Source organism: Piliocolobus tephrosceles, chromosome 9 (genome assembly GCF_002776525.5).
Source record: "Piliocolobus tephrosceles isolate RC106 chromosome 9, ASM277652v3, whole genome shotgun sequence".
Lineage (NCBI taxonomy): Eukaryota > Metazoa > Chordata > Mammalia > Primates > Cercopithecidae > Piliocolobus > Piliocolobus tephrosceles.
Genome location: NC_045442.1, coordinates 48,665,098 through 48,737,186, shown reverse-complemented (window position 1 = coordinate 48,737,186; position 72,089 = coordinate 48,665,098).

The window sequence follows — 72,089 nt, the reverse complement described above, 5'->3', positions numbered from 1 at the left end:
AGCTGAGATCATGCCATTGCACTCCAGCCTGGGCAACAAGAGTAAAACTCAGTTTAGAAAAAAAAAAAAAAAATAGTAAGATTAAATATCTCCCATATGTATTAAATCTGTGTATTTTATCTTTGATGGGTGGTCTGTTTATTTTTTTGGTCCATTTATCTGGAAAGTTGGATAGTTATTGAATAATTTGTACACCATTTGTAACTAAAACTATTGCAAAAAATATTTTCTTCAGCTTGCTATTTGTACTTTAGAATAATTGATTTTGACAGTCAAACATTTTACATTTTTAGGTATTCAAAATTTTGTATTTGTGTATACTCAGAAATTTTACCAAGACACATTTTACTTCACTCTTCTCTTCATGTGACATAGCCTATTAACCATTATTGATAGCTCTCAATAGACCCAGCTCCCATCCATACATGGCCTTTGCTTATATGATATACCCTTTTCTGAAATTTTCTCCTGTCACATCTTCCTGGCTGCCCATCCAAACTGTTTGCCTCCTGTACTGCCCTCAAAGCTTCATGTCTCAGCTCCAATGTGTTGGATACAGTGAGTTCTAGATATTTCTTCAAAGAATCAGTATGTCAGTATGTTCAGTTCTTTGTCCTCCATTTTAAAGTTTAACTTCCTCGTAGTTTCAGTAAACAACATTTTCCACCAGTTTTAATCAGTAGTTCACATCTATTCCTCTGGTCATCTGCTCTGTCCTGACTCATCCCAGTCACCTGCTTTGACCTGAGTCATCCCTGGTCACCTGCTCTGACCTAAGTCACCTTTAGTTACCTGTTCCATAACTGTCTTTCCCACCAAACTGCTCAGGCTGCCACTGTGGCTCATACCCCTGCTCTTTTCCAGTAACTATGTTTAAAATAGCCAATTGGAATTAGTTTAGACTGTGCAGTCCAACCTTAGCCAATAGGAGAATGACACACCACTAGGGGCTGCCTGCCTCAGGGATAAGAACCCCTTCCCCTCCCTTGTTCAGGTGTGCTCTTGCCATTGCTCCATTTGTAAGTCGCACTCTTCTATAGAAGTAAAAATTGCCTTGCTGAGAAAATTAATGTTTGAGTGCTATATCTTCATAGCATCAAGGAACAAGCATTTTGTTTCTAACAAATGTCACTCCCTCAAGGATGTCTTCCATGATCCTAATGTCAAAAGTCAGGTATCTTGGTCAAAACTCTTCAGAGTACCAAGTAGTAATTAGATAGCCATTAAAGTAAATATGGCTTAATGTTTGGGCTAATGGCTGTGTCTTTACAGCAAAAACTGTTTCTCTGTCACTCACCATCATACCTATAATGCCTCAGTATGATGCCTGGCAAATAAGAGGCTCTGTGTAAATATATGTTATATATATTTTTTTGCATTCAGAATTAGAGAGCCTTATTTAAACAAGAGGTGACATCAATTCTATCATGTTTTATTGTTGTATTTCTTTCCATTGAATTATCATTCCATCTGTATTTGAGATATGTGATATGTAATATAAACCTGTTTAATGATATGTAAACCAAAAATAAAATTTTAAGCCCCCCAACCAATTGAACAGATCCCTCCACATGACCAACCACATTCCCAAGTTAACCTGAAAAACTAGTTCAGGCCATGATGGGAAGTGGGGGTTGGACATGCCTCATCATACTGTCTTCCCTTTGGACTTCAAGCACAGCTGACCAAGATTTACCATTAAAACAGAAATCTTAAGACTGACAAAGCTGATGCTTTGTAGCAGCAGTAAGATACCAACATGACAGATAGCAGTCCCTAAAAGAAATCCAAGAATTTTTCCCCAAAATATATTTCTTTCACATGTTTTGAAATGGTCCTGCAAAGTTCTCTCTTGTGGGGAAAATCTACATTCTGTAGATAATTCCTTTGCCTTTCCAGGTCTTTATTCTGATCCAGGAGACAATTAACTGAGTCTAGTATGTTTTTAAGCCTGATAAGAATCATTTACAATTTATTGTCAATTGCTACCTAGAGTCTTCAGCTACATAATAAAAACCTTGGTTTCCACAACCTCTTATCTTAACCCAGACACTCCCTTTTCTCTCTTCTATTGATTCCAGGTCTTTAAACTCTTACAACCAGTCGCCAATTGGGAAATCTTTGAACCCACCTAGGACCTGGAGCTCCCCCTCACCCTCTCTTTTTAAGTCTTCCTGCCTTCCCAGACTGAACCAATGTATACCTTACAAGTACTGATTGATGTCTGTGTTTCCTTAAAATGTATAAAACCAAGCTGTAGCCTGACCACCTTGGGTACACGTTCTCAGGACCTCCTGAGGCTGTGTCATAGACATGTCCTTAACCTTGGCAAAATAAACTTCTAAATTGATTGAGACCTGTCTCAGGTACTTTTTAGTTTACAAATGCCTTCTACTACATTTATATATCTAAATATCTGAATCATAAAGCAATTCTTTCCTTATTTAAGACTCATTTAGGGCCAAGTACAGTGGCTCATGCCTGTAATCCCAGAACTTTGGGATGCCGAGGCAGGCGGATCACCTGAGGCCAGGAGTTCAAGAACAGACTGGCCAATATGGGGAAACCCCGTCTCTACCAAAAATACAAAAATAAGCCAGGCATGCTGACACATGTCTGTAATCTCAGCTACTTGGGAGGCTGAGGCAGGAGAATCGCTCGAACCTGGGAGGTGGAGGTTGCAGTGAGCCAAGATTGTGCCACTGCACTCCAGCTTGGGCAACAGAGTGCAACTTCTTCTCAAAAAAAAAAAAAAAAAAAAAAAAAAAAAAGACTCATGTAGGAATACTGTAGCTCTTTTTTTTCCAATTTGTCACTGGAAGTGAAACAATCAAAGTTCACTCTAAGTGAAGCCAGGCTGCTTGGACTTAAGCCCTGGCAGCTACACTGATTAACTGTGTGCAATCTGGAAGAAGTTGCATTATTTCTATGCATCAGACACTGATTGTGTGCAATCTGGAAGAAGTTGCATTATTTCTGTGCCTCAGCTTTCTTATCTTTATGTTTTTTTGTTGTTTTTGAGACAGAGTCTCACTCTGTTGCCCAGGCTGGAGTGCAGTGGCATGATCTCTGCTCACTGCAACCTCTGCCTTCCGGGTTCAAGTGATTCTCCTGCCTCCACCTCCTGAGTAGCTGGGATTACATGCCTGGCTATTTTTTTTTTTCTTTTATATTTTAGTAGAGATATGGTTTTACCATGTTGATCAGACTGGTCTTGAACTCTTGATCTTGTGATCTGCCCACCTTGGCCTCCCAAAGTACTGGAATTAGAGGCATGAGCCACCATGCCCAGCCAGCTTTCTTATCTTTAAGAAGGACATAATAATAGTACTTCCTACAGCAGTTATTGTTAGTGTAACCACCCAAGGGGTTTACCATGCCCATTGCCTAGACAGAGCTGATTCCTCAAGACAGGCTAATTGCAATAGAGAAAGAGTAATTCACGCAGAGCCAGCTGTGGGGGAGACTGGAGTTTTATTATTACTCAAATCAGTATCCCCAAGCATTAGAGGAGTAGAGATTTTAAGGGTAACCTAGTGGATGGGGATAAGCCAGTGAGCCAGGAGTGCTGATTGGTAAGGGATGAAATCATAGGGAGTTAAAGCTGTCTTCTTGTGCTGAGTCAGTTCCTGGGTGGAGGCCACAAGATCAGATGAGCCAGTTTATTGATCTGGGTGGGGCCAGCTGATCCATCAAGTGCAGGATCTGCAAAATAACTCAAGCACTGATTTTAAGAGCAGTTTAGAGAGGGTCAGAATCTTGTAGCCTCCAGCTGCATGACTCCTAAACCGTAATTTCTAATGCTGTGGCTACTGTTAGTTTCACAAAGGCAATATAGTCCTCAGGCAAGAAGGAGGTCTGCTTTGGGAAAGGGCTGTTACTGTCTTTGTTTAAACTATAAACTACAAAGTTTCTCCCAAAGTAAGTTCAGCCTACACCCAGGAATGAACAAAGACAGTTTGGAGGTTAGAAGCAAGATGGAGTCGGTTAAGTTAGATCTCTTTCACTGTCTCAATCATAATTTTGCAAAGGCGATTTCATTAGGGTTATGTGTGTTAATACATGTAAAATGCTTCAACTTAGGTGCCTGGCACATAGAGATGATTTAGTAAATTGTAATAATAAAAAAATTTTATCAGATATTTTCCTAAAAAAGTCAAAATCTTATGGAATGTCATTAAGTTTAAAAATTTGCAATGACTTAATATGTTTATAATATGAATCCTTCCATCGGGATCACATTTATTCACTATATAATCATGTCTTTCACAGTGCCTCTCAGCATATGCTCTTCAAATAGAATCTGTCACTGCCCCTGCAATACACACTTTTTTTCTAATGCTTATTTCCAAATATTTTATATTTGTGATGCTATTGAAAATGATATATGTCTCATTTACTTATTTATTTTGAGACAGGGTCTCACTCTGTCACCTAGGCTAGAGTGCAGTGGCGTGATCACAGATCACTGCAGCCCTAACCTCCTAGGCTGAAGCAATCTTCCTGCCTCAGCCTCCCAAGCAGCTGGGACTACAGGCATGCACCACCATACCTTGCTAATTTTTAAATTTTTTGTAGAGATGGAGTTTTGCTATGTTGCCTAGGGTCGTCTCAAATTCCTGGGTTCAAGTGATCCTCCTGCCTTGGCCTTCCAAACTCCTGGGATTACTGGTGTAAGCCATGGTACCCAGATGGAAATAGCATATATTTATAATACTTTCTAAATAGTTAAAAGCAAATGTTAAGTCATTGAAGTTTTTACATTTATCTTTCAAGTGATGACTTTATTTAATTTGATTAAGACTTTCTATTTGTACTCTGGATAATTTAGGGGTATAAATATACATATTGTCTGAAAACAAGGGTTATCACATATGTCATTCCATTTGTTTTACTTCTTTTGCTTCATGTGACATAATCTATTGGTTTGAAGTATTAGTATACTTTTTGGTAAAATTCATATCTAGAGAAACTAGTTCTGTGGAATGTTAATACGAGCTTTGAAGATAATAGGCAGAACAAGTCTGAGAATGGACATGAGACTTTTTTTTTTTTTTTTTTTTTTTTGCACAAAATTATACAACTAGAACTGGGACCAGAAATTGAATCTTGATTCTTAAATAATCGTGTCATGAAAATATGCTACAAATGATCAATTAAAATGAAACAAAAATGATGAAAGAGGTAAACTGTGTAAAACATTACAAAGAATGTAAGTAGCCTACTTAGAGAAGTCTTCCTTCCCAAGGCTAGTTTCACTCACACCCAGGAATGAATAAAGACAGTTTAAAGGTTAGAAGGAAGATGGGGTCAGTTAGGTCTGATCTCCTTCACTGGCATAATTTCCTCAGTTACAATTTTGCAAAGGTGGTTTCAACAAGGTCTCTCCCTTGACAAGTGGGGATTGCAATTTGAGATGGGATTTGAGTGGAGACACAAAGCCATAGCACATCAGGCAAGAAATTATTAAAGAACCCAAGGATTCAGGCACAAAAAGATAGCCATCATTTATAGAGCATGTATTATCTGCTAAGCATTTCAAGTACATTGTTTTTGCTAATCTTATAACAAACAGTCTATGAAGAAGTCTCTATTATCCTCATTTTATATATATTAAGACTGAAATCTTCAGGGGTTGAATAAGTTGCCCAAGGTCCCAAGTGATAATTTCCATAGTCAAATCAGATCCAATTCTTTTGTTTGTTTGTTTTTTTGAGACAGAGTCTCACTCTATTGTCCAGGCTGGAGAGCAGTGGCTTGATCTCAGTTCACTGCAACCTCTGCCCCCCAGGTTCAAGTGATCCTCGTGCCTCTGACTTCTGTGCAGCTGGGACTACAAGCACGCACCATGATCCCTGGCTAATTTTTTTTTTAATACTTTAAATTCTGGGATACATGTGCAGAATGTGCAGGCTTGTTACGTAGGTATACACGTGCCATGGTGATTTGCTGTACCCATCAGCCCATCATCTACATTAGGTATTTCTCCTAATGCTATCCCTCCCCTTGCCTCTCACCCCACTACAGGCCCTGGTGTGTGATGTTCCCCTCCCTGTGACCATGTATTCTCATTGTACTCCCACTTATGAGTGAGAACATGAGGTGTTTGGTTTACTGTTCCTGTGTTAGTTTGCTGAGAATGATGGTTTCCAGCTGCATCCATGTCCCTGCAAAGGACATGAACTAATTTTTTTTTATGGCTGCATAGTATTCCATGGTGTATATGTGCCACATTTTCTTTAGCCAGTCTTATCATTGATGGACATTTGGGTTGGTTCCAGATATTTGCTATTGTGAATAGTGCCACAATAAACATACGTGTGCATGTGTCTATATAGTAGAATGATTTATAATCCTTTGGATATATACCCAATAATGGGATTGCTGGGTCAAATGGTATTTCTGGTTTTAGATTCTTGAGGAATCATTGTCTTCTACAATGGTCAAACTAATTTACACTCCCACCAACAGTGTAAAGCCTTCCTATTTCTCCACATCCTCTCCATCTGCTGTTTCCTGACTTTTAATGATTGCCACTCTAACTGGCATGAGATGGTATCTCATTGTGGTTTTGATTTGCATTTCTCTAATGATGAGTGATGATGAGCTTTTTTTTCATATGTTTTTTGGCCACATAAATATCTTCTTTTGAGAAGTGTCTGTTAATATCCTTCGCCTACTTTTTGACAGGGTTGTTTTTTTCTTGTAAATTTGTTTAAGTTCTCTTGAAGATTCTGGATATTAACCCTTTGTCAGATGGATATATTGCAAAAATTTTCTCTCATTCTGTACGTTGCCTGTTCACTCTGATGATAGTTTCTTTTGCTGTGCAGAAGTTCTTTACACTACAAGGCTACAGTAACCAAAATAGCATGGTACTGGTACCAAAACAGATATATAGACCAATGGAACAGAACAGAGGCCTCAGAAATAATGCCACACATCTACAACCATCTGATCTTTGACAAACCTGACAAAAACAAGAAATGGGGAAAGCATTCCCTATTTAATAAATTGTATTGGGAAAACTGGCTAGCCATATGCAGAAAACTGAAACTGGGCCCCTCCCTTATACGTTATACAAAAATTAACTCAAGATGGAGTAAAGACTTAAATGTAAGACTTAAAGTCATAAAAACCCTAGAAGAAAACCTAGGCAATACCATTCATGACATAGGCATGGGCAAAGACTTCATGAATAAAACACCAAAAGCAATGGTAATTTTTGTATTTTCAGTAGAGATGAAGTTTCACCTGTTGGCCAGGCTGGTCTTTAACTCCTGACCTTGTGATCTGCCCACCTTGGCCTCCCAAAGTGCTGGGATTACAGGCGTGAGCCACCATGCCCAGCCGAGATTCAATTCTATCTGACCACAAACTGCATGCTCTTAATCCTTATTCCTATGTTAATATCTACCCTGGTGAGGATGAACCACAAGGGACATGATTGGTTAAAAAAAAAAAAACCAAAAAAAAAAAAAAAAAAAAAGAAAAAAAGAATCCCTTAAGGTGAGTTTGAAAAGGAAATCTCAGAAGAGATTGTAAATGGTCATGTGTTCAAAGTTAAAGAATGTAAACTTTTTATTCTCTGGGCAGTAACAAAAACAGTAACAGTAATACAATTCAGATTATGAGCATTTGTGGAGTGCTTATTAAATAACACATACTCTACTGAACAGAGGTGGGACCAGGGTGAAGCAATAGATGCTCTTAGGACACAGAATTGAAGGTGGTATTCACTTTCAGAGATACTTGGTACTGTACTGAGTGCTTTACATATAAGTAATATTAAATACAAGTCTTATTGTCTAGAAGTTTTACCAGCAGCACTACAGGATGAGAACAATGCAGTAGGTAGTGAAACCGCCTTTGCAAAAATTATAACTGAGGAAATTATGACAGTGAAAGAGATTAGACCTAACTGACTCCATTTGGCTTCTAACCTTTAAGCTATCCTTGTTCATTTCTGGGTGTAGGCTGAACTAACCTTGGGAAGCAATTTAGTTTATGGTTTGACTATGAAACAAAATTAAAAATAACCTTTTCCTGAAAAGACCTCTTTCTTGCTTGAAGACAAGTTGGCCTTTGGAGGACTAACAAATTAGCTACAAGTATAGAAATTACAGTTTAGGGGTCATGCAACCTCTGACTACAAGAGTCTGAACCTCCCCAAATCGCTCCTGGGGGTAACATCATTATTGTAAAATCTAGGATCAGTGCTTGAGATATTTTGCAGACCCTCCACTGGATGGATCAGCTGACACCACCCAGACTGGTAATCTAGCTCAGCCAATTCTGCCATCCTACCCAGGAACAGAAGACAGCAAGAAAAACCTCACTTTGATTCCATCTTCAACCTGACCAATCAGCACTCCCCACTTCCGGAGCCCTTACCTGCCAAATAATCTTTGAAACCTCCAGTCCTCAAATGCTTGTGGAGGCTGATTTAAGTAATAATCAAACTCCTGTCTTCCACACAGCAGGCTCCGCATAAATTATTCTTTCTCCATTGCAATTGTCCTGTCTTGGTAAATTGGCTCTGTCTAGGCAGCGGGCAAGGTGAACTCATTGAGCAGTTACAGTAGCAAGTATTCCTACACCTTCAAGCAAGATGCTATTAGGACAAAGTAAGATATGGTGAAAGCTGTCCTGCTGCCAGGTATGACTGCCCACCCCCAGCCTATACAATAGGCTGAAGAGGCTATGAGGAGATTCTTTTGAAGACTGTGCTGTAGCTGTCTCTTCTGGCATTCCATTCTCCATTGGGAGATGAAGAGGCACTTTTTCCTACCTTAGACCATTTGAGAAGGGATTAAGACATTTAGGGTAATATGTACCTCTAGAGGTTAGTGTGCAGTGATTCGCTAGATTTCCCGAGGCAGCAGAACAAAGAGAAATACAAGTTGCATTTCCACTGATGACAAGCTAGATAAACAGACTTTTAGGAAAAGTTTTACAGAACATGGAAATAATGCAAAAGGAAGAATGGATATCCTTTCAATGTTATATACTAGAATATTATTTAGTTGTCTTAAGAGGGTTTGCCCTCTTAAGTTGTTTGCCATTAGGGTCCAGAGTCTATGAAAGTACATATTTACCTGCAGATTCTTATCCAGTAGAGATGCAAATCATTTCTATCTACTAGAAAAGACAGTCCCCAGAGTTACAGTTTTATTGATCTTTAGGACTTTTATCAGTTTTTTAAAATATAACCTATCAAATATTTTCTAACATTTTTCTTCAGTACCTATACATACTTTGTTTCCCAAATACCTTTTGAATTAGGTTTACTATCCTGCTGGTTCCCTTATAAATAAGTCAAATAAATCTTTCACATATGCTCACTGTATACTTGTATAACAATCATGTTAATAACTTTCTTCGGCTGGGCGCGGTGGCTCAAGCCTGTAATCCCAGCACTTTGGGAGGCCGAGACGGGCAGATCACGAGGTCAGGAGATCAAGATCATCCTGGCGAACACGGTGAAACCCCGTCTCTACTAAAAAATACAAAAAACTAGCCGGGCGAGGTGGCGGGCGCCTGTAGTCCCAGCCACTCGGGAGGCTGAGGCAGGAGAATGGCGTGAACCTGGGAGGCAGAGCTTGCAGGGAGCTGAGATCCGGCCACTGCACTCCAGCCTGGGCGGCAGAGCGAGACTCCGTCCCAAAGAAAAAAAAAAAAAAAAACTTTCTTCTATTTCTACAGGCAACTCTTCCCAAATATTTTTTTTAAAAAGTGGGTTGGGGGTGGGGGCACAAATAAGAAACAGGCCCTCTGGACCTTCTTGAAAGGGATATCATTCAGGGAGGCCATTGGAGGGCCAAGCGATTCTTCAGAAGGATGACTTGGAAAATTGAATAAGAGAGAACTTTAAGTGACTAGCCTTACAAGACATTCCCTGAATCAATGGAATTGCAACTGGAAGGTTCTTGAAGAGAAATGTCTGAGAAATATGCAATAAAATCTTGTGGAAAAATCAGTTTGACATCTTACAAGCTTGTAAGATTCGATTGCACATTCCTCAGTGATATGACCAGCCATGTGACAACAGTACCTGTCACTATGCCAGTTTTACCTTGTTTCTCTCTCCCCTCTAGGAAAAAATCAGAGATTAGAAACTGTGGCTAGCTAGTGGGTGAGAAGAATAAATTTAAGGAAGAGAAAAACGAACCATCCATACATCTTGGGGGAATGCTAAATAGAATCTTTAAATTTGCATTAAGTTTTAAGTTAAATACTTCATTACTCTGGAGTGCATATTAATTACAAAATGAGATTTATATTTTCTTGTGATTAAAATAAACCAGAGAAATAGTCCAGTCTACCTAAATTTATTCCAAGTATAGAGAAAAAAGTAGTACTATACCAAAAGGAGTTTTAAGCACAGTGGGAAAAGGAATAGAGTTGCTTTATGATTACACTCTATTGAGTTCTGAGATTTTGTTGTTGTCGTTGTTTTAATATACTGACTGATTTTTATAACAATTTATTTCTTAAGGAAACTCTATGAACTGGGTAATGACCATTGCCTTTGTTTGGCTAGCAAGACCCTGTAACTGACAACCACATTCTGGCCAGGAGAATGGGTATATAATTTAGATATCATACCCCATACTCTTGACCTCAGTGATTGAGTTGGAAATGGGCAAGTAGCCCAAGTTAGGCCAACATCTGCATTCATTCCTAGATTTTTTCCTTGCTGCATCTGATAGATAGATCAATTTCTCTCCAGTGTTGATGCTAATGGGGTGCAAGTCCAAAGATGTCTATGCCCTATTCCCTTTCACATGGAGAAAGCCCTGCTGCAGTAGGAGAGAATGAAACCGACACATAAAAAGTAACAGAAAAAAGATAAAGTCCTGAGGAGGATCCAGGTGTAGGATCCCATTTTTCCTGACACAAACTTTGCTTTCCCATGTTCAAGTTCTATAATTCAATTAATTTTTTGGTAACCCAGTCAGATCTGGATTTTCGGTAAATATATGAAAAATGCTTACTATTACAATATAATAATGTATATTTAGAAGATAATGAGGTTGAACGATTAACTATTTTCCTCAAGGACATACATGTAGTAAGTGACAAAGAGTGAACTAGAATCCAAATCTTTCTGACTGTGTCATCTTTGATCTTAACAAATAACTGTATTGTGAAAGCTCCAGGACAGCACTGAAGTTTTATAAATGGGAGAGACATTTCAGGTATGGGAATTTAAAAGTACTTGAGTGTGCTCTTACCCTCCTCCTTTGTTTTGTTTTCTTTTATTTAGTTAGTTTTTCTGCCCCGTGTCCTCTCTTCCCTTTCAGAACAACTTCATCCTAATGCCTGTGAGTAATTTGGGCAGAGCAAGTTAGGGAATTGGCTCAGGGTTGTTGAAACTCAATCAGGAGAAAGAGAGCATGTACATTGAAGCTGCCCTGCATGAAGAATCAGAGCTGATGGGGTGAAGAGTTTATAGTAAAAGGATTTAAACAGACCTCAGTTTCTCTTGTTTCAAACCTTGCCTTCCTTATTTGCTGTTTTTCTCCTCTTTTCCTCCACCCTCTATCTTTTTTTTCTTCCCCTCTCCTGAACCTTAAAAAACCGCAAATATTGTAAAAACAGCACTTGAAAGAACTGTTTTGACAGTTGCCAGGAGGGAACCGAAACAATGATCCAGAACAAGAGGCATGAAAACCAGAACAATTTCTGATCTTTGAACTGAAAGTTTTTCAACAGTTAAAGATGAATGTAAGTTCAATCGGGGCCAGACCAAAAGTACACATATACCTTTCCCCTCACCCCATAGAACTCCAAATCCTGCTTCAGTTAGGGAAGTTACCTGATTATCAAGTCATTCTTGATGTGCACAAACTGGATAAATCCTTTAATCTCAATCTGATTCACTTAAACTACTTTTTTCCTTTGACAGTATCCATATGGAAAATGGAGTCATGATCCAGTTTAGCATCTCAGAGCTGGAAGGTGTGAGGCATCTGAGTTTGAGTGGTATATGGAGAGTATTTTTGCAGAGCTGGGGATCTAATTTGTGATTAAGGCTCCTGAAGCCTGCAAAGAAAAGGGATTTTTACTTATCTTGTGTTGCTATAGCCCCTAGCATCTAAACAGTGCCTGGTACATAGTAGACAGACACAAAGTAAGTATAGCATAATGAATTAATTAATGAATAAGTACAGCATCTGAGAGATAGTTCAGAAAATAAATGAAAAAATAGCGTTCATTATAGCATAGCTGGTATTCTGTTTTTAAACAAGGGGAACACATTTTTGTTTTATTAAGTTGCTAGAGCTTGGTTTTACTTGATTAGAGGGCTCTGCTGATTCATGAACGTTAATCCTAGGTATCCAAAATCCCACTTTAAAGAAATACTTAGCACCACAACAATAAGACAAAAGCCCATGTAAAGTAAACATTCCAGAGAACTTCAGAGGTTAAAGAGGAATCTGGAAATAATTATACTATTGCTAAAAAATAAATAACATATGGAAAATCTAAGCAGTAGAAGAGGATTTCCTTTTCTTAAACAGAACTTCATTGTTTAATTGTTTTAAATTTGCAAAATAATATTTAATTGAAATATTCTACAAAGTGTAAGAGTAGTAAGATTATCGCTCAGTATTTAATATTATCTGTATATTCCTTTTTATTATCAATTGTTCACTAATATATTCAATGGTAGTATTTAATATTATTACATTTCATTTCTTATAATTGAAAATTGTTCACATTGTATATTAAATGATTAAATTTCATCCATAGAAAAATAAATTAGAATATATATTTTTGGATGAGGGGTAATAGGTTATATATGTGTTTATAACATATATATGGCTATTAATATCATATGGTAGATACAGACACAGATATATATGTATATATCCTATCACCCCAGTAAAGAAAAAAAAAAAACTGGATTTGTTCTATAGTCTCATTTTGTTCTCTGTCTCTATTTTGTATTACTTTCTATGCTTTTTGAAGGCGTCTAGACTATTGCCATTTCCTCCCTTCGTCTTCCTCCCACAGCAGTCTGGTTTCTGTCTGTACCACCCCACCAAAACCACTTTCACCCAGAAACTGTCCTCTTGGTCGTTAAAACAGAGGAGAAATTTTTGGTTCTTAACTGACTTGGCTGCTAAAAGCATTTAGCACTCCTGTCCACTTCCTGAAACACGCTACACTCATGATACACTCTTGATGTACATGCCACACTACTTTCTTTCCATATTTCTTCCAAATTATTTGACCACGGTCTCTTTGTGCCTCCTTCATTATCTTTCACAGTTGTTGATGTTAAGATTTATTCATCTACTCACCCAAATGAGAATACTAGGCATCATCCTTGACCCCTCACTTTCCTTCTGCCCTTATAGCCAACCAATTCTAAATATATCTTCACTCTTTGTCCTCACATCCTTTCCCACTGTTGCTATCTTAGTAAACGCCTCATTATCTCTCACCAAGTGATTGCAAGAACTTCTAATTAGTTTCCCTCTTTCCCGCCAGACTCCCCGTATTCCATCAATCACGAATGTCAGCAGTCTGATGGTATCGAGTCACTCCCCATTAAAAACCTTTCAATGGTTTCCCGTTAATTGCAAGATAAAGCCCAAGCTCTTTAGGATAACTGACATACCAGATTTCTCTTTATAAAATCTGGATGTGACCTGCCTCTTTAGCCTCATGTGCCATTCTTTGGTATCAAACTCCCTCTAGTTTCCCACATTCATCCTGCTATTCCATGTGCCTATGAATGTGCACAGGTCAGTCCTTCTGCCACCTCTGCCAGACAATCCCTTTTCCCTGCAAACTTGCAGCTCTTAGTCATGCTTCACTAAATTGGTTTTCTATATTTTTTTCAACTGACTCTAATAATATCTGTTCCAATAGCTTTTATATCTTCAGCTCAAACCACTCTTCTGAAATTTAGAATACTGTGTATTCAGCTTCTTATTGGACATAACTGGATGTTTCATATGTCTAAAACCTACCTATTATTCTCCCCAAACTTACTCCTATCTTCATTACTCAGTTCAGTGATGCCATCTAATTGCTTTCTGCAGATAGCCAAAACCCTTCATCTCTTCCTCTTTCCTGCTTCTACATGTCCAATTTCTTTTCAGTATTGTTGATTCTACCATTAAAACAAATGTTAAACCGATTCACTCACAAGCATCTACACTGCTGGTACCCTGAGTCAGAATCGCATGATTCTTGACCAGTTTAATATTCTACTTGGTTACTTCTGTTTCTTTTATCACGACTACCTCAATCCATTATTTTACCTCCTGAAGGTAGAAAAGGTAGAATTATATTTCTAGCCTGAAAATTTGAACACATTATACTCCTCCTCAAAAGCCTTTCAGTGGTTCCTTATGATCAACAAATGGTACCTAAATTCATGTGCATGATCTTCAAGAGCTTCCTCATAAATTCCTTTTCTTAGTTTATTGCTCTACTGAAAAGATAGAAATGCTTAGATATTTGCTCCTCAGCTTCAGAAATGTATACATAATAACGAGGCTTTAGAAAGTTAAATCTTCAAAATTGCTTAGCGACTATCACATTTGTTTCTGTGAGATGAATTTGTAACAGCATGAAACTTTTTAAAAAGTGAGACTACAGTATAATAGGGCTTAAAATTTAGATTTAGACAAAGAAAAACTAGCAAATGGCCATCAGCATTCCACAAAATAGAAACAAAAATTAAGATCTCATAAAAACGGCTTGATAAGGAAACAGCTATTGATAAATTTCTTGAGAAAAAACATCCACCTCTTTGGAATGTAATTCACAATGTGAAAAAGAGTAGAATCAGGTGTTATTTTTCAGATAGTTGTAAATTATTCCCACAAAGTGAAAAAAAAATTTTTAAATACCGCAGAGGTTTTGTTTTTTGTTTTTAAACTAACTCAAAGCTTTTGAATTTTAATAGTTAAATTCTGTCTTCTTCTGCATTATCCTGCCTTCACAGAACGTCATTTGAAGCAAACTGATATTTTTGAATGTTGGCAATACTCCAGGGACAACATTACCAGCAATGAGTTTTCCTCCAAAAATCCAGAGAATGCAACGTGAGCTTAACCTGGGATCTGTTAATTATATGTTTGTAAAGCACTCTGTTGGTGTTTTTTTTCCTCATGTATTTTTAACGCAAATGTATACACTCTACTGACTGTGGTACAACCACAGTCCTACCCTGTCAACTTCATGAGAATTTACCTCATGCATTTATTGGTTCAGCATTCAACAAATATTTACTGAATGCTTGCATGAGGCAGACTTGATTCATACTTTCATGAAGCTTACATTCTAATAGATAGCATTTATTGAGTACTTACCATATGCCAGGCACTGTGCTAAATGTTCTGGTTGCATCATCTCATTTAAACCTTTAATTTCACCCTAATGAAGTAACTATTTATCATTATTATTGTTATTATTTTACGCAAAATAAAACAAGCTTAGGAAGATGAATACCTGACCACAATTTTTATGGAGGCAGCAATGAGTCTAGGTCAACACCCCAAAAATAATCTTTCTTGCTATAGTGTTGGCCACATACACAGTATTGACCCATACATGGTAAGCACAAATTTTTAGGTGAGATTTCTGAATAAATGCTTTAAAAGGACATGGTTTAGCTGGCAGAGAAGCCATCTGTCCTTTGGGAATCCTTTTTCTGTCTGCTACCCAGGACTAATATTGAACATGAGGAAAAACACCCAAAAAATCGCAAACATAGCTATGGCAGTTCAGACTGCCTACCTCTGGATGTTGTGTCATATGAGAAAAATAAAAAGAATGATAAAAAAATTCTATCTTATTTCAGTTAATGCATTGGGTTTTCTATTACATGCAGCCAAACCCATCTTTGACCAACACCTTCAATGATCCATTCTCCACACAGTAGCCTGAGTGATCTTTCAAAATGGGCATCATTTTAAAATGCAGCTCCTACTGCAGTATGGTTTCCCATCACACTGGAAAGAAATCCAAATTTTCCTAGGCTAATAAAGTCCAATGTGAACTAGATCCACTTGCCTCTCTGAGCTTATCACTCTCTTCTCTTCTTCGCCTCCTACCATCCAGCAGGTTCAGCTTTTTTTTCTGTTCCTAGAACATGACAAGCAGACTCTTCCAGTCCTCAAAACTACCTATTGCTCAGAAAGCTCTAGGTTTTGTGCTTCTCTGTTTGGTTGGATCCTCCTGGTCACTCTGATATTAGCTTCTTGTCACCACTTCAGAGAGGTCTCTCCTAACCACCTATTCTAAGATAGCTACTGGTAATTCACTATCACAATATCCTAGCTTAGCTATTTTCATAACACTCAGTATCATATATCTTCCATTTATTTTTTCATTAAATTGTGTATTGTCATCTATATTACCTATCCCATTTCTACCCACATAAAAACTCCATTAGAGCAGACATCTTGTCTGTTTTGTTCTCCATGACATCAGCACCTAAATAATGCCTAGGACATAACAGAAAGTCAATAAATATTTGTTACATGAATGGATGGTTGTATTAGTCTGTTCTCACGCTGCTATGAAGAACTACCTGAGTCTGGGTAATTCATAAAGAAAAGAGGTTTTGTTGACTCACAGTTCTTCAGGATGCAGAGGAAGCACAACTGGGGAGACGTCAGGAAACTTACAATCATGGAGGCAAGCAATGCGGAAGCAACATGTTGGAGCAGGAGAGAGTGAAGGATGATATGCTACACACTTTCAAACAACCAGATCTTATGAGAACCCACTCACTATCACAAGAACAGCAAAGGAGAAATCTTGCTGATCCAGTCACCTCCCACCAGGTCCCTCCCCCACATTGGGAAATACAATTCAGCATGAGATTTGGGTGAGAACATAAAGCCGAACCGTATCAGATGGTATTTGAAAACCTCCCCCAAATATAAAACATTATCTAATGAATTCACTACATTTATCTCATGCAGGTTATATTATTTGTGCCATAAAAACAACATATTTCAGTGTATAAAAAAGTTATTTCCATCTTTTCCTTTATTTGATTGTCTTTAATTTTGGCATGTTGCCATCAGAATAATTAGGATAAGATCAATTAGAGCTAGGCCAATAGTAATGCAGAAATGAAAGACAAATTGGTGTTGCACACATTAGAAAACACTTTTAAAGGATCTTTAATATAGTATTATAGTAAGAATTTTCACATTCTTATCTAATTTAAAAGTACTTTCCAATTAATACTGTAATGTTAGGCGACTAATGAGAAAAATATAGTTTAAAGTTTTGCTTTTAAGATTTCCCACAAAGTGACTTGGGTTGAATGGGGATATGCACTAAGTTATGTTTACCGTGAAGAGCTTGTTGAGAAGACAGGCACAGGTCCAGAGTCTGAATTATTCAACCCTTTGTGTTGCTTCTCCTTGATTACTTCTTGATACAGTTAGGTGGCATAACCTGGTGGGTAACAGCTCAGGCTCTATGTCCGAACTACCTGTGTTTGAATTCAGGTTCTAAAATTTACCAGTTATATGGGTTCAAGTATATTATGCAAATTATCTGTGCTTCTTCAATTTCCCTGTCTGCAATATAGATACAAAATTTATCTCATAGGTTGTTTGATGATTAAAGGAGTCAATACAGGAAAAGCTCTTGGACCAATGCCCAGCATTAGTAAGCACTATGTAACTATAGTAAGTTACTCCGTTCTCACACAGAAATAAAGAACCACTTGAGACTGGATAATTTATGAAAAACAAAAACAAAAACAAACAAACAAAAAAACAGGTTTAATTGACTCACAGTTCCACAGGCTTAACAGGAAGCATGACTGGGAGGCCTCAGGAAACTTACAATCATGGCAGAAAGTGAAGAGGAAGTAAGCATGTCTTACCATGGTGAAGCAGAAGAGAGACAAAACAAGGAGGCAACTACCACACACTTTTAAACCACCACATCTCATGAGAACTCACTCACTATCACGAGAACAGCATGGGGGAAACCACCCCCATGATCCAGTCACCTCCCACCAGGTCCCTCCCCGACACATGGGGATTACAATATGACATGAGATTTGGGTGGGAACACAGAGCCAAACCATATCAGCACTCAATACATATTGTCATTTAGAATCCTAGGTAACCATAACTATGAATGAAACATACTGAGATAAAATATTGTAAAGAAAGTGCTTTTTCAGTTTAAATTGGGGATAAAAGAACTAATGCAGTGGTCCTGTGACCTATTCCCTTCCTGATTACCATGATAATATCCCTGACATCAGAAAGAAGTTGGGTGACCAGTTTTATCTTCTTGGAACATGATAATCGGATCCCTGGGAAAATAGCCTGAGGATATATGCTTGAAGGAGTATTCTTACGTATGGGATGCTCTTAACAGTATGTCCCTGGTATAGGATTGCTTATGGTGTGAGACATGGCTCCCAAGAGAAAAATATGTAATCTACACAACTTTCTTGCATGTACAATAGAAATGTTTTATAATCTAAATGCTCTCCAATATATGAGCAATCCATGTATATACTTAGAGACTTCATATATTATTCTGGGCCAAGGAATATGTGCTGATCTGAGAGGGATGACTGAGTAACCACACAGGGTTTCCCAGACTTTTCCTTGCTTTTTCTATGACTCACAATTACACATTTCCATGCAATTATTAGTAAAGCTCAATACTGATAAGATCTTTAATTGATCTGAGTATGATTCAAATTTCCAATCCTTTGTTTTCACTCAAAATTGAAAGAAAATTTCAAACTTTGTCTATTAAGACAAGAAAGCATTCTAGAATACTTTTAGTTGAGTCAAATTCACACTGGAACCTACTCACTATCACAAGGACTACTTACATTGTATTCTATGTGGATGGCACCCTCTGCAACATAATTCCAGACATGGTTCTATGCCCAGGCTCAATTTCTTACCAATATTTCCAAGCCAAAATTCAGGACGTAGAGAGGTATCTCTAGAGGTAGGTAAACATCAAAAAGCCAGTTATATTCTTACAAAACTTCTTATTCTTGTATTTAATATAACCTAGTTCAAATTTTCTGTCATTCTGTTTTTGTCCACTTAAAAATATCACAGTAAAGTACAGCATCTAATTATTTTACTATTGGTTGCTAACCACAAGTAACTCACATTTTGTTGTTTACAATGTACTACATCAATAACAGCCTCATTTGATTACCAGGCACAAAGAGCTGTGGGAGCCCATATGTTTAGAGGTTCAGTTATGCCTGCTTCAATATGCTTGTCATCTGATTCATGCATTTGTCAGTCACAGAGGCATTTTTACCAGTTCAGAGCAAGGTGAAGTTGTAGGTTATCAGACTTTTCATAAAATAGCAGAGTTTTATTGATTTTAAGTAACTATCTGGTAACTGCCTGGTTCAATAGTTTTTACATATGAAATATCCCCAAATAAAACTTCCTATAAAACAAAAAAATAAAACTGAAAATGCTTCCATATAACTTACAGTTTACAAACAATACTACTTTCAGTAATGGAAAAAATACTTCCATGTTTTATATTTTCAATAATTTATTTATTTTTTTTGAGATGGAGTCTCACTCTGTTGCTCAGGCTGGGGTACAGTGATGCCTTCTCGGCTCGTTGAAACCTCTGCCTCCCAGCTTCAAGTGATTCCCCTGATTCAGCTTCCTAAGTAGTTGGGATTATAGGCATATGCCACTACACTTGGCTAATTTTGGTATTTTTAGTAGAGACCAGGTTTCACCACATTGGCCAGGCTTGTCTCGAACTCTTGACCTCAGGTGGTCTGCCCGCCTCAGCCTCACAAAGTGCTGGGATTACAGGCATGAGCCACTGTGCCCAGCCTCAAAGAATTTTTATGTATGTTCAGAGAGGCATGTTTTGCAATGCCAAATATTCAGTATTCATCTTATTTACCTTGAGGGAAGGAGCAATTGCTCTGACTTTGATGGAAGGAAAAGAGTATAGTTTGTAGATTCGTTGACATAAAAATATTATACTTTAATCTTTGTTAAATCATATTATTTGAATTCCTAACGAATCCTCACTATAGAAAATAAGTAGAGAGTGTCCCATATAATCCAACACAGACCAGTGCCTGAACAAGTATTAGTACCTTCCTCGTATTACAGGCAACATTAGGTCTTGAAAACTCAACACAGTTGAAGATTCATATTGTTTAATCTTCCTCATGTCCAACAGAATCTTTCGAGTGCCTTATGGAAGCCCCCATTTTTTAAACTCTAAATGTCTTAGCCTATTTTTATTTCTATAAAGGAAAAATTTGAGGCAATTTATAATAAAAGGGTTTTTTTTTTTTCTTTGTCCTTTTTTTTTTTTTTTTTTTTTTTTTTTTTGGCTCACAGTTTTGCAGACTGTACTAAAAGAATTGCACCAGCATCTGCTTCTGGTAAAGGCCTTAGAAAACTTCCAATCATGGCAGAAGGCAAAGAGGGAGGAGGCTTGTCACAGTGATAGGTGGTAGAATCTTTTTAACAACAAGATTTCACAGGAACTAAGCATTAGAATTCATTCAATCCCAGGAGAATGGTACGAAGCCCTTCATGAGGGATCTGTCACCATGATCCAAACACCTCCCATCAGGTCTACCCTCACACATTGGGGATCAAATTTCATCATGAGATCTGGAGAGGATAAATATTCAAATCATATCACTTAGTGTCTGTGATTAATGCTAGTAGTATCTATGAATAGATGTTTATTAAAATAATTCTTTAATCTACCCTATCTTGCTATTTTTGCTATGCTCCCCTGCACAAGAAAATAGAAAAAGACCAGCTGGAAATATCCTATATGATGGGGTTAAGGTAAAAAGAAAGCAGAAAACTGCTTAACCAGGAAATACAACCAAAATATTGAAAGATGAAATACCCTTGGGTTTTACATTAATGCTAAATCTCCTCTATAACTATGGTTTTTGCCTTTATAGGCATGTAAGTGTCCTGAAATTTAAAATGATAGTGTAAAAGCGAGCAGAATCAGATTTTTTAAAAAGAGAAAACTGGAAAGTCCATTACATAGCTCATTGACTTACTCTAGGCACTAGAATCTTTATTCTAGTTGATTGAACCCACTTAATCTGTGTAGAGGTTCCTTAATTCAGATACTATGTAGATTCTTATAGATTTGTTGAGAATGATGGAACCAGAACTGTGGAATGAGAGGTGGATGGATGTTTGTCTGGATCTCCTTCCCTTAAAGCCAAAGCCTTCCTCTTACTTTCTGTAAAGTCCTGTGATTTTCTTCATTATAATTTCCCACCTCTGCCTCTGCATCTGCTACCTTAGTGTCACTGTTTTGATGTCCACAAAACATATCTATTAGAGAGAAGGATCTAGTGAATTCACTCTTCTTGACATGTGATTGCTTTTCTTGAAAGGAATCTCATTATATAAATCACAGTATGTCCACCATATTTGTGACTTCATTGTTATACTTCAGAGTGTACTCCATAACCTCTCCAAGACCCTTCCAACATGTGACCCTGGGAGCAAAGGCAAGGCCTCTGGAAAGGGCAATCCTTTTATCCCTTGCATTCTATTGAATAAAATGTAGATGTATGTGTATTTACCCTAGAGTTTGGAGACAATTTTTGTTTTCTCCAAATTAAAGATATCATGGAAACTATGACTAAGGAGTCTGTGTTTAGTTTGTAACATTTTTGTATCAAGGCCTTTGATACCATGTGTAGATTATTGTGTTAGTTTGTTTTCACACTGCTATAAAGAACTTCCCTGAGCCTGGGTAATTTATAAAGGAAAGAGATTCAGTTGACTCACAGTTCCACAGCGTTGGGGAGGCCTCAGAAAACTTATAATCATGGTGGAAGGCAATGGGAAAGTAAGCGTCTTCTTCACAAAGTGGCAGGAGAGAGAGAAAGGTAGGGAGGAACTGCAAATACTTTTAAAGCATCAGATCTAGTGAGAACTCACTCACTATCATGAGAAGAGCATGGGAAAGATAACCCACATGATCCTATCACCTCCCACCAGGTCACTCTTTTGACACGTGGGGATTACAATTCAAGGTGAGATTTGGGTGGGGGCACAGTACCAAACTATATCAATTTTTCTGCCTCTGTGTAAAATTTCTCAAAATTCACTTCAGGTACCATTTAGCAAATGATTATGCAAGGTTTTGATTCTTTATAATATGTTGAACAAAATGCTGACAGCTATATTATGAAGGAAAAGGTTTCCTTTTGCTTGCTCTGCCTATAGTTTTCATTCTAAATCCTAGCTTTTTTTTGTGACTGTAATCTATGCCATGATCTGGGGCCTGTCCTATGCTGTAGCAAAGGATAAGGTTGTATTTGTTCTCTTTTGAAGATAGGGTTAAGAGATGAAAATACATTGTCTCCATTGTGGTACTAACAGTCTTCACTATATTGTTGAGCATCTCTGGATAGCAGGTGTTCAGATACATTGCAGTCTAACCACTGAAGCCCCTAATCATGTAGGCTCCCCTAATTTGTAACAGTTTGTGTGTTTAACTTCAGCTCAATATAGGGGTTAAAATTTAATGGGAATTAAGATATACCTCCTTATTAGAGATGTACTATAACCTCATTGCAACTAGGTGAATCCTTGATAGAAATTAAACATAATTTTGAAGTAAAAAAAGAATATTCTGCTGCAATTGTGGCTAAATTCCACAACAAATCTGTGGCTAAGGTCAGTGACCTGAAATTGAGAATTTATGGAAACCCCAACATGATAAATCAAAGTTTAAACTTATTCTACAACAAGATAGTAAACCTTTGAAAGGATAGGTCAAATGATTATTCCCCAAACATAAGAAAAGCAGTCTTTTAAAGTCTTACTTGAACAAATACAAAGAATAAAATCACCATTTAAAATATTTGTGTATATATATATATGTATGTATGTCTGTACATGTATTCCTTTTTGACTTTACTATAAACCCCTTGAGTCACAGACAGTTTTCATTTGTCTTTCAAACCTCCATAACAGTGCAATATTGAGCAACCAGTAACAAAGTACTGAAGGAATCAATCTAACACATGTATTTATTTATTTATTTATTTATTTAGAGACGGAGTGTTGCACCATGGCCTGGGCTAGAGTGCAATAGTGCGATCTTGGATCACTGAAACCTCTGCCTCCCAGGTTCACACAATCCTCCTACCTCAGCCTCCAGAGTAGCTAGGATTACAGGTGCACAGTGCCACACCCAGTTAATTTTTTAAAATACTTTTAGTAGAGAAAGGGTTTCACTATGTTGGCCAGGCTGGTCTTGAACTCCTGATCTCATGATCTGCCCACCTCGGCCTCCCAAAATGCAGGGCTTACAGGCATGAGCCATCATGCCTGGCCAAATCTAACACTTTTTAAATCTTGAGCCTAAGAAGAAAGGAAGGGAAAGATTTGTCTCCGTTAATGAGCTTGATACTATGAAACAGACCAATATGCAAAATCACATCACAGTAAGGCAAGTATCTATTCCCTATTGAACCCAGCTTTCAGCAAATATTGACTCCACTAGTGGGAATGAGTCCCAGAGAAGTACCAACTTTACCTTCCAATTCTAATTTTGTGGTTTTAGTGGTAAGAAAAAAGTAGAAAATAATAGGCTGTCTATAGCAGAAGAGTATATGTAGGTAGAGAAGTAGTTAATGGTACTATAATTAGAGAAAGACAGCATGATTTGTCATAGGCTGTTATGCTTAACTTCAACCAGTGAGTCCATTAAGACAAAAACTTCATACAATGATGTTGATAATAATACTAATAATAGCTTTGTGTACACTCAGAGATCCTCAAATAAAAACTAATATATTCCTCATTTTTTTGTTCTTCCAGAACCATAATGTACCTTTTTTTGTAAAGTTATATGATTAAACAAAAGGTTCACAAACATTTTAAGTTTTATTTTGTTTCTTTTTTTTAATTATCTTTCATTGATTCCACAGCTTACTACAATTAGAATTACCATAATGGTAGGATGTGGTTGGTAGAAATATATGACTTCATCCTTTATAATCACCAGCATGGCATTTCCCGAAACAAAACACTACAGGATATCAGTGATGCTGACCCTCTTTTCTCGGATCTAATGTTTTCATGCATGCCAGTCTAAAAATGCTGACTGCATCATAGCCCTGGCAGCCAACATTAAGCTTGTAAAACAACAGAAAAGCAACAATAAAACTGCTATTTGTGTTTTATGGAACTATGTAAAACTAAGAAAATAGCAGAGGACCCAAAAGTTGGATTTTTAAACATTCCCAGTGGTCTAATTTTTTTCGCCACTCATTATTTTGTGCCAACTGATTTTGGCACACTTCCAAAATCTTTTTTTAAAACTATTGTGTATGTCTAAATAGAAATGAGTTGAAATATTGACTGACATCTCCCTATGTGTATATATTATTTTAATCATATATCTAAGTGAATAGCATTCTTTTGATGATTCTCATATTGTATTACTTGTTTATATTATATTAGGATATACAGTAATACAAGATGTTTCAGAGACATTAATCAGGTGGCTCAACTAAGTTCTATCAATTCAAAATTGACAAAGCTTTGAGCTGTGAGTAATGTCTACTAGTACATAGGTTTAGCTTTATTTAGCCATCATCAGTGTACAACACTTAGCTATAGCTAAGCACTTGATTAGCCTTTAAATGTTTACTTGCTTGGGCATATGATAAATAAAGTTAGAAATTTAAAACATCTCTGAAAATATCTTCAGGAAATTTAATAAGTTAATTCAAAAATATTAACTTCCATGCTGTGATAGATTAAAGATCCCCTGAATTCAAGGGGAGGGGAATTAGATTCCATCTCTTAGTGGGAGGAATAGCAAAGAGTAGCAATTCAAGTTACTAACCTTAGTAACTTGCTTGACCAAATAGCATGTTACATCTTGGACTTCTGAGTATAGATTACAGGAAGGCTTGCAACTTCCTCAGGCTTCTTGAAACTTTCTCTCTGACATCCATGAGCTTCCGTGTAAGAAATTAACTACTCTGAGGCTACCTTGCTACAGAAAACACTGATACATGCCCTAGTTAACACTCCCAGTTCATTTTAGCTTTTCAGTCATCCCTCCCAAGTGAACAGAATATGATGAAGCCATCTGGGATGCTCCAGACCAACCTAGTTACCAACTAGATATAACTGATAACCTTTGCTGATACCATATAGAGCAGAAGAATCACCCAGCTGAGCCCTGTCCAAATTCCTAACTCAACATTGTGAGATATAATACAATTGTGGTTGTCTTTAACTGCTAGGATTTGCAGATACTTTGTTAGCAGCAGTAAATAACTGGCATATGCATATCCTGTTATACTGACAGTCTGGTAAAGTTGGTTGCTTGGATTTCATTAGAATTAGTATGAAACTCTATTTTAACTTGTTTCTGTTAAAGAATATCATTACTGTTTTATTTGTTTTGTTTGTTTGCTTTTGTTTAGCATCCAACCTCTCTTTCCAAATGCAGCTCACTCTTTCTTTTGCAGAAATCTCCCACAAATGCAACCTTGGTGAAAGGTAGTTCCCTTCAACTGCCAAAGAGGTAGATTCTTCTACCTACCTATTCTGAGTAGCTAGGAAATAGCAAGTAAGCCTTCAGTTCCTCTAGGGTTTTGAATATTCAGCTAGTAATAAAAGATGTGAATCAACAGATAAGTTTTCTAAAATCTAAATATGATCATATCATTCCTCTTCTAAATATCTTCTAGTCCTTTCAAATTAGATCAAGTCTAAACTCCTAGCTTGGCAAGAAGTGCCTTTGTGATCCGCTCCTAGTTTACTACCCCAACCTCATGTCTCAAAATCTTAGGAGCCTCAAAAAATAATCATTCTAGACTACTGTTATGGATGAAATTTTGTTGTTCAAAAAAGATATGTTGAAATCCTAACTCCCAGTACCTTAGGATATAACCTTATTTGGAAATCGGGTCTTTAAAGAGGTAATCAATTTAAAATGAGGTCATGAGGGTGTGCTCTAATCTAACATAATTAGTGTCCTTATAAAAAGGAGAAATTTGGACACAGGGAGACATACACAAAGGGAAGATGATATGAAGACATGATCTGGTGACATTGTCATTAGAATAGTGCATCTATACCTTGGCTTTTTGGTAAGGTTACCAGAAAGTAGGAGAAAGGCATGAAATAGTTCCTTTCTTAGTGCCCTCAGAGGAGGCATGGCATTGCTGACACCTTAATTTCACAGTTCTAGCCTAAGACATGTGACACAACAAATTTCTGTTGTGTTGCTCCACCTGGTTTTTGGTGCTTTGTTATGGCAACCACAGGAAATGAATACAACTACTGACAGCTTCCTAAGAGTATCATCCTTGTCCTTATCTCCTTAAAAAGCACCAAATATTATATAAGGAAGGTATATGTTTAACATCTCAAGGTTTTGGAAGATGGAGGAGAAAACAAATAAGGACTTTTTCTTGAAAATGAGGTATTTGAATTACACATTATAGGACATGGGGCTTCAGCAGGCAATGATAGAGGATGGTATTTCTAATGTAGTGAGTACTTGAAACCAAGGTGTAAAAACAAGCACATGCAGATCATATTTAGAAGAAAAAGAAATTGTGTCCCTTCTTTGCGTGTTGGGTGTATATAGAGAACTCTAAGAATGTTACTTAAGCTGTCATCCAAGCACTTTGGGAGGCCAAGCTCATGCCTGTCATCCAAGCACTTTGGGAGGCCATGGTGGGGGGATCACCTGATGTCAGGAGTTTGAGACCAGCCTGATCAACATGCTGAAACCCTGTCTCTACTAACAATATAAAAAAATTAGCTGGGTGTGGTGGTAGACACCTGTAATCCCAGCTACTTAGGAGCCTGAGGCAGGAGAATCGCTTGAACCCGGGAAGCCGAGGTTGCTGTGAGCCGAGATGGCACTTCAGCCTGGGCAACAAGAGCGAAACTCCATCTCAAAAAAAAAAAAAGACTGTTACTTAAAATGGATCAGTTTAACTTCCCAGACTTTTGTAATTTGTCAAGTCATAAACATTTTAAAGAGCATGAGTCATCGTAAGTACAGCAACATCTTATTTTGAGACAATTTTAATTATTATTTTTATCACCCTAAATTCATAAAAGAAATGATATTACAAAAACAAAAATTGAAGGATCCTAATATCAGAGTAAATTGTAATCTTTTAAATAGAAAAAAGTTAGCTTTGTGAAAAATTCCCTACATTATCACTTTTCCTCATCTCCCCAAAGACCAAAGAAAATAATCTCTTCTGGGAAAGGCAGGAATCACTGATTACTCAGGCAAGTAGACTCATTCAGTTTTTGAAAAGTTAGCAAGTGCCCTGTGTGAGTTAAAATTTTACAGTGTGGGGCTCATAGGTTAAGGCTCCGTCTATGAGCTTTCTGCCTTTCCATTAGAGCGAGTCTCAGTCCACCAGAGCCTCAGGCCAAAGACCTGAACCATGTGCTCCATCTCTCTTGATTTTCTGTAACTCTTCAAACATCCTGTGTTTTAAATTTCTGAACCCTGCAAAAGGTCAGAGTCTCTTCACTGCCCTTCCCCTTCCTCTGCTCCAGGTAGACATCTACTTACTCTGATCAGAAAGAGTCACCATTTTTCCTTACTCGACTCCAGACATCATTTTAAACACTCTGCATACACCAACTCTCCCAATTCTTAGTACGATTCTCTGAGGTAATTGTTTTCCTTGCCACTCTGCTAGCACAGTCTGCAAATGAGTGCTTTTGGGAGACTGCAACATAAGTGACCAAAACATTTATCCCACGCTTGTAAATACTGAGGAGAGGAGATCATACGTGAAATGGAGATACCAAATAATTAGCAAGATGTCAACCCTTGTTTAAGATAACATGGATTTCATCTTCTGGCTCTCTAATGCATTGAAGTGGGAGTAATAACTAGAAGGCACTCACTCAGAATATCACAGAAATGTTTAAAAGTGGGGGAGAAAAATTTTTTGCAATGCTATTTGATTCTGTTAGAACCTATATTCCTGAACTGATTCTGCAAACATGGCATTTGAATAAATCATCTGAGAACTGAAAATCAACCAAACAATGAATGGATACTCTCCAGAGGACGCTATGCTGTTTTCATAAAGCACAGGGAAAAGAAAATGAAAGCAATGAAAGAAGTTAGACTTATAGATGTTAGGGATATTCCAATCACTTTATATTTCTGTAAAAGTAAATCTTACTGATGGATAGTTCCTGCCTCATGCTGACAGTTTATAAATAAGAATAGCAAGGTCCCATTTTATAGCAGACAGTGTGGAGCCCTCTTCAAAAGCATTTTTAAATTAGAGTGACAGAGCTTCACAAGCATTCTTGGCAGTAAAGGATGAATATTAATGCTTCAAAACAAAAAACAATAAACTAGATCTATAGTCTTTCACCCTTCCCCCTTACTGTAACGGCAAAGATTGGTCCCCTGCAGTTGGATGCTTTGTTTCCTTGATTTTTGTACTCATCAATAGAAAAAGCACAATCGTGTATCCCTCATTAGCAAAACTTGTGATCTACTGAAACAGTGTTTCAATTTGAGAAGATCTGCCTCTATATTCCTCTTAATCTGGCTGTACAAGCACAGATACATTAATGTATATTCATTAGAAGTATTTATTTTTTCAATCTGTGTGGAACAGAGGAACCCAGGCGAGATAGCTTGGCATAAAAACTTGACAGCAGACAGGATCTGTGCAATAAATATTGCCTCTGTCACTTACTAGATGTACAATCTGGGGGTCATAACTTAATCTAACTTCTTTACCCATAAAATAGAGATGAAATAACCAGCAAATAAAAACACTGATCAGGCTTACATGAAATCCAGTACCTGATAATAGTACACTGTCAGTCAAGAGTGAATGGTTTTATTATTGCTTTGTTAATGTTGCTATCATCATCAACGGGACTCTACAACCTACTGGAGATGACTACCATAAAGGTAAACTAAAGTTTTTCATTTGCCTAGGCATTGACCCAAATGAAATAGGTGACATTGACAGCAAATACTCAAAAAATCCAATTCTTAGCCTGGCTCTGCCACTACTTGTATGACTTTGGAAAAGTGGCTTACTCTCTTAAGTCTCTTATTTAATGTCGGAATAATCACCATATTTATTTTATAGGGTTTTTATGTGGATTAAAGAAGATTTTAAGCAAAGTTCTTAGTGTCATTTCTGGTTCATAATTAAGTGTTCAAATAGTGTTACTAATTATTAACATTATGATGTATTTTATTATTCAGTCTAACTGTTGGACAGTTTTGGTAAAAGAATACTAAATATTTGATCAAAGATAAGAGAGTAGAAGTTATAGATTTCAAAAAATCATTTGAAATACATTGCAAAGAAACAAAAGCAATAAAAATCTGAATGGCAGGCAGAAAAAGACAAAAAAATACTCTGAACACAATGACAGATGAAAATAAAGGCTTAAGGAGAGATTTCCCATTTAAATATCCATGCTACCTAAAACAATATATAAATTCAATGCAATCCCTATCAAAGCCCAATGGCATTATTCACAGAAATAGAAAAAAAAATCATAAATATGTATAGAATCACAAGAGGCTCTGAATAGTCAAAGCAATCCTGAGGAAAACAAACAAAGTTGGAGGCATCATGTTTTCTGACTTAAAATCATTTTACAAAGCTGTAGTCATCAAAACAATATGGAACAGGCACAAAGACAGACATATGGACCAGTGGAAGAGAAAAGAGTCCAGAAATTCAAACATATAGCCAGCTAATTTTTGACAAGGGCACCAAAATACAACAAGGGAAAAGGATCATTTATTCAATAAATGGCACTGGGAAAACTGAATTTCTAAATGCAAAAGAATGTAATTGGACCCTTATCTTAAACCATATTCAAAAATCAACTCAAAATGAATAAAAGACCTAAATGTAAGACCTGAAATCATGAAACTTCTACAAGAAAATATAGGGGAAAATCTCCTTTACATTGACCTTGGCAATGATTGCTTGCATATCACACCAAAAAAAGTTCAGGCTACAAAAGCAAAAATGGATAATACTCTATCAAACTAAAAAGCTTCTGCACAGCAAGGAAAACAATTAACAAAATGAAAAGGTAGCCTATAGATTGGAAAACAATATTTGCAAACCATATATCATATAAGGAGTTAATATCAAAGATTTTTAAAGAACTCATACATCTAAATAGCAATAAAGCACATAACCAAGTTTAAACATGAGCAAAGGATTTGAGTAAATATTTCTCCAAAAGTGACATAAAACTGGCCAACAAGTACATGAAAATGGGGCCAATATTATTAGTCATCAGGGAAATGCAAATCAAAACCACTATGAGATGCCCCCTCACACCTGTTAACAAAGTTGTTATCAAAATGGCAAGAGATAACAAGTGTTGGTGAGAGTGTGGAGAAAAGGGAGCCCTTGTACATTTTTGGGGAAAATGTAGATTGGTGCAGCTGTGGTGAAGAACAGTATAGAGATTCCCAGGCCGGACGTGGTGGCTCGCACCTGTAATCTCAGCACTTTGGGAGGCTGAAGTGGGAGGATCACCTGAGGTCAGGAGTTCGAGACCAGCCTGACCAACATGGCAAAACCCTGTCTCTACTAAAAATATAAAAATTAGCTGGGCATGGTGGCACTCTACTGAGGAGGCTGAGACAGGAGAGTTGCTTGAACCTGGGAGGCAGAGGTTGCAGTGAGCCAAGATCGCACCACTGCACTCAAACCTGGGTGACAGAGCAAAACTCCATCTCAAAAAAATAAATAAATAAAAACAGATTCCCAAAGAAGTTAGAAGTAGAACAATTATGATGGGTGCAGTGGCTCATACCTGCAGTCCCAGCACTTTGGGTGGCTGAGGTGGGCAAATCACCTGAGGTCAGGAGTTTGAGAACAGCCTGGCCAACATGGTGAAACCGCATCTCTATTACAAATACAAAAATTAGCTGGGCATCATGGCACATGCTACTCAGCTACTCAAGAGGCCGAGGCAGGAGAATGGCTTGAACCTGAGAGGCAAGGATTGCAGTGAGCTGAGACAGTGCCATTGCATTCCAGCCTGGGTGACAGAGTGAGACTCTGTGCCAAAAAAAAAAAAAAAAAAAAAAAAAGTAGAACAATTATATGCAATCATATGACCTAGCAATTTGTTTTCTGGGTATATATCCAAAGGAAATGAAATCACTTCCTTGTAAAGATATCTGCACTTCCATGTTCGTTGCAGCCTTATTCACAGTAGCCAAGATATGGAAACAACCTAGATGTCCATCAGTAGACAAATGGATAAAGAAACTAAGGGGTGTGTGTGTGTGTGTGTGTGTGTGTGTGTGTGTGTAGATAACGTCTTTATTCATGCTATCTGTCCACTAATGGACACACACACACACACACACGATAGAATATTATTCAAACTTTAAAAAGAAAGAGATCTTGTCATTTGCCACAACATGGATGAACCTGGAAGACATTATGCTAAGTGAAATTTGCCAGACACAGAAAGGAAATTATTGCATGATCTCACTTACATGCATGTTTTAAAAAAGTCATATAGATAGAGATAGAAAGAGAATAAAAAGTGTTTGCCAGGGTAGTGGTGGTGGGGAATGGGGAGATGTAAGTTAAAGGATGCAAAGTAGCAAATATGTAGGCTGTCCAAAGATCTAATGTACAACATGAAACTATAGTTAATAACAGTGTTTTGTATTCAGTATTTTTGTTAAGTGAGTAGATTATAGCTGTTCTTACCACAAGGTGAAAAACGGGTAACTATGTGAGATGATAGATATGTTAATTTATTCCACTATGGAAACTATTTTAATATATATCTGTATTTTACAACACTATGCTTTATACCTTAAATATATACAATGCATAAAATAAAATTTATTTCAGAATAAATAAATAAGAAGAGAGTCCCTTATTTATTTAACAAATACTTTAAAATACAAAGGGGCAATCTCTATTGGTAGCACTTTATAAATATTAATTTATACAACCGTAGAAATACTACAAGACAATTATGTACACACACACAAAATGGAATATTATTCAGACTTTAAAAAGAAAGAGATCTTGTCATTTGTCACATTATGGGGGGCCCTGGACAATGTTATGCTAAGTGAAATATGCCAGACACATATTCAGCTTTACAGATAAGGACTGTGAAGCCAGAGAAGTTAAGTAATATACCCGAAGTCATGTAACTGGTAAGTACAGAGTCAAAATCTGAAACCAGATAAATGCTTCAGAGTCTTTGCATTTACCTACTTAATTTACCAAAGAGTTTCTCTTCCATGCCTGTTTAAAGTGTGTACCAGAAAAAAATGGCCAGAGCAAAAATATCTCTAGATTAGGAACTTAGCATAAAGGGACACTGAATCATTATATTAGTTATTGTCTTTGAAGAAAATACTTAAACTAGAGTTAAGGCCCGCAAGGGACCCAAGAAACAAGGCTTGAATAAGTCCACTATGGGAATAATAAAACTATGTCATTTTAATAGTAAAACATAAAGAAAACCTAGAAAATTAATTGGAGATGTAAATTATTTGAAAAGAGCTTTGAAAATAAGAGATGGCAACATTGTATTTTCTCCCTGTGTCTAATCTGTATGGCATTTTGCCCAAGGGATTGAAAAGTATCAAAGAAAGTCAGCAGACACTCAAAGATACTGACTAATATATTATTCTGGAGAGAAAGGGTAATGGTAGAAACGAATTTTTCAATTGTTGATACCAAGAAACTTCTGTTTGCAAAAGGCTCTTTCACTTACTGACCCCCAATACATCAGCATTAAATGATAAATGTTTTCCATTTTAAATGCCCCATCTCTACCAATAATCACATTTTGATTTTGACTATATGTTAAAACAAACAGTAACAATAACAATGCAAAAATATAACCATGTTATCATTTTTTCCACTAAACTTTTGAAAAAAATTCTACAAATTCATGCAGATGTTGATTAAAGATGCGTGACTTGAGTCTTCAACACTATAGATAAGTTACCTAAGGTATAATGATTTATTCACTATCTAAGATTTTAACCTCTAACCACTGAAATTAACTTTTGTCACTTCCCACAAGTTGAACCCCAAGAGTAACAGTCAAGTACAAATCCTATTCATATAGTTTTGTCAGAAGAGCATGCTCCTAGTAAAAATCCAATGGACAAACTCATGCTTAAGCATGAATGTAGAGAGCAAATTTAGCAATGCGTGTGAGAAAGGCTTGAAATGTTGCTTGTAATTTGATTCAGAATTCCCAGCTTTCAAAATAATTGTAAGGATGTATGCAAACTTTTGTGCAAGAATGTTTAATGTATAGATTGCCATGAGATTAAAAAATTAATTACATGTTTAATAACAAGATATGGTTAAGTAATTTATAATACATCTACCTAATGAAATCAAATACCATCATTGAAAACATGTTGCTAAGAATGTTCAAGAACAATAACATAGTAAATGGTTCATGATGTATTATGTCTATAAATAAAAGTCCATAGAAAAAAAAGGCAGAATAAATATATTCTAGAACATGGTTATTTCAGGAGTGAGATAATTGGCTATTTTAATTTTTATACTTTTATTTTTTATTTTCTAAATTTCAACTTTTGTTATGAAAGAAAAGTTTATTTTTTTATTTTTTAATGTAAAAATTTGTTCTCAATCCTCAGAGTGCCAAAAGGACAAATTAAGAATCCCTAGAACCTATGCCAATAACCAGACACTGGACTGAACAGGGAAGGTGTTGAGGATTTATTTCTCCCCTACAGCTTTTCCCCTAATACAGGGTTTGTTTAAGGTTTTACTGTCATGAAATACAACACGTGATGCTCTCCAGCCAAATGCATATTATTTATTCCAGAAGTCCCTTAAAACTCTAGGAACCTGAATATATTTTTACTTGTGAGCTGCGATGGATACTGTAATAAACAAACAACAACAACCAAAAAACCCTTTAAGATATTCTTGGCTTTTGTTCTTTCAACCTTGTACTCTAGAGTAACATTACCCAATAGAACTTTCAGTATTGATGGAAATGTTCTATATTTGCACTGCACTTTATGGTAGCCACTAGATACACATGGCTAGTGAGAGTAAGGAACAACATTTCTCATTGTATTTAATTAAATGTCAATAGCCACATGTGACTGGTGGCTACTCATTAGACAGTGTTTGGGAACAGTTATCTGGATGTTTCCTGTTCTGAACTCCACCCTGGACCCGTCCAGTGTTTCCAAGTTAGTATCTACAAAACACTTGTACCCTCATTTATTTATTCACTTATTAACTACTATAACAATTTTACTAAGCATTGCATGCCAGTCTTGGAACTAAGATCTGTATTACTGGACTCAGTCGTCAACAAGACAGCCACACTCCCTGTCCTCAGAGTGCACGTAGTTTAGCAGAAATAAAGACAGTTTTCTTACCTCAAATTGTGTCTTCTGTATTTTGTCTCACATACTACTGAGAAAGAAAAAGATAGATTCTGGTCCATGCAGTCATTTTTTGCTATGCTGAAACTGTATATTCACAAATATATTCAGTTCTGCCTCGGATACCATCAAAGGTCCCTCTTTCTCCACTGGGTGCTTTGAGTCCTTCCAGGATCCCCTCCCTAAGACTGAAGAGTAGGTGTTTTCCTACTGGGTTTCTCTTCCTGGGAAAACAGACACTAGTTAATTCTTCAGAGCGCAAAGCCCAATTCATCTGAGAAAATGGGAGCCGGATACACTGTATAAATAAAGACTTTTCTCTCTGCCTCTGCAAAATGAAAGTGCTTTCTCTACTAGCTAAAGTTCATAGAAGAAAACCTAATATGTCATCAAATTCAACTTCTACTGATCCTCTAGGGAGTCTAAATTATTGAACTAGGTAGTATGGGTCATCAAAGACCCAAAAGACTTGGTCCCTGCCTTCCGCAAAACCCAAAATTGCATAGAACCCAAGGAAAAGTTACCACATGACTTCACTTTCTTAAAAAATATAATTCCACCAGTCTTCCTAAAGCATTTGAATGGAAAAAAAAAGCGATCAAAACTTGTGTGCAAGCCCATGTTTGGTTCATCTTTTCATCTCAAACAAATGTAAAGGGAGGACCTCAACACAGTGTTCAAAATTGTGTTCAGCCTGATGACAAAGATAAAACTACAGTTGTTGTGTAAAGGAGATTAAAATTCAGTTGGAAATATGTAGTTCATGTGCTACATACATGTAAAAGTATTAATGAAAAATTTCAGTGAACTAGAGTTCTTACCAACAGAGAGGCCCATCTATTAGTCTCTAAGGGTCCTTGAAATGTTACCCAAGTGGCTCAGGATTCTGTACTCCATTTTGAACCAAGGTCACAGTGGTGTTACAAAGTCTGAGTGCAAACCTGCAATTCCCACTTACCAGTTTTGTGAGTGTGGGAAAATTATTGAGAGTCTCTAAATTACACTTTTCTTACCTGTAGAATGAAGGCAAAATCCACCTTAGTTGAATAATGTAAAAATTAAAGATAATATGTGAACAGGGCCTAGCACTAAGCCTGCTTGTAATAGGTAATTCAATAAATGCTAGATTGATTAGAGGATAGTTTATTGAGGAGATATTTATTGCCAAAGTCAAACAAATTGGCAGATAGACAAACACTTTATATTATAGCTCAGAAGGTGGGTCTTCCCCAACACAAGGCAATGTAAGAAGTACCTACATTGTGTGAAGAACTAGATAGACCACAGGTGGCTTTCTCGATCATGACAGAGAACAAAAAAAATGACTCTCTCTGGAAAGAAGACAATCTGCAATAAAAATTTTAAATAGTCCCAATAAAATTACAAGCAATTTGGACTTATCTATATGTCCAAATGCTCCTCTATATTTCCATGCTTTCATGATGTCTCTGAATATTTATCTTCCGTCTGGAGAAAAGACAACTCCAGATGACTTTATGCTGAGCTTGAAGCATCTGTGGTCAAATGGTGAACTGGCATCATCATTTACATTTTACAGATAAACTTAGAGAGTACTGAGAGATAAACCGAGAGTGTTGAAAGTTCAAGGGCCCTGCCACTATCTTACAGAAACAAAACTAAAGAGAGAGTACCAAGAGATAAACTGAGAGGGTGCTGAGGGTCCAAGTGCCCTGCCAGTATTTCCCAGAAGTGAGGCTGGAAATGAAACAGAAGCATACACTGCTTTCTGCTAGGATGTGCTAAGTAAATGCTCTCCCTAACCTTAAATAGCATTTGTGTCTGTTATTAGCAGCTATTAGTGAAGATACTCATCTTAACCACATTTCCCTTGTTGTTGTATTTGTTCATTTACCAAGAAATGATGTGATGTTATTATTATTATTTTATTTTTTCTTTGTGACAATGTTTTGCTCTTGTTGCCCAGGCTGGAGTGCAGTGGCGTGATCTCAGCTCACTGCAACTTCTGCCTCCCAGGTTCAAGTGATTCTCCTGCCTCAGCTTCCCAAGTAGCTGGGATTGTAGGTGCCTGCCACCACACCTGGCTGATTTTTGTATTTTTTTAGTAGAGACGGGGTTCCACCATGTTCACCAGGCTGGTCTTGAACTCCTGACCTCAGGTGATCCACCCACATTGGCCTCCCAAAGTGCTGGGATTACAGGAGAGAGCCACCACACCAGCCAACGTGATGTTATTATTTCAGGCTCACATCAATGGTATTAGCACTGGATGTCACTGTTGTTCCATGCAAACAGAACACAAGTGTGCCTCTTCCTTCGTGAATTTCAGAAATGACCCAGTTACTTAGGAAATAGCTCATGATGTACTTTGGCAGAACCACACAGTACTCCCCACCCAGCCTGGCATTGGTGTTGCTATTTTCAGATTCTAAATCTAATCTATTCCAAGAGCAAGAGTCCAGGGAAAAGGCCATTAAATGTCTGAGGCACAGAGTCTATACAACTTCGTCTGACACTCAAATTACTAGAAAGGTCTATTTATGAGCAAAAATTTCTGTCCTTGCTATGTATTTTATTTTAAAAATAAAATCTTAATACTTTAAATGCAAATATGAATCAGAGTGAATTTCATCATCATTCCATGAAGAGTTCCAGAAGGATTTCTTTGGTGAATGAAACACAAATATTAACTATTGCTTCTTCTCCCACTCACTTCATAACCAAGTAACAGCCAGTCATCAAGGCTATGAAAGGTCTGAGTCTGACCTTCTAACCTGCTCTTGGACATAAGCAAGCACAATAGGCAACGTATTTCAAGACAATTACGGGCATAACTTAAGTATCTACAGGACATTGTAATAGAACTATCTTTTTGGTATTTCCGAGGTAAAAGTTAAATCCTGCAACAGTGGTGGCCCATCAGTGGTGGGAAAAGACCAATTGCTCCTGAGGGTGGAAAATAATTTTGCAGTTCAGGTTAGTGAAGGATGGGCATTTCTTCTTCCATTATATTCGAAGTGGATTGAATGTGCTGCAGTTTTTTTTTTTTTCATGATTTCCTCATGATAATGTTGTGGTTACTTTAGCAGGGGGTGGAAAACTGATAAGTGTAATTGCTATAATCACAGGATGTATAGGATGTAAATATTTGCAGGGCAATTAAAAACTATTTGCCTCTTTAGCTTCTTAAACTAAGAGGCACATCTGAGCAGCAAACAAGTGGAGAGTTTAAGAAAACAAGCAGAAAAGATGTTTAAGTGGCAAGAATATGAGATGATTTATCGAGCATTCATTTTGTGGTTTGGTCAGATTCGAACATTGGGGGAAAAGAGCAAAATATTGTGGATGAGGAAAAATGTGTCATCAAATAACTAAAAATAAGTCTCAGAAGAACACCCCAGGGTTATAAATGATCACAGTGTGTGGCATTGTCAATTATCCTCTCAAGCTGGCACATTGTTTAGAAGGATGTCTAACTGCCAAGTTGTTATTGTAACAAGCCAACGGGCTTGCTTCATTCATTAAATACATGGAGGATGGTAGTCAAAATAAACCATGCCAGTTGACCACCATACGAAGTGGCAGTTTTTCTTTGAGAATAAGCTTTTCTTTTTCACTCTTGCCTGATTCATATGTAAATACTTTCTATTTCTCCTAATGTTCCAAGAAACATTTTGATTGTATTTGACTCATATCTGCTACATTTCTGTACATATAATCATCTTTACTACCAGTAGGGAGAGTGAAAAAAGTAAATTCTACACTATGTTGATGAGAGAGTTTGCATAAGGTAGGAAAGAAGGGGGTTGAATAGCACACAGATACTTCTACAGCCAGGTTAACATTAACGCACACCAATTAAGTTGTACAAAAACAGTAATTTGTTATGTTCTATAATTGACCTCATCTTGCCCTCGATCCGCCATCATGCTGATTTAAAAATAAAAATAAAAAAATCCCTAAAACAACCCTAAAACCTGATGAACAGTAACTTTGTCTCTTGCAGTTTTAAAAGCTCTCAGGTTAAAACACTCTTTTCTTTTTGAGACGGAGTCTTGCTCTGTCACCCAGGCTGGAGTGCAGTGGCACTATCTTGGCTCACTGCAACCTCTGCTTCCCAGGTTCAAGCAATTCTCTTGCCTCAGCCTCCTTAGTAGCTGGGACTATAAGCATGCATCACCACATCTGGCTAGTTTTTTTTTTTTTTTTTGTATTTTTAGTAGAGACGGGGTTTCACCATGTTGGCCAGGTTGGTCTTGAACTCCTGAACTCGTGATTCACCCACCTCAGCCTCCCAAAGTGCTGGGATTACAGGCGTGAGTGGCTGCCCTCCAGCCAAAACACTCTTAAGGGTAAACTGTCAATCATTTTGGACATCTTACCTCTTCAGTGCTTTTAGGATGTTATCTAGGGACATGCAGTTTTGCGAGAACAAGGAAAAGACAGCTATGATCCACAATTTGTCCTCTACTAGCCCTGCTGACTCTGACTGACAAATAACTAGGAGGTCATGGTGTCCTTCTCTCTCCTTGCTGCATGTGTTTGCTGTAGTATCTGTGGATTCTAAAGCTAAGGTCTGTGCTCTCAGGGTAGACAGAGCTGAGTGACTGCTTCCATGAAAGTCAGCAAACTCCTCATGCTAGTGAGGCTCTGAACTTTAATTCTGTCTGGCAGCCTTGATTCTCAGAGACTTATTGCAATTTTGTTGGGGCTGTTGACCTTGCAGTGGTCTCCACACCTCGAGCACGGGGTAACCCTTGGCAGTCATGCCTAATTTTATTTAGTTATTCTGTCTTTTCATTCTCTACTCACCTACTTCTTCCCTCACATGGTCATGCTAGAATATCTGGGCCTTTTCCATAGCACATGCAGACTGTAGACCAGGGGCTTGCTGTCCCAAGGCTATACATCTAGACCCTTCCTCTGCCTGTTGCTGATCTAGCACGATGCGCCATGTTGCACGATGGAAAAAGAAGGAAAAAGAGCAGAAGTTTGGCTGTTCTCTGATTTCCCCTCGCACAATACAGAATCCAGATCAGAGTCTATCATATGCCTCTCCTCTCTAAATGTCGCCCAAAGGACCTTGGGCAGCATGCTCATCCTCACCTAAATCACCTGGTTTTTACAGCCCCTCATTTTCTAATCTCAGAAGTTGAAGAGTTTTCTATTTTTATTTTCTATTCCAAGGAAACACCATCTATTTTATCTTTCTTCACGTAGTACCATAGCAAAGCTATAAGCCTTGAATTCTAAGTTCTATCCTTGATATAAAAAGGAAGCTTTAGGATTTAAAAAATCTGTTTTTCTTTAAAAAAAAAATAAAGTAAAACCATGACTTGGTAGATATTATCTTGCTCTGAATACAAAATAAATTTGAATCACATTTTTCAAACTGAAAATTGACTTCATTCTCTATCTTCCCACTGACAGGCATTTGAGTCTCTGGATTAAGAGTTACAAGGTAACAAAAAATGGAGAAAATCAGTTGGGTGTTTTAAAAATAGATAATCTCATATAAACTGCATATTCAAAACCCCTCAATAGTCATCCAGTGCTTTTTGAATCTGTGCAAACTACATGATGCTAAAGGCCTCCACCCCTCCCAGGCCTAGCCTTTCAGGTTTCCCTCTCACTTCTGTGTAAGAGAAAAAGAGATTTAATGACTCTAAGCTTAAAGACTCACAGCTAATGAAGAGAAACAGCCAAGAGGCAGATTTTGACTAATCTAACAGAGTCCCATTTCAGTCAAAGTTAGATTCTGAAATTAGTACTTAAGGCAAACGCTGCATTTATAAAAGTTATCCTTGAAAATTCTTTAAGTTGCCTGTAAAATATTTTTTTATACTCCATGGAAAACTCCAAAGATAGTATCTTTCAGTTAGTCCAATAACCAATTTTTACTCCAGAAATAGGGGAAATGTTGTATGAAAAAGATGTATCTTCAAACTCTGCAGTCATATCCAGTGATGCTCACATTATAAGGGGCACATAAAAAAGGGACTAATATTTATTTCTGCTGGACTTATGGAATAGAAAGAAAGTAATTATAAGATAAATTTGCTGTTACTAAAGAGTTATAATATTCTCTTTCTTGGAATTCTAACATAAAATGATTCATAAAATGCCTGGGCACATTCAGGATTGGATGGATATATTTTCTAGTTGGTGGATTTCTATTGTTTCCACATGTATACTAATTAAAACAATTTCAAACTTAATTTGTTAAATAACATTTCAGTCTTGCAGAGCATGCTTTTTAACATTAAACTTTGTCTCCCTTTGCATGCTAATCTTCAAAAACACTTTCTAAATCAGTCCTTGTCTGATAAATATGTCCATTTTGTTTAGCTTTTGGACTCATGTTCTACAATAATTTTGATTTTTTTCTGAGTCACACATTGGAAGCAAGGGAAGCATGAACCCACTGGGCTTTCTTTCCTTTTTGTAAGTTTATACAAAGACGAGGCAACATGTCTGTCAGTAAGTAGATAGTAACTTCCTAATGTTTGCAGAACCAGATGAACAAAATGATAACCTCTCTGTGGATTCGAATGTCTGATTCCCTCTAGGAGATTTTAAAGAAAGCCAATTAGCATTAGCAGATGTGTGTGCAATGGAGAAGGTAAAAGAAAATGAGGGCAGTCGTGGCTTTTTAGGGACTTGGATGGAAAAAAGATAAGATTTCTGGGAAAGGCGGATGTTGGGTTTAAGGCTTTCCCTAGACGGTCATTAGAAAACTGTGAGATGAAGGGACAGTTACAAATTTAAGAAAGATGTGTCTTATAGGACTAATACAGATACCATATACCAGGTATTTGTTAGGTAACTAATACTTAAGGACTATAAGAAACCAGAAAAGCATCCTGTGAGGAAGGAAATATATATCACATTTTCTTTCATTTTGAGGGTGGTACTCTGGAGCCAAGCATTGTAAGAGCTTAAGGGCAAAATTTGACTCTGAAATCCTTCAGAGTTCAGTAAAACTCTCCAAGTAATTCTGAACATGACCTACATTAATATTGTTCAACAGAAGGACAATGTGAGCCATGTAGGTAATTTTGAATTTTATAGTAACTACAAAAATAGAAAAAGCAGGTGAAATTAATTTTAGTGCTATAATTTATTCAATTCAATGTATCAAAAACATCATTTGAACAAATTATCGACATGAAAAAATATTAATGGGATATTTTACATTTTTTTGGACTAAATTTTTGAAATCTCATGTGTCTACAACACTTATAGGCTACAATACATATTGTATGGGAGCTAAATTTTCACTGGAAATATGTGATCAGGGATTACATTTCATAAGATTTACAGTTGAAAAAGTAGATTCACCTACCTATGCTTTTCCAAATATACTTAAATGTTTTCCACTAACTGAAATAAGAAACAAAAATCATGTTTTTAACAGTCACATCTAATTTGCAAAATAGGTTTATCATTCTTTAGAATAATTGATTTTCCTTTGAAGCAAAACTGCATCAGTTTCAAACTGTATATATCCAAATTAAGTAAATTCATTAACTCTTGTGTCAACTCAGTATCATCAAATTCAAAGTAGGTATTTCATAAATTGAAAAGAAACTCTAAAAGTTTGTTTATACTAACAAAGTTTTTCTCACATTTTTGTACTTTTTGCGGCCAAATCCAATATGATGATTACAATTAAAATCTTCTGTATATTGTTTAATGATGGGAAAATGTATAAAATAATTACTATTGATTTGTATTTTGCAACATTTCCATTTTAACATAAATTCTCATACCTGCTTAGTTAGGTCACAAATAAATTTTCCTTTTCTTGGAGCTTCAAGTTTATTTTTATAAAGTGTAATATTAAGTGAGAAAACACAATTTGCCCTGCTATTTTCATCTTTGTTTCTCTTGGTTTCAAAAAATCTTGATTTGGAGTTAAGTATACAGTAAATCTTTGTAAAGTTCTTCCATGAATCACTTAATGGACATTAGCAAAGAACACAAAATTATTGAATCTGCATTGGTTTTTTTTAGAGACAGGATCTCACTCTGTTGCCCAGGCTGGAGTGCAGTGGCACCATCACAGTTCACTGCAACCTTGAATTCCTGGGCTCAAGCAATCTTCCCACCTCAGCTTCCCAAGAAGCTAGGACTACAGGTGCGTGCTACCATGCTTGGCTAACTTTAAATTTTGTGTGTGTAGAGACAGGGTCTTGTCATGTTGCCCAGGCTGGTCTTGAACTCCTGACCTCAAATGATCCTCCCACCTAGGCCTCCCAAAGTGCTGGGATTATAGGCATGAGTCACTGTGCTTGGTCCCATTGTCTTTTATAATTAGCAATAATTCATGGCCTTTGAATTTAAATGTGAATGATTTTAATGATTACATTTATGACAATTTTCAATATCTTACAAAGTAGAGCACAAATATTTCCAATGTGCATTATACAGTGGAATGAAAAAATAAGGAAAACATCCATCTCTTGTTTTAAAATTCCTGTATATTCAGATTTTTATTTCATGTGGCTGGAGTCTATTGAGATAAAAACTGATTTTTTCAGATCTATTTAAAATTTTTCCTCATGGTGAAAGTCCAAAATATGTGTCTACACCATAATTTAATTTTCTAGGTCGTGGGTTGACAGCATTTCTTTATAAATTTGAAGGCTGAAACAACTGTAACTATGGTATTGATTGTATTGATTGGGCGGTCTCTCTTATATTCTATGACTCATCTAAAGCTAAAAAATGAAAGACTTTCAATTTTTAAAATTTTAAAATTAATTTATTTTTAATATTTCTAGAAAGAGTTTACATTCTACTCGTAATTGCTATTTTAATCGAAGATCTTTCACTTTTTACAAAATATCTTCTTTAGATTTTTTCTTATAATTATCTAACAAAATTATCATAATTGAAGCAATGTTTTTTTTTTTTTTTTTTTTTTAGACAGGCTCTGGCTCCATCACCCACCCAGGCTGGAGTGCAGTGGCCTCAAGCAATCCTCCCACCTATTCCTTCCAAAGTGCTGAGATTACAGGTGTGAGCAACTGCGCCTGGCCCATGAAACAACACAATTTATTTTACCTTGTATCTCAAAATGACTTTCTCATTTTGTTCGGGAATTCAAACCATATTATGACTTGTCAAACTCAGATTCTGTTAAAAAAAAATTCAAACATTTTTCTTTAAAGATTGAATTGTAATTTTATGTGACTAAATTTGTCATTTTTTATGACTGTTGAGAAAAAAATTATCAAATTTACTACACATTTCCTAAATACTGTCCACTTTATTATCTTAATTTTTTTACACGAGCAATCAGCTTTTTGTTTTGATATGAAAACAAAGCATAATTGCCCCTCATCATTACATTTTAACCTATATTTTTCTCTTTTTTTTTAACCGTGTCTATCAAAATACTAGCATCTTCATTTTCAACTGATTCTGCATCTGATGCATTCCTTTATTTTACATTTGAAATTTTGCTCAAACTAATTTTAACTAAAAATAATTTAATTACAATATCCTTAAAATATTTCAGCTTCATTAACAATTATAATTTATATAAGTATCACTGTGACTCCTGCTGCCTGCATAAAAACTCATAGAAACACACTACAAAAATCATCTCAACTGCATCAAATCCATTGATGCTGACAAAATGCACTATGAAGTGAAATATAGTTCTACCAAAACAATAAAGCTATAATGAACAGAAAAAAATATTTTACACTGCTTCAGTTTTTAAATTTAAGTTACTTAAAATCAAATCAAATAAAAAATTCAGTTTCTCAGTCTCCACAATTCATCAGTCATATTTTTAAATGCTCAATAGTTGCTTATGGCTAATGGCTCAAACCCAGAAGATAAAAAAATGTATATTGTTATCTGTATTTGTATGTGTGATGGGGGAGGGGCATAATTCTCACTCCTCTCTCTCCACTTCCTACTGCCTGCCTACCAAATTGTCGAGGTGTTTTTTTGGTTGTTGCTGTTGTTGTTTGTTTGTTTGTTTTTTTGAGATGGACTTTCTCTCTTGTCGCCCAGGCTGGAGTGCAATGGCATGATCTCCGTTCACTGCAACCTCCGCCTCCCAGGTTCAAATGAGTTTCCTGCATCAGCCTCCCAAGTAGCTGGGATTACAGGCATGCGCCACCTTGCATCGCTATTTCTTTTTATTTTTGGTAGAGACAGGGTTTCACCATGTTGACCAGGCTGGTCTTGAACTTGCAACCTCAGGTGATTTGCCCGCCTTGGCATCCCAAAGTGCTGGCATTACAGGAGTGAGCCACAGCGCCTGGCCCTGGAGTTGTTATTTTGATGGAAGCAGCTTCCAGAACTGATTAGACCACATTTACTAGTCTCAAGATCATTCTATGCTGAATGTTCCTGTACATTGGTGTGGTTCTCTTTCTTAGGTCTTGCGCCTACATTTTCTGCTGTTTTCCTGTCTCCATAGGGAAAAGTGACCCAGAGTACAGCCCCTGAATGCAGGCCAGCCATCATGAGCTCTCATCTGCTCATAGGGGGTCGGAGGAATTTAGACTTTTAGACAAGTTCATGCAGCTCATCTTGGCAACCAACTCGTGGAAAAAATAGGGGCTTAAATGAAGGCAGAGCTCCACTTAGTTCTTGAGCCCAAATAATTGGCGAATTTTCAGTTTTCCAGCAAGCTCGAAATTGGGGGTGATTAGCAGCTAGTTAACCTTCAAAGAAGGGAGGGGCATTTGTTTATCATTTGCATTTGCCTCTTGTGACTTTTTTTCTCAGGAACTTCACGGGGTGGGAGTTGTTAGGCAAAAATAGGACTCAGTAATCCTAGATTTCCTTGCTAAATATCATCTAATTATAGACTAGGGCCACAATTATTTGTACAAATTACGACTTTAATCTTGAGTTGCATTGCCATCTTTTTTGTAATGACCCTGGAGAAAAAGGAAAATGTTTTGATAAACTGATACATGTATACTTGGCAGAGGACTGCATCCTTATCAAGATAATGGTATTAATCACAATGACAAATTTTGAGGTCATATAGAATTAATGAGAATATTAATTCTTAACTCTTGTCTTAAGCCAGAATCAGGAAGGTTCCTTGAAGAGTTACATTTGACTTGCAAACATCCCATACATTTGAACAGAGGTGGTATAGTTTCAGTATTCCTTATCCACCCTGGGCCTATTGTTGAACCCTCTTGCTCCAGACAATAATCTGTCCTGAGCCGCCACTGCCACCTGGTGGCAGTGTAAAGAACTATTTGATACAAAATTGCCTACTTAACTTTTTACATTCCACTTGCCTCTCGGCCTCGGTTAATTCCTTCTATGTCAATTGCCATCACATACACTGAAAGAATCATAGTGTGGTGGCTAAAAGTACAACTATAGAGCTCACTTCTCCTCTCCTTCACCCCTCACCAGCTGTGTGGTCTTGGACAAGCTGCTTAACATTTTGTCCTTTAAGTGCCTAATTTGTAAAACTGTAGTAATAACTCCTACCTCCTAAAGTTGTTTTGGAGAATGAGTCATGTAATTCACGTATGTACCGTGCTGAAAAAACTAGTGTCTGGCATACAAAAAATGCTCAATTCATGCTAACAAATGGCAGCTATTATTATACACATGCACACATCCTTTGTAGCTACCTTCATACTTCCTCTCTTCTCTTCCAATTTTGGTTATTTTTCCATCTCCCTCAAATCAATCCAAATCATATCTGATAAATGTCTTATCATTGCAAGTGATAAGAAATATGACTATTTCAGTAAAAAGGAAATTGATTTGCTTTAAAAAAAAAAATGTGTTTTGAGGGTCTTCTTCTGCCGCTCAGGCTGGAGTTCAGTAGCACAGTTATGGTTCATTGTAGCCTTGAACTCTTTGGCTCAAGCAATCCCCCCACCTCAGAAAGGACTTGAAAGTTCTAGCCTTTCGAGTGTCTGGGACTACTGGTGTGCACCATCACATCATGCTCAGCTTTTTGTTTTTCTTTTTTCTTTTTTGGAGAGATGGAGTTTCCCTATGTTGCCCAGGTTCTTGTTTGGAACTTGTGAGCTTAAGCCATCCTCTTGCCTTGGCCTCCCAAAGTGTTGGTGTTACAGGCGTGAGCCACCATGCCTGGCCTGATTTGTTTTGACATGAAATTAAATGTTATGAACACAACGTGTAAAGTTCCTGGAAATGACCAGAAGAGCCATTTAGAATCTTAGCAAAAATCCTCATTTGCTCCCTAACTTCTAGCAAAAATCACTTAAAAAAATCATTAGCTGTCAAAAAATTAAAAACATCTTATTCCAATTTGTCTTCCTCTTTTGAAAAGTCACTGATTTAAAAATATTTGTGTTACACAAATACTAAACAAACAATTTCTTGTTGTAAAACCTTTAAACCAGAGATAATGCAACAGTTCTCTTTGACTTCCTTCTCCTACAAATCCACTAGCTGCCCGGGAGATTAAGACTATCCCTTTGGTATACATTTTTTTTCTAAGACTTTTCCCATGCATTTTTCCATTGTCTCAAGTGTTTAAAAAATTCCTAACTTATTCTGGGCACTTCTTTCTTGGTCATTCCCACACATGGTGTCCAATTCTTTGACCCTGTAATAGCGACTTACAAATGTCTCTAGGAGATGGATGGCAGGGATCTGCCATTAGCATAGAAGTGCAGTCCAGGCTGGGCATGGTGGCTCATGACTGTAACCCCAGCATTTTGGGAGGCTGAGGCAGGCAGATCACGAGGTCAGAAGTTTGAGACCAGCCTGACCAATATGGTGAAACCGTGCCTCTAATAAATATACAGAATTAGTCCAGCGTGGTGGCACACACCTGTAATCCCAGCTACTCAGGAGACTGAGGCAGGAGAATCACTTGAACCCAGGAGGTGGAGGTTGCCATGAGCCAATATTGCACCACTGCACTCTGGCCTGGGCAACAGAGCGAGACTCCATCTAAAAACACACACACACACACACACACACACACACACACACACAAACAAAAAGAAACACAACACAGTCCAAACCCCTTCCACTCCACTCATTGGTCCCATTGAGACCCTTCCTCCTTTCAAATTTGAGGACTCTCCTCTTCTTGATCCTTTCTGTCTAGACCCAGTTTAGCTAGACTTTATGAGCAGAAAATGGTCTCTTCAAGCATGAATCCAAATCTTTCTGACCTGGATATAGGTCAGCAGTTTCTTTGAAATTCTGCTTCTGTCTCCCTATGGGCTGAGAATGCCTTGGGGATTAAGAAAGACAAATATAAATAATCCAAAGGATTATTATTTTGAGATGTCATTCCATCACATATTTATTTATGCTTATGTGGAAAGACTTCAAAGAGTTTGTGGAAAATGGAATTAAAAGATAAAAAGAAAAACATAAACTTTGTTTCTCAACATAAGCTCCAGAAAGTTCCAGACCCTCTTGAAAGGAAAAAAAAAAAAAAAAATCAGCCACTTAGTCCATTCCTAAAGAAGTGAGGGTTCTGAAATTTAACCATATCAATGCAATCTTTTGACATGATTAACTGAAGAAAAATGGGTGCCCTGTAAAGATTTTTTTAAGATTAAGAAACAAAAAGAAGTCAGAAGAAGCCAAATCACAACTGAAGGGCGAACGCCTCATGATTTCCCATTGAAATGCTCACAAAATTGCCCTTGTTTGATGAGAGGATTCTCTGGTGAAGCTTTCCTGGGCATTTTTCTGCTTTTTGGCTTTCTCAAAACTCTCGCAGAATAAGCAGATGTTCGTTGTTCTTTGACCCTTTAGAAAGTCAATAAGCAAAATGCCTTGAGCATCCCCAGAAATTGTTGCCATGACCTTTGCTCTTGATCAGTGTGCTTTTGCTGTGACTGGACCACTTCCACCTCTTGGTAGCTATTGCTTTGATTGTGCTTTATCTTCAGGATCATACTAGTAAAGTCACATTCCACCTTCTGTTGCAAATCTTCAAAGAAATGCTTTAGGGTCTTGATCTCATTTGTTTAAAATTTCTGCTGAAAGCTCTGCTCTTGTCTACAGCTGTTTGGGGTGCGTTGGTTTTAGCACCTATTGAGTGGAAAGTGTGCTCAATTAGTTTTTCAGTCAGAATTGCATAAACTGAACAATTGAGATGTCTATGTTGTTGGCTAATGTTTCTGCTGTTGTCAGTCTTTGCTAATTAGGACACAAACAAGGTGATTTTTTTTTTTCCTCAAAAATGGATGTGGATAGTCTGCTGCTGTGGACTTCATCTTCAACATCATCTAGTTCCTTCTTACAGCAAGTTATCCACTTATAAACTGATTATTTATTTGGGCATTATCCCCCTAAACTTTTGGTAAAATAGCAGTGATTTCATCATTCTTCCACTTGAGCTTCAACATAAATTTGTTTGTTCTTGTTTCAATTTTAGCATAATTTATGTTGCTCTGATAGGGGCTTTTTCTCACACTGATATCTTAGCCTTCTTAGTGCTTCAAACTAGATTCTGTTCAGATATGTTATAACTAGTTAATATGAATTTATTTTGGCGCAAAAATTTTTAAAACTCCATGACTAATTTTTAAAATAATTTGCATTTTTGTGAATTTTTTGAAGACTCTTCCTACAGTAAATAAGTATACAGTTTTGTTTTAATTTGCCTTTTTTCACACAAATGTCATCACTGTGTAGGTGATATTTGTAAGATTTTTAAAAATTTATCAATAATCTTGAAATAAATTTTAAAATATTTATTACATGAAATAACCAGACTTTCCAAATTAACTAACAAGTTTACAAATTAGAAAATAAATGTTAAGCAGTACTTTAAAATGTCCTCTTTTTACTATTAGTTCTAATGTGTCAAATTTAGCATTTTTAGTAAAATTGGCTATGTACCAGCTTTCACACTGTTAACTTACCAATGAACTTTATCAGTGTACTTTTTAAGTGGTTACCTTCTGTATTTACATTAAAAATGTTTTTTGAACTTATTTTTACTTATTTCCTCAAAAAATTACTTGCCCTTAAAATTTCTCACATGGTATGATTCCCAAATAACAAAAAGCAAGCAAACAGACAAATCTTAGAATGTAAAATTGTATTTTACATCTTTCGTAAGTGACTTAAAAAAATTTAATCTTTTAACATATAAATTTATGCATAATTTTTAAAAACACATGGTTGGTCACTTTCTCTTGTGGTAAATTATATCTAAAGACTTTCCCCATGCAGAATTATTTGTAAATCAAATGACTAAATTTTCTAAGTCAGATTGAAACTGAAAATAAAAATATATTATAGTTTAGATTGAATATATATTTAATTTCTACTTCATGTAATCCTTGTTATATATACAGCCAGTAACTGAAGACAATCATTATCATAGCTTAATACTAAAGGGCAAATTTTCTTGAGTACTAATCAACATATAAAACCTACTATAGTATTGTATGTATTTGGGGTAATCCATGAATCTATATTCCATTTTCGTACAATTATAATTCCACCATTTAAAAAAATTCACAGTGTGTAGCTAAATAACTGGAATGAATGGCTTTCCAACACTTTGGAATTTCCTTTTGGAACAATATTTGAAAATGTCATATGATCGCCTATTGCAAGTGTGAACTTTTGCCAAGCCAAAAAATAAAATGCTATAAAAAATGAGATCCAACTGTGTTTTAAAATACGTTTTAAAGAAAAGGGAAATATTAATCTCATCATTCTTTAAATGGCATTGGGTTTGTAAAAATAGGGTCGGGGGTGGATTTTATGTCAGAGGTTGCTATGTTGATAATAATAGTAAATTATGTTCATTTTCTTATTAAGATATCAGTACTTCATTAGTTTTCTAATAAACTCAATACTGCATATGAAATATTTAAAAAGTCAACGATTTGGATCCCTGGCATTATATAAAGCCTTTGAACATCTACCTGAAAAATGTTTATATAGAACAAATTCACAGAATTCCTTCTTATACAAACAGCCCACATCCTTGTTACATACCCATTCTCTCCTGGTATTCATTGGTGAGGGCGGGCACAAGTCAGCAGGAGGAAAGAAAAAGGATGAATGAAAGGAAGAAATATTGTTTTGTTTTGCCTTGTTTTTTATACTATTGTTGTACTGAAAATACCTCTGGACTTAATTTGGGCAAGGAAATTATTTTGGGGCTAGTTGGTAAGTTGAATATTTATCTGGAATATATAATCACCCACTTTTTTATTTTTATATTTTATTCTTGGCACAGTTAGCACCTTGCCAGCATCTTCTGATACGGTCACAGAGTAAGCACTTTCACAATCTCATTTTTGCAATTACTATCTCTCCTTCCTAGGTAAGTGGTTTACAAAAAAAAAAAAAACAGAAAAAAAAAAAAAAAAAAAAAACATGCATGCTGTGCATTTGTGGATTCTGTGTGTCTCTCTTATGGGCTAATTGGTTTACATGCAATTTTTGTGGTTAGCCACTTAACTCTGAAGCTGTTTTTTACCTCATGATTCATGACATCCTTTTCACTCTATCAGGTTTTGGAGCAATTGTTCTAGTGTGGTTAAGCATGCAATTATCTTCTCACCATTTCTGTTTTTGTCCCTCATCCTCAACCCTTTTGAATTCTTGCTAAAGATTAAAGAAGGAGTTCAAAATTAATGTAAAAATTGTATCTGAAATATAGGCTAAAAGCAGAAATGCCTAGAAATTCAAATATTAACCATTTTGGCTACTCTGGGAACTCTAAGGTATCATGTAAATGTGATGATGTGTAGAATTGCAGTATGATTTTTATGGTTACTTTTTTTTCTAATTTTTTTGAGGTGTCAAGGTCATTGTGAAAGAATTTAAAAATCTGCATATCCAAGTAAAATTGGTATGCAGTGTTGATATCAAATCAGCCACTATTTTTTATTAACACACACACACAGTTTTTAATTTTCTGCTGGGTGCTATGGATGATATAATATCGACAGAGGATGAGCATTGTGACCGAGAGTATGAGGGCCAAGCACGTGAGTCTGTCCCTAACTGCTATGGGGGATTCCAGTTTCCGCCCCTTATTTTCTCAAAAACATCTGCCTCATATTATTGTAGGGAGGATTAAATAGTTTTGTTTAGCACATTGACTGCGCCTTCAACAAAGAAATCTCACAACTACATAGCTGTTATCTTATTACAAAGCAGTCCATTGGCAAAGGCTGACCTGCATGGGCTGGATTATAAAAGCACAGATATTTGGAAATAGGCTTTTGAGAACAGTGATCATCAACAAAACTTTTATGGCCTTTGGGATAGACTTTAATTGAAGAAAGTAGAAACTGGTACAAAGAGGAATGAGAACAAATCTAAAAGGTAATTCATCTGGAGAAAATAAGAAATTCATTTGATAAGGAAGGAGGGTTAGTGTGGTGAGTAATGGGATATGGGATGGCAAAAAATGAAGATGGAAAATGGAGGGAGTTAAATTTTGTGTATTTGCCAATGTACTTATAAAATATAAGTTTAGGGACTGTTTAGAAAGGGGAAATCTGTCCCTTCCTTCCTAAGGCAGTCTCAATGTATTTGAACTAGAGACTCAAGACCCCTGAACTAACATTATTCCTAAAGATTTTGCTTGTTTATATCTGGACAACTGTGAGGTTATCTTAACTATCATCTTGCTAAGATGAAGAATATTTCAATAGAGTAATATTTAGCCATTTTAGAACAGTGGCCTGAAAAATAAAAGGAAAAGACGTTCTGAGGTATAAGGAAGAGAGTTATTTTAAAAACGGATGCTGAGTATTTTTTTATTTTTATTTTTTTGAGATGGAGTCTCACTCTTTTCGTCCAGGCTGGAAGTGCAGTGGCGTGATCTCAGCTCACTGCAACCTCCACCTCCCGGATTCAAGTGATTCTCCTGCCTCAGCCTCCTGAGTGGCTGGGATTACAGGCATCTGCCGCCATGCTCGGCTATTTTTTGTACTTTTAGTAGAGATGGGGTTTCGCCATGTTGGTCAGGCTAGTCTTGAACTCCTGACCTCAGTTGATCCATCCATCTCAGCCTCCCAAACTGTTGGGATTATAGTCATGAGCCACTGTGCTCCACTAACGCTGAGTATTGTAGGGACATATGGATTTTCATGGCGGTGGAACCTAAAACAGAATGTGAGATCTGTAATAAGGAAGTCTGTTTGTGCTATCTTTGCAGGACTTTCTTTGTTCCTAATGTCCCACTCTCTTTTCAAGTTCAATTTTTCTTAAAAATATATACATACCCATATTATCTCAAAATCTTAAAAAGATTGAAATTAATAACCTCTGCATATGTCTTTCAATTTTGTGTACAAATCAGAGTCTATGAAAGAGATAGCACCGAGTCCCTTCTGGTCATTTTGGCACTGCCTGGCCAAAAGTTGATTCACTGCTTACCTAAGGTTAGACCAGTGGATACTTGGAAGTGTCCCCACTGCTTCAACAGCATACTTCACTAAATGACTGGCTAGACAAGCTGGTTTTTCACTGAAGTATCAGTCATATATACATCACTCTTTTCCTTCCTGAAACAGAAAAACTCTTGTGTAAACATGGGCCAAGTCCAAAGCCCATGTGAGGGGTATCTCCTGTTATTCAGATATCCATTATTTGGATAGTGTAGCCAAGTAGTTCTGGAAAACCATCCTACCCTCTATACTGTATCTATGTCTGTTCTTTACAGAGTAGATCAATGCATAACAAATGGCAAGTGGTTTAGTAACAGAATGCAATTCTAAAAATAATAAACAGCTTACCTGCTCAAAACTCTTACCAACTGACATGAAAACGATCTGAAACTTATGTCCACTTCTAAATGAAGGCATTTGACTTTAGAAATCTGAAAATATGCATGTGTTATTTATGAGTGTAACACAATCACTCATAACTACTTTGGCAGAATGAAACCCTAAAATAATGGGATCTCGGACGACGTAGTTTTGTTCAGAGAAATTGAAGCAGGGGGGTGTTCAGGGTATGATGAACTATTCAGGGACTCTGGGATGGAATCACAGTGCACTGAAATCTCTCAGAAATAAGAAGTCCTATGAAACCATTTGGATGGGAAACAATGTTCACTGTAGCACTATTCACAGTAATTAAGACATGGATTCAACCTAAATGCCCATTAATGACAGATTAAATAAAGAAAATGTGGTACACATACACCATGGAATACTATGCAGTCATGAAAAAGAACAAGATCATGTCTTTTGCAGGAGCATGAATGGAGCTGGAGGCTATTATCCTTAGCAGACTAATAGATAAACAGAAAACCAAATACCACATGTTCTCACTCCTAGGTGGGAGCTAAATGATGAGAACTCATGAACACAAAGATGGAAACCAGAGACACTGAGGTCTAGTTGAGGATGGAGAGTGTTGTAGAGGTTATTACATCACCCAGGTATTAAGCCCAGTACTTCATAGTTATCAACAAACCCCTGTGACATGAGTTTACCTATGTAACAAATCTTCACATGCACCCCCAAACCTAAAATAAAAGTTAAAAAAAGAAAGTTGTGTGCAGAATATATTTATAAAATATTTTGTCCATTTCCAAGCTAGTACTTTTGTATAAATTAAATTTATTTTGTACTACTCTATTAAGATGGATAAACACCAAACTTTATAAAACTTTCGTCAAGAATGTACTTGAATAAAATGCTATGAATACTACTGGCAATATATCCAAAGTATTTTTAGGTTTCAAAATAACAATGCACAGATCTGGGAAAATTAGTCTTATAATGTCTATCCTCAGAAATACTTTTAACCTTTAGGAAAAGATATGTGTTTAGCTGGATAAAGTAATATGATTAAGGTCATTATATGATTCTACAAAAAGTTACAATAGACTATTTCATCAATAACAAATACAGGTTTTCTTCATTTAGACTATTTCATCAATAACAAATACAGGTTTTCTTCATTTCTTTAAATATTTAATTATTGTTCTAAAAAATGGGTAGTATAGGAAACAGGAGGATATTGAATTTTGTGTGTTTGCCAATGTAGTTATAAAATCTTTAATTTAAATTTAGAAATCATTTAGAAAGGAAAAAATCCATCTCAGCATGAAATATCCAGTTTTTCTTTGTATCTATGTAGATATAAATGAGTATAGCTTTACTTTATATTCAGAAGAAAACACTTTCTGTATTTGATTAATTTCTCCAACAGAGACTATACAAAAGAATTTTATTATAAGTTTTAAAAGTTTACCAGCAAACGATTTAGTGTACAAATCTTGGCAATCTCAAATAAAATAAAAAAATATGTTTATTTAAGTCATTGCAGGACAGAAAGACATAATGTGAATACAAAAATTAACCAAAAAGCAAGCTATTAAACATTTCAAAATAACAATGTTGCCAAATCATATTTCACTGAGAGTTCTAAACCACAGTCATTGACTTTGCCTACTTCAGGGTATGAAATACTTTTATGGATGCCAATCCACCCTCATGGCTAACCACATCACTTAGTACTTTTAGATCTTGGATCAAATGAGGCAGAGGAAGAAGACATTGGGATCACTCATCATAAATCCCTAGTTTTCAGAAGGGCATTTGTTTGAAAAACAAAGGTAGGTGTAGAAGTGTAGCTCCAACCCTTCAGAGTCCATTGGTGGAACTTGTCAAAATTTCCAAAGAACTGTTTGATTTCCAAAGTTGATGTTCCAAAACCAGACCAAGTTGGATAGACTTTTAAAAAATCCAAAGAAAGCACATGCAAATTAGAGGTTACCCAATGTTACAAACTTAGCCAAAGAACTTGCTGTAGGTTACATAATTTGTGTCTTGTATTTTTGTCTACCAAGCACTGAAAAACACTCTGGGACACCTCTTTTTTTCTCTTTATGGTAACTTTTAAAGAAGTTTTTCTGGGGGAACATGATATAGTTTATAATCAGCATTACATCTTGTATTTTAAGACTGGTAACATTCGAAGTACTGGCCATGGCACCCAATTGCTACAGTATATATTGTGGAAGTCTGTAGAAAACAAGTATTCTTGGAATCTCGTGGGTAGTCTGTGAAATCTGTTAAATTATATTGCTCACTTTTTAATAGATATTAAATCCTCTTGTAACATGTCCTTTTCAGGGACATGGATGAAGCTGGAAACCATCATTCTCAGCAAACTATTACAAGGACAGAAAACCAAACACTGCATATTCTCACTCATAAGTGGGAGTTGAACAATGAAAACACATGGACAGAGGGAGGGGAACATCACACACTGGAGCCTGGAGTGGGGGGTTGGGGGAGGGATAACATTAGGAGAAATACCTAATGTAAATGACGAGTTGATGAGTGCAGCAAACCAACATGGCACATGTATACCTATATAACAAACCTGCACGTTGTGCACATGTACCCCAGAACTTAAAGTATAAAAGAAAAGATATTAAATGATAATTGGCCTTTACTTCTTATAATGCACTTGTAATAGAGAATTATAGGTCATATATATGTAACTTGACAAAATGACAAAATAGCTATTGTAGGGATCAAAGCTAAAAGCTGAGTGCATCCTTCCCCAGATTCTCTGGTGCACTTTCAACTATTGTAGAACATTTCTATCATGGTTTATTTTTAATAGTGGGGGGAGGGGGAATGGAATACTGTACAGATATTTGAATAGAATTTATGTAATAAATCCCTTCAGGTCATGAATAACTCTCTTTAGAGTCATATAACTATTAACTTTTAGAGTTAGAAAGGATATTAATGACAACTTAACCCAATCACTATATTTTAATACATGATATAGCTGAAGTCCAAAGATATGATGGACTTATCCAAAATCAAAATATTGGTAAATAAAAATGATATTCATAACCATTATTGCAATAAATATTTAATTGCTGTAAAACATTTTATTATTACTCCAAATGCATCCAATAAATTAACTCATACAATCTTTTCAACATTTTTATAAGGATGAGTACAAATATTGTCCCCATTTTTTTTTTTTTTTTGAGACAGGGCCTCACTCTGTCACCAGACTAGAGTGCAGTGGCATGATTGTGGCTCACTGTGGCCTCAACCTCCCAGGCTCAAGTGATTCTGCCACTTGAGCCTCCCAAGTAGCTGGGACTACAGATGTGTGCCACCACGCCTGGCTAATTTTTGTATTTTTTGTAGAGATGAGTTTTCGTCACATTCCTCAGGCTGGTCTCACACTCCTGATCTCAAGTGATCCACCTACCTCCACCTCGGCCTCCCAAAGTGCTGGGATTACAGGCATGCAACACCATGCCCAGCCTGTCCCATTTTATAGATGGGAAAACTGAGATGCAGAGAAATCAAGTAATATGCTAATTAGTGGCAAAGATAAGGTTTATTTTTAGGTCAATGATTCAAAAGAATAATTCTGATATTTATATTATACTGAAGATTAGTTCATTAAACTCATGAAGATTTAATTGAATCTGAGTTACTTACATAACACAGAGGGGAGAGTGCCCTAAATAATGACAAACAACTGACCTCAAATCAATCATTTGATTTAAGAAGGCATTGTAAATATCACTTTTGCAGATTCAGTTTTCTAAAGATTTTCAATTAACAAATATATTTGAGTGAATATACTGTAAGCGTGGTGCAATTCTTGGCAATGGAGATATAAAGATGATAATTTTTCTTAAAGTCAAAGTCAGTTTGAATTCCTATCTAGTGATCATGTGGAAGGAAGAGGTAACATATTGAGAAGTTGAGAGAAAAAAAAATGACAAACATAGAGATGACACTATATTTATATATATATCGATAGGACAAATATTAAGAAATACTTACATTTTCTATTTGATATTGTCACAAGTAAGGTGATCTGACTTTTGAGATAACAGCTTAATTTATTATTTTTTCAAGCTGTATTAGCTTATTCAGAAAAAAATACTTTCTCTTTTTAAAAGTTTGAGAAAATATATTAAATTCAATGCAAAATGCTGCTGCTTGACATATATAATATTTGTGTATCTTGAATCAGTATGCTTCGTAGAGTATATATTTAGATGTAATACTTTAATCAGTTTTATTGACGGAAAGATACTGATTTTAACTTCAGTGATATTTACTACCCTTTGGCTTGGCTTGATTTTACAGGAGATTCCAGTCAACTTTAATTTGTGCTATTTTAACATTTTACTACAGTTCTCACCCCTCCTGAGAAAGAATTTATTCCTCCTTCAAAATTTATGGGATTCCTTTATAACTTCTTTCTAAAAGAAAAATAAGTCAGGTTGTAATTAATTCCCTTACAGATAGTTTATGAAATTAGTGCTGACTCTGTCCCTTCCTTTACTATGGTTTGTAAGGCCTTAAAATGTAATTTAAGAGGTGAGATTATAAGTACTTCCTTGTTCAGGAAAAAGCAAGAGGAAGAAAACTCGTCTCAGGAAATATAAAAGCCTTAAAAGAATGATTATTTTGTAGGCATTGTGAGGAGAGGGTGAATCATGTGTGAATTGTGTTCTTTCAAAATAGACTGTGGCAGTTTGTTAGGTTATAAATTCAAATGTGGCCTCACGAACTCAAGTCAATTTAAATCATGAGGAATCTTCACAGAGCACTATTTAGTCCATACTGGCTGTTACCAGGAGACCATTAAGCCACAAGGCACCTTCTCAGCAGGAGCCCAGAGATCAGCATTACTGGGATTGAAATTCTTCATTAGTAAAAAGAAGACACAAAGTAGTATAATGGAAAAAACTGAGTTTTCAGGCAGAGAGCCTTATGTTATGTGACCTTGTGGCCATGTTATATCATCTCATCCAACCCACAGTTTTCTCACTGAAAAACACCTACCTTCCAGAACTTCTGTATCATAATATGTTTGCTTTCCTCTATATCTCAGATCTGTCTCAGGTCTTCCAAAACCTATGTGGGTCTTTGAGAAAGCCTCAGTCTGGGCTTCACCTCCCTCATTTGTAAAAATTGAGAATATAGATAAAATAATTTAAGGATAACTTCCAAGTCACAATTCTCTAGGAAACTTGGGAAAGTGCACGGCAAAAATGGGTGGTGAAATTAATATATGACCAAAAATAGGTAAGATATTAAAGATAGTGAAAAGAATCTTACTTGATTTTTTTTTACTCATAGTTCAGCTTTCAGCTTTGAAACCAAATAAGCTACCTAAGTTGTCACAATTTTCTTTTACTGATTTCAAAGATCTCCATGCAATGCAAGTCTGGGGGTGGGGGCGGGGGTGGGGATGGGCAGGACATCATTTGACCTGAGGATAATAAAGACAGAGTCTTTGAATCTGGTCATCATATGGCATTTATGACAGCCACCACTTCCATCCTTCCCAAAGCAGACCTGGTTAACCAATTTTAACACTCCCAGTCCAGACTTGAGTTTAGCATTACAACATATTGATCACTATGCTAACTATTTAACCCATTTAACCTCATTATCCTGTAAGAAGATAATTAAATTCAATTTCATTGAGTAGCCTGAGGCTCAGACGGGAAGAACTTTTGGCTAACAACAACCAATGGCAGGCAGCGTAGCCAGCATTTTTGCCTAATTCTTTCTACCTCCAAGGCCTGTGCTCGACAACTGCACGATATTGCCTTTCTTCATAGTAAGAATAAGAAGATTTGAAAGATGAATTCAAATTGAGCCTCAATGTTATTTCATTCATTTCATTCCAAATGTTTATTGTGCGTCTGCAATTTGCCAGGCACTGTTCTCAATGCAGGTGATATATCAGTCAATAAGACAGAACAAAATCTAGTATGTATACTTGTGGGAACACAAATAACAAATAAGATCAGTAAATACAATTTAAGGTATATTAGTCTTTGTCTGTGCTATAGAGGGAAAAAAAAGTAAGGAAAGTCAGGGTGGCGGACTATAAATTAATGGGCAGGAAGATCTCATGAAAAGGTCATATTTGAGGGGAGAAAACTTGAGGGAAGGAAAGAAATTTGGAGAAAAGCATTGCAGGCCGAGGGAGAACAAGTGCATGAACACTCAGGTGGGAAACCTGTCATAGTGTCCCAGGGCACTGACATGGAGAGATCAAGTGATAGACAGAATAGCAGGACATAAATCCAGAGGGAAGAGGGCCTAAGAGAGCAGACTGAGGAGAGCCTTGTGGGGCATAAAAAGGACTTTGCTCGTATGTTTGAGCGAGACAGGAAATAATTGGAAGGCTTTGACAAAGGAGTGCATGATTTGCTACTGCGTATTGAATAGCATTATGAAAATGTTGACTATTTCTTTGATGAAACAGAATTATAAATATATATTACAACTTAAGTCCACTTAATGTACATAATGTGATACACAATGTACATAATGTGTGCTGTTGTGGGCTGAATTGTGTCTCCCAAAATTCATATGTTGAAATACTAAGCCCCAGTACTTCAGAATGTGACTATTTGAAATTAAGGTCTTTAATGAGGTTTTTATATTAAAATGGGGCCCTTAGGGTGGGCTGTAATCCAGTCTGACTCGTGTCTTTATAAGAACAGATTACAAAATTCAAAGAGACACCAGGGCTGCACACACAGAGGAAAGATCACATGAGGGCACAGTGGGAAGGCGGCTCGTTGCACGCCAAGGAGAGAGGCATCAGAAGAAGAAACCAACCTTGCCCAACACCTTGATCTTGAACTTGCCTCCAGTACTCTAAGCAAATAAATTTATACTGTTGAAGTCACCCAGTCTGCGATATTTGGTTATATTAGTCCTAGCAAACTAAGTATGCCTTAGTAAACCATGTAGTCAAATGCATGTTTTCTACTTATGGGGAATGAACACACTCAAACTACAACAATGGTGATAAAAGTGCTTTTGCTTCCTGTTCTTCCCACTATAAACATAAATATTTTAAATATAGTATTTACAACATTTGCAATTTATAAAACTATTTTACGTACATCACTTCACTGAATCACTACAACAACACTGTATTTTTTCTTAGTGAATGAACAGAACAAAAAGGAAACTTTAGGAAAAAGAAATATCTTCCTCAAGATAAGCAACTGATTAGGAACCAAAGCAGTAAAAGAAGAAGGAATGGAGTTAGATGATGTCTAAAATAATCTCATAGATTACTTATTCATTGTAAAGCTGAAAATGTGCCTTTAAAGTGGAGAGATCTCATTGTAACGACCTTAACCAAGGGATAAAATGTGGTAAAACCTGAAGTTATGTCAGTCCTGATGCGATGCAATATGGAATACTTGAAATACAAAGAATAAGATATCACCTATAATGTGTTCTTGTCACAAATGTTAATTCTGAATCTAAGCAAGCCTTTATATCTAAACCTTCATCTATGGGAAATACAAGAGATTGGGAAACATGTTAAACTATACAATGAGGAAGCAATAAAACGAATTCAGAATATGGAACTTTTTATGAGAAAATTGGTCTGGACTTTTCAAAAAGTGAATATCATTATAAAGATGTGTGTGTAGAGAAAACTATTCTCTAAAAGATCCCAAAGACATGTAACATCTAACACAGTGTGTGAACCTAAATTGAATTATTTGGGGATAAAAAGGATCTTGAAAACACATCCGTGGCATAAGTGGCAAAATTTGAATATGGATTCAGTATTAGATAATAGCAAGGGGTTTTTGTTAATTTGTTATTTTGTTAATAGTATTATAGTTATATAACAGAATGTCCTTATTTTCAAGAATTTAAGTGTGAAAGCATTATGACTGCAATTAATTTTCAAATATTTCAGAAAAATATGTGTACTTAGAGAAATATATAAAACAAATATAGCAGTATGTTAATTTTTCAATATACATGACATGTATGCCATGATGTTCTTTGTACTTGTGTTTGAACTTTTCCGTTTATTTGGAAATTTTAATGGTAAAAACTTGAGATTATGAAAGGAAAAAACAACACTGTACATTGAATGTGCTCAAAGAAAGTAGACACTGGTACAAATGATGAAATGGTAATTAAAAGAGATAGACAAAGAGAAGTTACTAAATATCTTGCTAGGATCTACCTTTATTAAATTAGAGACTAAGTGAACTGATTTTGAAATCTCTTTTTCTTACTGGTAAATGTTCACAAAATAAACTAAATAAAAGCTTCCCCAAATCTTTCAGATTTTTAAACTGGCTCATGTTCCTCTCTACTTCATTGATAATGTAGAAGATGGGAGCTTATGGAATTAAATTCAGGGTATGCAGGAACTATAACCTTTTTCTATATTTCTCAAAAAACCTAATTTCTGTTTCAGAGTTTCCCTTCCTTTTCTCCACTAGTTGCATGTATATTTCAGGAGCTCTTGAAATACCAATCAGCTCTTAGAGTTTGTGCTAGTTTCAGGCTGTTATAACAAAATACCATAAACTGGGTAGCTCATAAGCAACAGAAGTTTATTTCTCACAGTTCTGGAGGCTGTGAAGTCCAAGATCAAGGCGTCAACAGATTTAGTGCCAGATGAGGGCTGCTTTCTCATAGTTGGAATTTTTTTACTGGGTCCTCACATGATGAAAGGAGCTATCTCCTGTGAACTTCTTTTATAATGGCACTCATCCCATTCATGAGGACACCACCTTCATGGCCTTATTGCTTCTTCAAGGCACCACCTCTTAATATTGTTGCATTGGGGATTAAAATTCAACATGTGAATTTTAACACAAGCATTCAGACCATAGCAGTTAGAAGAGTAGGATCTGGCCTTTTTACTCCATGCTCCACTGAAATGTACACAACCCCAACCTGTTCTTGGCTCCCTGTTCATACTAGTTGCTCCTTTGACATCACTCACCCTTGTTCCTGGGCCTTCCCTTGGTCACATCTCTTTCAGCTATTTCCTTGTTGTTCTTCAGGGCATGGAAAACATGCAGATGCTCTATGCCATGTTCTAGGACCTCTGGAAATACACTGGGGCTAAATAAAGCCATGTTCCCACAGAAACCACCTCTTAATGTGTAACCTACAGCATGAGCGCCATTTGGGTTGAAGTTAGAACTCTGAGATGTTGCTACCTTGTTTGCATAAGACTTAGATCCTCAATGTGTGAATTTGTTTATTTCTCCCTCCCCACTTCCAGGTTGCTGATCTACGTGAAATGCAGGACATAGATCACTTTCTTTCAGTGACAGGCTGCTATCTAAACTCTCTTACTCTTCCTCTCTCTTCTTTTCCACTATCCCTCGGTTGAGAAAGCTTTATTTAGCTTTATCTATCTAGTTTGAAAGGTAAAAATATATTCACACTTAACGCATAGGGTACCCTCCCATATCTTTTGTTATGTCCCAAGAAATAAATATTTAGTCTTTTGTTCTGTTGATTCTCTGGGTAATCACTTCTCTGAGGTTAAGTGTATGTCTCAGCTGTTGTTTAAATTACATGAAGAGAAACAAGGTAAGAATATAGGAATACTAAACTGTTTTACATATTAACACGTTATCCACTACGTTTATAAAAACACTGACATGTAGTTATTCATAACTCAAACAGAAGACCATCTTTCCACATCTTATAATTCAGTATACATTAGTTCCCTCCAATCATTTTTGAGAATAAAGTGTCTTAAATTAACTCAGCCTTTTGTGTGCAAACAAAATGAATACTCTAAAAGAGGGCAAGCCAACATAAATAAAATGTGAGCCATAAATGTAATTTTTAATTTTCCAGTAGCTACATTAAAAAATAAGAAACAGATGTAATTAATATATCTTATTTAGCCCTATATGTCTGAAATATTATCATTTCAATATGTAATCAATATTTTAAAAATATATTTTGTATTTCTTTTTCCATAATAAATCTTTGAAACTTGGTGTGTATTTTATACTTACCATCAATTTGAGCTAGCCACATTCCACATGCTAAATTTAGGCTAGCCACATTCCATATGCTAAATACAGTAGCAACTGTATTGGACAGTATTACTCTAACAAAACATCAGAACCTTTAAAACAGGACACGTTGAGAAGGTGCTGTCTATAATCAAGAAAGGGAGCCTTCATCAGAACCATACTATTCTGGCACCTTCAGCCTGACTTCCAGCCTTCAGAGCTGTGAGAAAGAAAGTTCTGTCGTTTGTAAGCCACCTAGTCTATAGTATTTTGTTATAGTAGCCCAAACTAAGACATTCTGCATGTCTCCAAAAATGATACCCGCACCTTCTTCTCCCAGTTCCATCTTGTACCTCTAGCTGATAAAGAGCATCAACATAATCCGTCTTGAATCTGGGGGAAAACTGAGTGTCTCACCTGAAAAAAATTGGATTGATTTGCTGTAACGCCTTGCTTTATTGATAGCTTCAAGGCACAAAAGAACTTCAATCACTATGTGAAGAACATCCAATCACTAAAACATTCACTATTGTTTTCTTATATAACTTGCAGACATTGAAAGTGGATGGTAAAGAGCCATTTAGGACAGCTCCAAAACTCCTTGCCTCGGGTTACTAAGGAATAGTAGCATCATCTATAAGAATAAATGAAACAAAATATGAGTAGGGTTGCAGACAGCAATACCTTCTGTTGTAGAGATCTTTAGTTTGAGGTGCTTTTGGGACTCCCAAGTAGAGATATTCAGTGGCTTGTTTGAGCCATGTATCTATTTCTCCAAAGACAGAAACTTGGGCTTTAGATATGGATTTCAGAGTCATGGCTCACAGGTGAAGCTATGGCTATCAATTTCAAAAAATACAAGATTTTTCTAAGCTAAAACAAAAACAAAATTTCCTCCCCAGATTTAAAATTTTCATAGAATTGTGGAACTTACTGAAGGAGATAGCTGAGATGTCATCTATTTGGTCCTGCTGTTTTTTTTTAAGCAGAGAGTACTTATCAATATTACTATAATTACATATTAACATGGGCTTTTAATTTTCTGAAGAAACGCGAAACGATGCAATTGTGCATTATGTGAATAAATTTTCTCATATAGATGTATTTGTGTGGTAGCAAAGATTATATAACGTTTGTACTCTGTGATCAAAGGAGTGGCTTTTACCCTCTGATCCCAGTATCATTCTTTATGGTTTGGGAACTTGGCAATTAAGACCATAGATTATTTTCTTGGTATCCATCAATTTGATAAATCTTAGACAGCTACATGAGTCCTTTAAAGGAAATAATAAATCTACTAAATATACCTTGGTAAACGTTTCAGTCTATATTTATGCCTTGAAATCTAAAGCTTTCATTAAACTTTCTCAAGAATTCTTGTAGAGAGTTAGAACTTAGCTTCAAATGATATTTTCTAAGTTTTATGTGATTCCTTACTGAGACAGAGTCAAACATTTTTTTTCTTTTACTGAATGAGATTAGATTGCACCCACTTTAGGAAACAGAATGTTTCATTCTGACGGGTTTTAATTTTTTTAATCCTATTATTTCTTTATAACTCCCTGGGCAATTTAACCAGGTTTGTTAGAATAAGTATGGTCAAGTAAAATGAAATTAAAATTTCTCCAATTTGGTTATTACCTCAAGTCATAGGAGAATACTTCTCACCTACTTAAAGCAGTTTTTCCACTAATAAAAATTAATTTTCTATACCACTTTTAGCCATGAAGCTTTTGGTTCAAATTTATAATTTTTATATTTGATATAATAGGTATAGGAAATTTATAAAGTGCTAGGTTTTAAGAACTGTGAATGATTGTATAATATATTTTATAACACTGATCAGATAAGATGGTTATATACAAATTACTGAAGAATCTTCAGGTTTTAGAAAGGACCAAATTAAACTGATTGTTTCTGGTGTAATTGTTAGTTCTGTAGCTGTTTGACTGCCAAGTAACCACTTTGGTTACACCATGATTGAGTTTGTGGTACCATATAGACACGCTGTATTTATGGAAATAACCTGATAATCAAATATCAGGGACAAAAGAAGAGATCCTTATAGCTATTCAGGAATATAAAAATCGATAGATGCTGTAGGACAAGGGATATTTGTAAAACACAAATCCCAGAACTTTATGGAAGTCATTATGTTGAGAATAACTTTAAGGTAGACCAAATTTGGGATAAAATATTTAGGGTTATAGAGGACCATGCTTTTGGATTTTTGTCACAAGTTATTAAGAATTCACCCTGATTACCAGTGTCCTAGTTACTTGGTATCTTACTTAGTGACTACAATTCTGCTGTGTTCATTCATTCCAAAGTATTTATTATGTACCTCAGACATGAAAGAAACATACTATTGGAGCACCGGGAAAGCATATATAGACAGCCTTTAATGTGTATTTCTATACACAGGGTCTCGACTACATTAAAATTAGCTAGATCATGTTTTCTTAGGTATTTTGCTTTCTTTTTGAATGCCAAAACTTTCATTTGAACTTTTCTATTTGCTAGGCTTTCCTTCAGTTTTTCAGAAATTAACACTGATTCTGCCCTCCAAAACCAAAGAAGCTACGTGTCTTCAGGAACCGTAAGTTGAAATAAAGAAATCTAATTTTCAAAATATCTTCAGCCTCTTCTTTTTCCCTACCTACTTCTTTCTTCCAGGAAGTATTGCTCATCATCTGATCAACAATGACCCTATATATTTACAAAGTATAATTATAATTATTTATCATTGACAAGTCATATTATGAATAAACTAATAATTTTAAAATGCATAAACCTAAAAACTAATTTTTCAAGGTACAGAATTACTGTAACACACATTTCTGTGTTTGTGATTGAGTGATATACACATATTTTTACTCTCATTAGCTAATCCCTATGAATCAAATGGTGAAAATATCATAAGTATTAGTACACCTTTAATTCAGTAAGAAAAATAAACTACAATCAGTTTTGAAGGTTCTATTTTATTAGAATCAAACTGTCCAAACACCTCATGTTTTAGCATTTTTTTGTTCTTTATTACACATATCACCTTCTATGTTTATTTTTTCTTTTAAAAATCTTTTAATAGAATATATATACATGCCTCATTTTCTTTTGAGAGCAGAAAGGGTAATCATAGGTAGTAACTGTCCATCATTATTTAATGAAGAAGATTGATACAATACAAAACCACTATCATAAAGCAAAGTTTAGTAAGAGATCATTGAATTTAGCTTGCTTGTGGACATTGCTGTAGCAGAAAACAATAAAGTTTACCAACTCTACTTGTAGCTCAACTTTCACTGTTGTGTAAGATGTAGTCTAATTTACAGATATTGCTTCTTAAAAAACTGTGACTAATTTCATCAGATTTTCTGTAAAATGTATTCAGTGACAGACATTAAATTGCCAGAAAGATTATATCATTCTAGTTTTACTAATACTATACAATACTATACCCGACAGGTTTTTCCATAAGCCAAGCCATGATGAAGATCTGAAATTTCAACAAACTTCCCATTCTGAAGGTTCCCAGCCACAATGGAAATGATCCTAAACACAGGAACTGGTCAAGACTTCCTTAAGTGTGCTCTTGTTAAGTAACCTCTCCATACCTCAGCTCTTAGATAGGAAATTGTTTGCTGATACCACAGGCAGAGAAAGTTTGTGCTCTGCGAGAAAAACTAAAAGACAGATCTAAAGCCACAATCCTACAGGCTGGTTTTATATTTGGCTATTTGATTTGAAAATGTTTCCTTTCACAAGCGCTACTGAAGTTCTTTGGTAGAGATGCATAACCTCCTATTAAGAACATATTCAGTCCTTAATTTCAACATTTTCTTTTTATAAAACTTACCTAAGTTATAGGCTACAGGAGAAAGTCAGGGACCTTAATTGGACAAGCATTCTCTGAATAATGAAAAGATCTGGAGTTGAATGGAAAGCTAATATAAGAAATAATTGGTTTGGGATTTTAAAAAAATGTAACCTTGATATTTCTCTGCATGTTCCTACTAGGTTTGGGTGTATTTTAAAAAAGGCACTAGCCTGACCAACATGGTGAAACCTGTCTCTACTAAAAATACAAAAATTAACCAGGCATGGTGGCATGCACCTGTAATTCCAGCTACTCAGGAGGCAGAGGCAGGAGAATCGCTTGAACCAGGAGGCAGAGGTTACAGTGAGGCAAGATTGGGCCACTGTACCCCAGCATGGGTTACAGAGCGAGACTCCGTCTCAAACCAAACCAAACCAAAACAAACCAAAACAAACCAAAACAAAACAAAAAGGCACTGGGTAAGTGAGGAACACTGGTTTAAAAATAACTAAAATTAGACTATACATTATTTAAATCCTGACGAAGAAAATAATTAAGCTACTACACTCTGTCAGTGGACTGAAACCATGAATAAAAAAAGAAACACACTTTGACTTCATTCAGTCAAAATATACTTGTGTTTTAATCAGTGTTCTAAGAAAGTTTATATTTCACCTCATTTAACTTCACAACAAACCCATGTGGTACATATGATAATTATGCAAATGAGGAGATGAAGCCTAAGAGAGGTTGGGGACTTTGGCAAGGTTTCCCTATTAATGGGTGGGCAAAGCAAAGGGATAGCTTCCATCGGTTGAGAGGTACCCAGAAAAAAAGGACAATTTTGAGCTAGGCATGGACTTGAAACTATTTCTAGCACCCACTAGCTGCACAGCCATGACAAATTATTTAGCCTCTTAGAGGATCTGGGTAAGTTGATGATTATACCCATCTCCTGTGCTGTGAAAATGAAAAAGGATTGAGTATCTGAAGTATAGTCAGTGTTACATAAATGTTTGTTCAATATATTATTGAATAATTGATTAGTGACAAGTTGTAGCGTTTTTTTTTTTTTAATTTCACAGTTTCCAGAAATTTTATTTTGAAACTGATATTAAATTTTAAGGCAATATTAAATATTGCTTATCAAACAAACACAATAATACAAAGTATTTAATGAGATAGTGTATCATATGTTCAGGGTTTTAGACAAAATAAAGAGATAAAAATTAATCTTGCAGATTTTTAAGAAAAATAAATGGGTATGGTTATTCTTTTTTTTGTACTATACTTTAAGTTCTAGGGTACATGTGCACAACGTGCAGGTTTGTTACATATGTATACTTGTGCCATGTTGGTGTGTGCAGCATGGTTTAAATGAGGATAAATAAATTAATATGTATGACTTCTTGGCACATGTAAGCACTAATAAGTGTCACATAATACTAAATAATAATAATGATTATTGAAGTCTCCAAATAAACATAACTATTGTTATTATTAACTTACCAAACTTGAGTTGCAGGTCTTAGCTCCTATTTGCAAGTTATCCCAGTCAGAAATTATGCATATTCAGCCCACCTAGACTAAAACTTCTCTCATCATAAAGTTGAAAGCCACGTATTTGTGCTCTTATCTCTGAAGTTGCCTATCAACTTATAAGTTCACATTTTGCCTGTTTTTCCTAGTTTATTTTTCCAATATTCTGTACAGAACTACATTAGAAAAATAAAAAACCTGTCAGTGCCTGTGGCTACCTACCTTTTACAAACCTTGCCTCTCTAATTGGGGCCAGCAATATTCCATGTTCCTTTTCTGCTGGTCAGGGGCTATTTCCTTGTTTAGGAGAGATTTGACACTGCCATTTCCAATTCACGAACTCACATGTCACTGTCACAGTCCTGGTTTTGATCTTTGAAGCACCTCTTCCTAAACTGGTATTCAGACCCCTTGCTTTTAAGGAAAGGAGACCTGGTGCCTCCATCAGATATTATTAACCTGAGGAGAAACACAAATCCTGCCATGACAGAAGTGGCTTGTGACATAAGCATGCTGTTGTCTCCAAGAGCCTAGCATGAACAAGTAGACTGAAGGGGACAGCCCAGCCTGCTGACTGGCGTTGCATGTACAGGAAGCCAGCTGGACAAAGGGCTGAATCTGTTTCAAATTAGGGGAGTAGAAATACAGTAAGATGATTGCACTGTGATTAAATAACTGAAAACAATTTACCAGCTCAATAAGTTGTCACACCATCTGTCACATAAATGAGACAGTAAAACAGATTTGGTCTATAGCACAGTCTGATGAAATACAAACCAGATCTGATTATTCAGTTTTTAAATTCACTGTTTTCATTACCTTCGTGGAATGAATTTCTTAGTTTTAGTAGCCATTCGTCAAGAATTTAGTTCTCTCCTTGAGGCCCCTGTGTTTTTGCCTTTTCATTTTCTGAAATCATATTTTAGGAGAGCACAGCTTTGAGGCTGTACTCAAGAATCTGTCATCTTTTCATTCATTTTAAGAATCGGTGCAACTTGAAATTCCCTCTACTAATAATAGCTTCCATTTGTCGAGGACTTATTATGTGCCAGGCTGCAGTTTTTATAGGTAGCCACATTTAATACTCACAGACAGCAACCAGAGAGGAAAGATTTTATAATCCTCATTTTATGGATGGAAAAACTGTGGCTAAAAAAATTAGATATTAGTAATGTACTCAGGGTCACACAAAACCTAAGTGAAAGATCTAGAATTTAAATGGGTCTGTCTGACTCCAAAGCTTGTGGTTTTCATCACTTACTTTTCATTTAGATCAGACTCAATTAAAAAAAAAAATCCTAAGTACCATTTGCCAGATACTCTGGGGAATTCAGGGTAACTGTATAGCAGATTCAAGTGGAAGGAGCAATATATAAGGGATAGTACAGGCAAACAGGTATAATTACTGAAACTGAAGTTTTGTTCAATTCCTACTTCATTACCCCAAGCCAATAAATACAGCCATCTAAGCCCCATGGGGAAAAACCTAGAAGTGTGCTACTGAGTTGACAAAAGGAGGTATAGATATAAATAGCATGCGCCTTAACGCAGTAATTGGAAAACAGGTTTACAACTCACTGCATATAACTTTTATTCTGATACTTTATAGCCTGAAGATAAGAGGAAAATGGGCAACTCTTCATAATCTTGAGATACATACACACACATTGCCACTGTGTGAATTATATTGATGTATTGCTTAACTCCAAATCCACTGTTTCTGCCCTGGCATAGGATCCTGTAAGTGTTCCTCTTTGTGAGCCAGCCATTGTCAGTAGAATATGTGGGGGAATATGGGACACTGCAAGAGAAGAGAATTTCTCCTCCTTGTTCAGTTGCTATATACTTTGCTCCAACAGCTCACTGCAGCTCTCCCTACTACTGATTTGAGGAGACTCAGTGGTGCACCCCCTTCCAAAGAGTTTTGCCAGAGCAACCATGAAAGTTTTCCAGTGAATCTTGCCAGCACCCCAGTGGGCAGCTTCTCAGCAAGTCCCCAGTGAGTGGCTCCCAGCTTTATAGTTACTGCCTGCAGCCCTCAGTAAACTTTACCATCCACTGGGCACAGCCACACTCCTAAAGAAGTCTGGATCTCAGCCTTGGTGAGGGAAGCTCCTCCAAGTTTGCTCCTTCTTTAGGTATTCTCTCAGCTCTAGAATTAGCCATTGTTCTTTACATCTGTTATCCCCGCACTTCCATTACACTTAAAGTCAAAATGCAACGTCTTCCATAAATCTCGTCAGATTCCTAATGTAATTGTGTCTGTTTTCTGAATTTCTATTAATAATTTATTTAAACCTCTCCTATACTTCTTGGCACTTTCTCCCTTATGTTTTAACTATAATAAATATGAATTGTTTTGTACCACTCAGAGTGTGAATAAAATCACACTGTTTATTTATTATATTATATCAGAATGAGGTTCTGGAAATATAAAACAGTTTAAGTTTAGCAGGAAGTCCAGAACCACATTCTTAAGGCCACCTGTTTACCGTCTTAGATAATACAAAAAAAATCAGTTCAGAAAACAGATCTCCCAGCTTCCCTTCTCCAGAGCAAAAGGACCAGTGCTTACCCTTTATGCAGAGTAAGAAAGCAGAGGTTTAGACTGCCAGCAAAATAGGGCATCAACAAGGTGAGGAAAGTTTACATTATTATTTTTTATAGTTTTTTCATCTACAAATATAGAAAGTGTTTTTATTTTAGCATGCACACAAGTTTAGCATTTTATAGTTTAGTATTTTTTGACTTTGATTCACATATGGACAACTGAGTGAGAGTTTCTTAAACTTTTCAGTGCTCTGAGCCTCTGAACGTCTTGCCTTGGAAGAATCTTGACATTGCTGGGTTTGCCACCACCAACCCTTGCTTGCACACAGAACAACAACTGAATTGTTAGGTCTTCCTTCCTCTGCTCATTACTGCTTTCATCCTATGTCCCTGCATAGGCCAGCCTAGTTTTTTGAAGGACAGTGGCTCGGAGTGTGATTTCATTCCTTCATAACCAACTTGGTTATGGCTTGCCCTGGCTCAAGGCCTCAATGCTAATGTCCAGACCATCTGGTTACCACATCTGGAAAGCCACATTGGAACCTCTGGATCTCACGGGGCTCAAACACCCAGCCACATGGAACCTGCAGTCTTTGTGTCCTCCATGTCCTGAGAGATCTATCCAGCATGAAGGATTCATTTCACATGCTGGTGATTGATCTGAAAAGCTTAGGTGGTCAATTAGAAAAGACTGTAAGTGGGGGCCTAAGCACTCTCAGTGAGTCACTCTCCCATTCCTTCCAGTAGTCACTCTTCCTGAGAGTGGATACAGAATTTCTTGCACACACACACACTCATGCATACACATACATAATAAATTCCTGAATGGTCATCTATGTATTTTGTTATAACCTGGTCTTATCTTTTCCACTCAAGTCAAAATCCTAAATGTAAACTCAGTGCATAATTTCTGTCTTTAGTGCCCAACATAAAGTAATATTTTGCTATATGGTAAGTGGACAAAATACTTGTTGAATT